This window comes from Calonectris borealis, chromosome 15 (genome assembly GCF_964195595.1).
Source record: "Calonectris borealis chromosome 15, bCalBor7.hap1.2, whole genome shotgun sequence".
Classification (NCBI taxonomy): domain Eukaryota; kingdom Metazoa; phylum Chordata; class Aves; order Procellariiformes; family Procellariidae; genus Calonectris; species Calonectris borealis.
Genome location: NC_134326.1, coordinates 16002325 through 16073793, shown reverse-complemented (window position 1 = coordinate 16073793; position 71469 = coordinate 16002325). Strand labels below are relative to the sequence as shown.

The 71469-nt window shown below is 50.2% G+C and overlaps 1 protein-coding gene across 2 annotated transcripts; it reads right to left on the bottom strand.

The window, feature by feature from the left end:
* Nucleotides 1-62428: 62428 nt before the first annotated feature.
* DUSP1 (dual specificity phosphatase 1) lies at nucleotides 62429-65124 on the bottom strand. 2 transcript variants are annotated; one of them, XM_075164398.1, is made up of 4 exons: nucleotides 64669-65124; nucleotides 64376-64524; nucleotides 63989-64208; nucleotides 62429-63475 (listed from the first exon to the last, which is right to left on the bottom strand). In XM_075164398.1, the coding sequence occupies exons 1-4, from the start codon at nucleotides 65036-65038 to the stop codon at nucleotides 63105-63107; spliced, it is 1110 nt and encodes a 369-aa protein (XP_075020499.1). In that variant the 5' UTR covers nucleotides 65039-65124; the 3' UTR covers nucleotides 62429-63104. The 2 variants fall into 2 exon arrangements, with proteins under 2 accessions (XP_075020499.1, XP_075020500.1); XM_075164399.1 differs by having other exon boundaries at nucleotides 64376-65121.
* Nucleotides 65125-71469: the final 6345 nt, after the last annotated feature.

Sequence of the window (71469 nt, the reverse complement as noted above, 5' to 3'; positions counted from 1 at the left end):
CTGCTACTAACAGAATACAACTTAACTAAAACGGTACCCCAAAAAAATAATAATTTAAGTAATTAAGGTACTTGAACTCCATTTATCCTAAGACACTTCTGAGAGCAGTATTCTGGTTCCTCTCAACATTTCATCTCCAGTTAAAGAAACAAATACAAACCATGTCACAACCAGACTTTCAACATCTAGAGCTCCAAGGCACAGTGAATGATCCAAGAGAATACATTCCTTGGAAAAAATATCGTATCATTGTGTCTTCACAATTATGGATTAAAATCTCATTCCAATAATATCACCAAGACAGAACGATACTTTTATCTGTAGGCAATATCCACATCAATAGACATACTACCTATGGAATTACACCAAGGCTAGTTAGTAACTTATTTATGTTTTTCGTCTCATACAATTTCAAAGTAGCCTACAAAAGCTGGTAAGAGCTACCAGAATTAGCATTCTGTGGAAGAAATTCAGTTGCAAGGGAGACATGACTTGCCCAAATTCACATACTAAGTAACTAGCAGATCTAGATTGTAAACTGTAAAAAATGGCCAAGTAAGAATACTTTTATTCTATGTGTGCTAGAGAATCTTACCAGTAAACCCTCGAGATTAATTAGATACAGCTGCTAATAATTTATAACTACTCAGAGAAACTTATCTTGAGAGACATCACATGCCTAACACTTGCATGCAAGAAAGAAAAAAAGCCCAATTCCTGTATCCTTAGGAGAATTGATTTTGAGAAGCACAACTGCCCAAAGCCCTTGCTGGCTGATGACCCAGCTGGACAAAACACACCATCGCAGAGACCCACTTTAAGAATCACAGTTTCTCAACATTTATTTCAACATCTCAACATTATCTCAACATTTATTAAGTTTCTCTTATTTATTTTCAAGCAAGAGTATTTTGTTGAGGGGGGAAAACGGCGTTCTTGGCAAGAACGAGCAGTTCTTTTTCAGTGCATCTTTTATAGAGGCAATTTGCTTTTCTGAATCTTAAGGATAAGACTTGGAAGCAATGTCTCAGCAAGGAAAGGGTCTGGATCTCATGCACGCAGGTAAGGGGCTGGAGTCAGTGCAGTGGCTTCCCCGTGAGAAAGCAATGGAAAGGACAACGCAGCACTGAGGAGGTTAGGAGTTCCTGGGAAAGCGATAGCAAGAAGAGCTGGAGCTTTCACTTCGTTTTGCGCCACTGCTATTACTAGAACAGCGATAACATCGTGCATTAAACAATTAGCGACTTCCGACCACGCATCCCCAGCACCAGCTCAGTATCAACCAACCCCTCGGGCAGAAGTGGCCAGCTGATAAACTTCACTTGCGATGTAGACCGGCTGAGCTCACTGCCTTGTACAGCATCTGGGCAAGGAGCAAAGGTCTAACTCACGCCTCAGGGATCCAAGTTTTTGCCTAGAAAAGGCAGAGCAGAGTGAGGTGGAGCACCAGTGCTTAGCACAGCCCTTTGGCTGCCCATCTGGAGACCTCCGTTTCTGTCTGCTCAGGTCAGAGGCAAAGCAAGTTCAGCAGTCTCATTCCTCCCAAAAGCAGCCGGTACAATATGACACAACTGACTATGATGTATAGTTCTGCTGGGCCAAAGCCCAGAGCTGAGAGCAGACAGAGTGCAGGTGACGATCACAACATACTGGAGGAGCTGGTGGAAAGCCCGTGGCCAGAGCAGATACGCTGGCCAAGCTCAGGGAGACAGCTTTTTCTTTTGAATTAAAAGAATTGAGATTTCTGGAAGGAGATCAAGTCTTCCAGAGTCTTTGAGGGTGCTCTGGACTGAGGGTCTGGGATTTCTCCTTCAAAGATATAGCTACATCCAAGGGTATGAACATCCTCCAACTACATACAACACATCTTTCCAACAAGTGCTTTTCCCATCATCACTTATCAGAGGGAAAGAAACACCCACCGGTTGCATGGCTGTGCAGTGAGGTTTTGGGGAGTCACCATGAAGAGCTGTGGGAAATATAGCAGAAGACACAGAGATATTCAGAGAAGGTAACTTGAAACTAAGCAGCTGGAAGAGTCGCACTTTCTGCCCTGAATGGTAAAAAAGCAGAAACAAACAGGAAAACCAAGAAAAGGCCGAGCAAAGGCAGTTCCATTCCCCATTTTTCATGTATTAAATATCACCAAAAAATAAAATGAAAGAATACCTTACTTGTGACCTGTTATGTCTGTGTCTCTCATTAAATGTGTCTGGATTTTCCTGCATCTCTAAGTGAGCCTCGTCTCATGCTTAAGCTTATTATTGCTGGATTATTCTGGGATAGCCACTCTCCAACACCAACCTCATCTGATGACACTGACAAAGAAGATAAAGCTGAGGGCACCAGCGCGTGTCCCTGGAGATACGCAGGTGATGGTACGTGCCACTTCACCCCACACGGTCCTTGTCCTAGTGGGGTCACTCCTAGGGTCGCAAAAGGGCATCGACAGATCAGTAGCTCAAAACAAGTCATGAATATAATTGATGGATTAGGCCTCAAGAGAGGTTGTACTGCAGCTATTTTACAGGTAGGAAAAATGGGGCACAAGTGCTCAGCTGGGTGCTCCAGCTCCCCATTTAATCGATGACAAACCCCTATCAGCTCTGAGAGGAGCAGGCTCTAAGTGAAAGGACGCGTGGCACACCAACTAGAGGCACTCGCTGCAGGTCTGACCACTGCCCACCCCCACCCATGGACAGGGGTCACCATCTCTCCCCCGCACCACCAATACCCATTCCCAGTCCGGGGATAAATAGGAATGTGCTTTACTGTCCTACCTTAGGAAGAGACACTTATGGAAAAACTACTCCCACTGCGCTGGAGTCTCTTTTGTTAGGAGACCTAAGGGTGCCATGTCCAGACATCCAAAAGAACTAAACAACTGAGCAATTTTTAGGAAGGGAGAGGCATTATCCCCCATTTTACAAATGGGGAGAACAATGGCACAAGAGGTTAAGGGAGTCACCCCAAGACCAAGCTGCACCAGGGTCTGTGTTTTATTACTGTCCGGAGCACCCTTGAATTGCACCAGCCCCGCAGGTGGGGCGAGCACCCCAGCTGCTCAGCATGCTCTGCGTCTCCTCCACTGAAGCCTAGGGCAGAGACTCGGGTGTCCCTGCGCTGGGCCAGGGAATACGACATCCTGCAGGGCAGCACTGCATTTCCCCAAGCACTCACAGCTGGTAGTTTGCACATTTATCAATGGATCAGGTTCAAGCTTGATGCAAAACTCATCGTCAGTAGAGCATCATCAGGAAATAACCCTGCCTCTCCTCTTCCACTCCCTCCCATTGCCGAGGAGAGAGCTGAGCGTTTGAAACGTTATTTGTTTCGCACTAATGCTAAAGTGGCTGGAGCAGGCAGTTTTAATAACAGATGAGATCTTTCTAAACCTCCCTCTGCCAAAAAAAAGGAGGTAGGGGGAAGAAGAGGAGACAAAGGCAAAAGGAATGGAGGTGGAGGAGGGTTGAAAGGAAACATCCATTTCACAGAGCTCACATCAGAGCATAAAGCTGAGCTGCAAAGAGGACAAAAAGCAGATATGAAAAGTCATCAAAGCCTATTCACGAGCATGACCGTCTCTCCCCAGGTCTCTTCCTCAGTCTGCCTCCGACTTTCCCTGGGGAATGCAAGAACACATCCCAGCCTGCACAGCAATTGCACTAGGGCTTTGGGGTTATTTTTAAGACAGAGTCATTATGACTCTTGTGACTCACTGACTTGTAATAATGGAAGTATGTTGTTTGATCTGCACAGACACAGGCATCAAATGAAAAAAAAAAGATCCTGATGGGGAAAAAAAAAAAAAAAAAGATGTTCCACAGAAAATAGCAAGACAAAAGGAAGATGTTTCAGTGGAGCAGGGTCTCGTGCTGACCCACAAGCATAGTGCCAGTTCTACCTGGCACCCAAAACACATTTTTAACAGCTCCTCACCCTTGCTGTCCGTGGCTTCCCAGGGCCCATTACAGGGCAGGTCCAAGGTGGTTACTGATGGCAGTGTACCAGCGGTTGTACAGGGATTGGGATAGACTGGGACAGTCTAAATAGAAAATAAACCAGACTGAAACCAACCTCTGAAACACGCTTCCTTTCTCCCCCCCAGCTCCCTTTCTCCAAGGGCCTTTTGTGAACCCAGTTTGTCCTGGTCCTCCTTCACGGCTCTTTTTCCTTGGATGATCTTGGGCTGGTTTTCCTGGACAGAAATGGTAATGGGAGACAGCTGGCAAGAAGGACACCCAGAGCGAGCCCCCAGGATGCTGCTGGGTGTGCAAATGCCAAGGCAGGATCAAAGTATTGCTTATTTGATAACCTCCAAGTGACATTCCTAAATTAGAAGCGGCACTAGCACCAGATGCATTTCAGCCACAGCATGACTTAAAGGCTGATTTTCTAACGTAGCCATGAAGAAGCCACTCCAGCGACTTAGAGACCACAGCAGTGCTTTTTCTCTGATGCTACAGAAGCATCCAGAGCTAAGCCTAGCACACTGGTCTTCCACTCTTCTTGACTTACATAAAGCAGCAAAGCAGAGCTGCCCTGGTTTCTGCTCCATATAAATCATATGGCCAGGGAGTGAGGATCATTTTGACAATGAACTAATATTTCTGGGTTGCTATTTTTGTTCCTTTGTTTGCCCAGACAAAAAAGACTCAGCCCTTTGTAGTTCCCAGATGACAATGTCTATGTTGCGTGAGATCATGTTTGTGTTTTTGGACACATCTTTTTTTAACAGCGCCTATTGAATTCCCTCAACTCAGCACTTTCCTTCCTCTTGGTCTCAATTGATCAAACAATATCAAACAGAGCCCAGGAGCCATACACATATATATCCCGTGTTTTTAATAAGGCTGGAAGAGATGGTTTGCTCTGTGTGGTAACTTTTTGGGGGGTGAAGTGGAGGAGAGAGGAAGTACCTGACAAACAAGAGGCAGCTGGAGCAGAGGTGGCCACAGCAGGAGCTGATGAACAGAGCAGCAAGAGCAGAAGAGATCAGAAAGAGGTGACAATAACAGTAGGGACAAGTGGGGCTAAGACTTCATCTAGGCAAAGACAATTAAGTCCTCGCTTTGTACATCACAATCTCCCCAGGGGTAACACCAGGCAAGGGATAACATCACCAGGTTGGGAATACAGAGCAGAAGCAGCTAAAACTTTTAAACAGAAATAATTTGCTTCCAGGTAACTTTGGAAGAAGGGCACAGGGATGCCAAGAGCATGTGGGCAGGTGCTTGGCATGCTGACCCTGGAGCCCATGGGTTCAGGAGGGGAGATCCTAGCCTGGAGGGACCCTGACCGCAGGATTTCTGCATGTTCACCTCCACCCTCTTGAAACCATGGGACAGCTAAACACACCAGAGACCCCAGACTCAGAGACTGCCGACTGTTTGGGATGGCCTCTTACTGCAGCGGGAGGCTCTCCCAACGCTGACACTGCAGAGGTGCGAGGCAGCAAGCCAAAATAATACTTAGGGTGCAGCAAAACTTGTAGAGAAACAGATTTTAGAGAGAGACACACTAATTCACTCACTCAGAAACAAATCTCCAATTTCCTGGTCTCCCCACAGCTGGAGTTTTCAAGAGGAAAGAGGGTCATAAAGCTCTGAAGGAACAGAAATCTCCTCTCTCCATGCCAGCTCACATCCTCCCCATAGGACCATAAATACCATATCCCCCAAACACGCTGGATGCAAACAGGAAAACATTAAATCACGCGAGCTAATTAGCAGTCCTATCCAGCGTGTTCTTTACAAAGAGGGACTCCCTCAAGTCCACCTCTCTCATCAGCATCTCTGCCCTTTGTAACGAGCAGGGGAGGCAGGAGCCGCCCAACACAGTGGTCCCAGCAGAGGGGCAGGGTCCCGCGCAGGGGCTGCCACCAGCTGCTCCGGCACACGGGTCCGGCTCAGCTGTCCCACTGCAACGGGGACTGTCTATAAAAAGAGCTGACAAGATTTTAAACAACTGCTACCAATAACCTTGCCTCACTCCAGATTTTGCACTGACAGACATCTTCAGTTTGTTTTCATTTCTTTAATTGATATCTTATTAAATTCCCTATAAATAGAGCTAGCAAGCAAAGAGCATCATGCAGGCGGGTCAGAAGACCAGTGCTAGCAGCAAGATGCCCAAAGGGAGGAGAGACGAGGAACTCACGAATTCACAGGGGAAATGAGTCATCTCCAACTTTTCACGGAGACCGGGCCAGCCTGGCATGGGGACCAGTGGTGCTACACAAAACCTTCTTACCCTGAATTTGCACCAATGTCACCAGTTCAGCCTCGGGCCCTATTTGTGCTGCGATGCTGTAAGAGCCAAGCTACCGTCTTTCAGAGTGCGTGGACAAGTCCCACAGCGCTCGTCTGCGGGAGGATTTTGGCCTCTTCTACTCACACGTCACTCGTGTTGGCAGAACTCCAACTGACCTCGATGGATGAGAGATACAAAACATCTGCAGCCAACACAACACTTTCCAGCAAATGTTTACTTCTTAAGAAAAAAGGCAAGGCTGAGTTGCCCTGTGTTCCCATGCTGGTCACCAGTGGTGGGAACATGGCCAGGAGGCATCTTGTTGGGCTACCTCTCCAAAATAACCAGCCACTCTGACCAGTTCATAACGCTTATCCCACCTTGTTGTCACCACACCACCTCCCAAAAACCTTGTCACATCAGCTCCATGCTCTAGGACAGACCATTCATGAGGAGCCAGTTGGATGCAGGGTAAGAGAGGAGAGACTTCATTTCATCCTTGTCTAAGACATGTCTATGGGGCTGATCTCTGAATTTAAGTGTGTAAAGCTGGCAACTGCTTTATTCTCATTTTTGAGATGGGAAACGAGAGCGGGAATAAGTGATCCATCTAAGTTCTCACTGGAAGCAGGAGGCAGAGAAGGGGCAGTCCTGTAATGGAGCGAGCATCCTTCCTCTGCCACTGCAAAAGGGCTGGCGAGTAAATGCAAGGGAGACGCCTAAGCAATGCACCAGGTGTACAGCTTCCCAAAGCAGTGGGTAACTGCAAGGACAGCACAAGGGATGTGTCTGAAGTGCTGATCAGGTGTCAACATCCCTGCCTGAAAACCTGCCCGGGTGTTTGCTCGGTGCCTATGTGTGGTACTCTGCTCCCTGCAGTGCCAGGCACGCTCCCCAAAGGCCACTGCAAGAGCTTCCCATCAGCTTCCCATCCTCAACAGGAAGGCGTTAAGAAAAATAAGACATAAATAAATAAACTCTATGAAGTACTCACTGTAAATTAACATTTCCATTAAAGTTGCACTCAAAATTAAAACTGAGAAATAAATTAACATTGTGCCAATTTGAGGCGGAGAACTGCAGCAGAGCAGGAAGCTCAGTGACCTGACCAGAGACACGCAGTAAATCCGCGTCAATGCAAAGGACGCAGTGAGTCTGCTCTCAGACGTACAGAGATAATTCAACTGCACAAAACTAAGCAATGCTTTTATCAATAAAATACCCAATGATAGAACGGTGCTTAAAGTAAAAAAAAAAAAAACAACACCAAAACAAAACAAAATTACTGAGCATCCAGTGCCCCCAGAGCATTTTGGACAAGATGGGACTTCTTGTGCCATCCCTATCGTTGGCAACCCCCCCCAATGCGATCCTGCACCGGGCCCACTGAGCGATCTACTTTGCAGCACAGACACGTATTGTTACTCCATCAAAGGAGGAAGCTAGAACAGATGGGGATCCATTGCTGCCCCAAAAATCACACTGGGAATCTCTCTCAAAGCCAAACACAACAAGCAGAGCCCCCGATGCTGTGCTTAGACAACCCCTGACCTCCTACTGCTGCTTCTATATGATAAATTCCATAGTTTTGCGGTTTGTTACTTTTTTAGGAATGAAAATAATCCTTGCACAGATATACAGGGATCACAATGCCGTCTCCAAACAAACACTCCACTGGCTGGCAAGGAGTTTTGTTAACACAACTAACCATGTGAATTATGCACACAGTTTCCCTGCACACATGTTGAAGTTACAGAGATTGCCTGGAGCCCTTCATCCATTTTTAAGCCAGGCTCTTTGCGGGCTGCATTCAAACCATCCTGCCCAGCAGCGCCGAGTGTTGCAAGGGGCACTTCCAGCAACTGCACACCAAAAAGGCCCGTTTGCCAGCCAGCAGCTCCGGGGAGCCCGGCTGCTCCGCTCCGAGCCCTGCCAGCTCTGGGGATCCGCAAGGGGATCCGCGCCCGGCATGGCGCAAGGGGATCTCTTGGATTGCCCCAGTGCAATTGCTGGTAGAGGGGAAAAAAGCGGGGGGGGGGGCGGGGAAAGGAATCATGACAAAAGCTTTGATCAAAGGACTTTCTTCCACATCCAGCCTACAGTCTTAATGGTCCCTAAACTCCAGCTCCCGAGCTATGGCTCCATCTTACACCAGAGCACAGAGACCCCTACACATAGTTGGGGAAGTCACTCTGTGTCTGTGGGCAAGTAATTTGTTTTCTCTGACCCTCTTTTCTCCATCTATACCTAGCACAATACTTACCTCCTTCACGGAGAGGGGTGTGCTATTCCAGCTCACTTATTTGCCAATTTTCATTTTCAATCATATGTCTTTCAGCATTCCCAAACTGTTATCCTGTGTTTCTTTGCCTGACACATTGTAAAAATAACCCAGACTGTAAAGCTTGCTTGATGTTTATAGGACACCATGGAAATTTACAGCTCAAGATAATTAACTTTAAAATGTTAATCTACAGTAAATACAAAATAGAGGACAGTTTGGGGAAATGCTCTGAAATGCACTGGTGGAAGTCAGTGCACTGTAGGCACAAATTAGTAACATCTATTAATGGGAGAATCTTAGTGGATTAGGCAAACTAACAAAAGTAATAATAATTAACATTAGTCACATAAAACATCATTGACTTCCAATCACTTCTAACGTTATTTTTCTAATGAAGTCGCTGGAAACTAATCAGAGCTGGCGGGATAGCTTATCGGGGACAGCCACAGTCGGCAGGATTAGCTGCTTAGCGCCGGAGCGTGATTCACCCCGAGGAAGAACCGATTGTCCTTCCCAGCATCTGGAAGGAAATTTTCAGCAGTCGACTCCTCGCTGCTCTTTCATCCCCTCCCCAGACACTCAGCCTGGGGCAGGCAGGACGCTCGAGGGACCCGCGCGTGAAGCTGCCTGCCAGCAACCCGTTGCCCTTTTTATAGCTCCACGCTGATTTGCTTGTGGTCATGGGCAAGGGCCTTACCTCCCCATTTTGTTTTGGTTTTTTCCTGTCTTTAAATGATGTTTACCTTTGACGTCTACACAGAAAAGCTTAACTTTGCCACCCTTGCACATGAAGATGTACGTGCTGTCCACTCCAAGCTGACTGCTCTGGAAAGCAGACCTCTTCCTCTGGGTTAAGTGCCTTTTCCACAAAACCTTTCTGCAAATAGCAACTTATTTCACATTTTGCAAGATGACTTGTCAAACTCTGAAGATGGGCTAATATTGCAACCATCCTGTGACAACCAGCCATGCTCCTTGCTGGGAAGAGAGGAAAAGGGTCCTACAGAAACCGCCCCTTTGTGTCCAGTGAAGCTAAGGGCGGTCACAGGCTTCATCCGGCAGAGACTGAAAATGAATTTCTAGACAAAGTGGACTTCACTTTTGCGGCAGTCTTTCCCAAGCCTGCACACACCACTGTCCCACCAGCTCCCTGGCTCCTGTCACCCCCCAGTATATCTGTCCCTGCTGACCCATCTGAAACACATCCACTGGTGTCCACAACACTTCATTAGCCCCCAGGGATCCCACTCGCTCATTTACTAGAGCATCCCTCTCCCCAGCGGGGCGCTAGGACCGTTCCTTTCAATTCCCCCATGCCCAGATGCTGCCTGAAAAACCACATCACCCCGCATTGCCCTGAACGTGCTCTTCTCAGCCCAAAGTGACACAAAGCGAACACTCTCAACCCATGTGCAGGCTGGTAGCGGAGGTTGCTCGGCCGTGCCCGGGCTGCTCCATGCCTGCCTGACACATCAGGCCAGGTCAGCACAGGGCTGCCACCGCCACGAGGCCACCCAGGAGCCACCCCCGGCGGATGCTGCGCCATCGCCACCAGCGACAGCGGGGTCCGTTCCCAGTGACCGCCGGGGGACCGCCAGCTGGGATAACGAGGATGACATAGATCATCATCTCTCCCTCCCTAAGGAACAATACAGTTTTTCAGCAACAACAGTTAATTGAGAATTAATATCCTCAACGTGGCACGGTGTCACAATGTCGCACGCCCCCGTCCCCCGCCTGGTTGATGGCCTTCGTCTGACATCACCATTTTTCCCCCGCTCAGCAGCAGTCAATCAGCTCTAACAGCAGTGGCCCTCATCAACACCTCCCAAGAGAAACTGAGGAGGACGTTCCCACCCACCCATGCCTCTCCACAAACTGCCCCTCGTCATCCTCAGGGACTGGGAGGCTTGGACTTTCCAGTCATTGCAAAAATCCCAATCACGCTGGCTCAGAGAGCCTCCGGGAGAGCAGACAAGTTTGTTATGGAGAATCCAGATCACATTTTTCCACCCTGAACACTATCTTGTTTGCACCCTCTCCACCCGCCTGTCCCTTCCTCCCTCCCAGCCAAGCTGGCGGGAAGCTCCAGGGTTTTTTTTTTTTTTTTTTCCCCTGACCAGATGTTTCATCTGCTTTTGTTGTTACAAGACGCACCGGTCAAGTCCTGGCAACATGCAGCAAATCCCGAGCTGCACAGCTAACGACCAGCATCTGCATCCAAGATTAATCAAGGAGGTGGGAAAAGGCACATCCAGCAAGAAAGCACAAATCCCCATTTCTAATTGTTTTGCACTAGCAGCAAAACATTTATTTCCCAGGATTTCCGAGAGGCGGAAGAGGCGAGTGGATTGCTCGGCGCCTCCTGTTTACCAGGCTGAGAGGGGAGTAGGGTTAACAGAGAATTTCTTGTTCTATGCCAAAGCATTACATTCTGGAAGAGATCCAGAGAGAGATCCTTTGTCTTCAAGAACAAAAGGGATGGCTCCCCATTTTCGGGGAAGCTCTGCGCACTGCGACATGACCTATGCTGGCAGCATCACCACGCAGTGATGTGACGCTTCCCAGGCACTCGCCCGCAGGTGATGGGGCTTCTGCCACTCGTTGCACCCCACCACCACCCCCCTTTTGTCGTGGCTGTGCCCTGGACCATTGCCACGCTCCCTTCCAGCCTGTCTTCTCCATCTCCAGCGCTGCCCCTGCACCGCCCCAGCCACCCTGCTGCAACATGCTCCCTCCTCCCTGTCCAGCCCTCTTGGCACCATCGTTTTGATGATCTGCAGCTCAGAAGTGCTGCATCTCAGAGCAGCCTTGGCAGTTTGAGAGGCAGCCAACATGCCTCCACGCAGCCCACGCTGCTCTGAAGTCTGTGAGCCACCAGGAGGGACCAAAACCAGCCTGTCTCATCCAGGCTCTGCAGCTTCCCAGTGTGGATCTCCAGCAATGACAAAACCTCCGAGAAAAAACCTGCCAACCTTCCCAGCTGCCCCCAGAGACATCAGGGATGGCAGCTGAACCGACACGCTTCTTGTCCAGTCCTTGCCTGCCTGCAACATGTCCTGTGTCTGGAGACCCATGCACAGAGCTGAGGATCCTTTGGGCTTTCCACCGACCTCTTGCCATTTCTTCTTCCCCATCCCGGGTAGCCCCAGAGATGAATCTCATGCCATTTTGGGGGACGAAACTCATAAAAGTTGCCCCACACAGACAGAAGGGGAAGGCACCTTAGAGAGCTCGCAGCCAGCCGGCTCCCATGGGAGATCCATTCCCAAAGGCAACATCTGGAGCCTTACCAGCAGCTGGCCTGCTCCCTCCTGACGGAGGCCTGAGGAGGTCTGGAAGTATTTAACATCAAAAACTCAGGTCTTGTCTACCCTGCCCTTTTTCCTCGAAGTCTCTGTGGACAACAGGGAATTTAGTACAAGGATATTTGAAGAAGCCAGTCCAGAGCAACTGCTGACTGTTGCTAACTCTCTGCTTCGCTTTTTTTTTTTTCTTAAGTTCTCATTTTACTCTCATGTCTGTTGTTTTCCTCGTGGAGGAGACACGATCCGTTGACATCCTCAAGGCAGAGAAAGTTCCCAATGGGCAGCTCTTCCTAAGAGACTGCAACAAAACCAACCTGACATGGCATATTTAATATTTGTAAGGTTGAAAAAAGTAAATGTGAAGGAAAAAAGCAGCAGTACTTAAAAAAAAACCCAGTAACTTTCAGGTTTCATAACAAAGCAGAACAGCAGGCACAAGTCACCTTTAGGCTACAGCCATCTATTTTTAATGCCAAGGCTCAAATAAACTATTTATCTCTGTTGTCTTAGTGTAACCATCTGATTACAAAGCCTCCTGGAAATAAGAGGCAAGAGGGAGCGGGAGGAGATCCCCGTCGCCCAGGATAACGTGTCTCCCACGCAGGCTGCTGCTACGAGGTGTCCGTGCTGGGTGCGACTTCCAGCCCTTCCCCAGACACTGAGAATGCCCACGGGGCTCCCAAATTCACAGGGATGGTTTTGTAACGGCACCAGCATCCAGCCCAGCTCCTGCTAATCACACAGGATTAGCGTTACTTCCCTGCCTCTGCGGGACAACTCCATCCGTGAACCTCTGCAGAGTGGCGAGCATGGAAAGTTCATTACACCTGCGCTGAGCGGGGCGAGGAGACCCCTGCCAAAAACGATTGCCTATCTGGGCTGTCTTCCTTCCTGCCACGGCGGTCCAGGGCCAGTTCACACGTTTCCCAGGACGGAGGCTCCCACGCGGACGTGCTCCCGCCTCGTGGCCCCAGCAGGGACCCCGAACCCCCCTGCCACTCTCCCGTGCCTTCTTCTGCCCGAGCCACATACGCTGGCCCCGGGCGGGCGTCCCCGAGGCTACGCACAGGGCTGTCAGCTCCGATGTCTGTTAAGGAGATGTCCGCTTCCTGCCTCTTGATTTTCTTTATTTACAGCCACTAAAAAATTCACTTCTTCATGGAGCTGGGCCAAAACCAGCAAACTACTGCTCCTTCCCCCTCCTGAGGGCCCAGAGCCCATCGCACAGAGAAGGCATTACAACTATGTAACCTGGGGTCACATTTCACCCTGGACTCAATTAGCAAGGGTTAAAAATGGAACAAGCCTTTACTTTCCCATAGGAAAGTTGTTCTCCGTTGCCTATTGCCTCCAGCGGCCTTCTGACACTTCTATAGAAAACAGCAGCATCCTCCGTTCTGGTTCACAGGGATTTTCCCCAGAACGCCTTCTATGCCGGCAGACGGCCCCTCTCCAAGCCACCGCATCCTGCTCGTGCAGAGCATCCCTGGGCGACCGGTCCTGCTGCGGGGGGAAGCATCCATCAGTCTTTGCAGCAAATACAGCAAACTCATCACAGCCCTCAATCCCCTCTCTTACAAACGGGTCCGATAAGGAGGACGGAGATGATTTCTGCTGGGAAAGGGGATTCAGCAAAAATGCCTATAGGAGGGCATCACTGAGGCCAGCGGTTTGGGCACTGCAACCACATCAAAAACCCTCTGCTGAGAGGCTCTAGTATCTTGCACCACATTTTATTCTTCCCTGTCCCACCAAGACTCATCCACCTGAGGAAAAGACAACAAATAAACCAGAAACCATGGCAGATCTACTGATGGGGAGGCCCTTGTCCCAGCACCAGCTCGTGGGACCAGGGGACCTGTGACTCTGCAAAGTCACATCTGGAAATGCACAGGGAAGCTAAGACCACCCATGGGCCACAGCAGCTCTGCCATTAACTGCCTGTATTGGCCCCAGCCTGTTTCTTCTCCCCTTTCTGTCCTTGCTCTGGGACAGAGTTTCATGCAACATGACCGCGGTTTGTGCTTTCCGCAATTACCCTCTTGTCCCGTGTGCCCTGCTGGCCTGCGGCAACCCACTGGCCAAGGAAACGCTGTCCAAAGTGCTCTCCTTTTAACGAAGCATGGAGATAATCTGCCAGGCAATCAGGAGTGTGAAAAAGGCTTAAATTTTCCCAAATTTCACCCACAGAGACCCCAAAGTCACAGCGCATGAGTTACTGTGGGAGAAAAATAAAAAGACAACAAAAGACCTCAGGGCAGCCAACACAGAGGGACAAAAACACCCTTCAGCCCCTGCTTCTGCCCAGCGCCGGAGGCACCAGAAGGTGCAGAGAGGGCACGTGCAGCCGCAGCCGATTCCAGCTCCTGCAAAAGCAGCACAGGGAGGGATTTTAAAATCCACAACTTGAATATAAGCAGAGGAAGCCCAGAACGTGCCGAGGGACAGCAACGCGCATGCAGAAAAGAAGAGGCGAAACCATGTCCGTACATACAGCTGCTTCATCGCCTCAAGCCTCTTGGGACAGAGGAGTCTGTTGAGCAAGAATTGAGCAGCTGGCAACGACCTCTCCGCTTCCCCGGATACCCAGCAGGCCCTCAGCTCCCGGGAACACTGTGATCACAAGCAGCAGCAGCACATCCAGCTACCTGCTCATGTTCAAAACTCGCCCAAGCCACGCCAAGCAGGTGTAAATGTCCCAGAGGGAGCACGGGCTGGAAATCAAGACACCTAACAATAACTGCCACCTTGCATGGACTCACTGCCTGGGCTCAGGGAGGCCACCCAGTCCCTCAGCACCAGCTCCGTGAGGAGCCAGCGTGGTGCACAATCTGTCCGGAGGGTGGCAAGGGCCAGAGGCAGAGCTCTGAGCCGACTGCAAACTGCTGCTGGCACCCCAACCAGTGGGGACATGTAAATCACCCTCCTTAAAGCACAGACAGCATCTTCATCCAGCACCAAGCCCTTCGCAGCTGCCTTCAACCCCGGTGCAGCCGTGGCTCATCCAAAGCTGCACGTCCCAGAACACCACATCCACGCCAACACACCGAAGCACAAGTGCATTGGGTTTTCTATACGTGGCACCACTTATTTACCCCCTGCCGCTGCTCTTTCTGCATCAGCCAGGTCTCTCCTAAAAGCTTGAAGCAACATGACGTGCATCAGAAGAAAAATGAGAGAAATGTTTTAATAGCACAGCAGTTGGAAGCAGAGTGAGAAAACGCAGCAGCCCTCGGACTGGAAGGGCTGCGCCGCAGACTGGGAGGTTTCCCAGCTGGGCTGGGGGACTCTGGAGCCGCTCGTGCACGATGCCTGGGCAGAAGGGATTACCTGCGGTTAGGCGAGAGGGGGAAGCGTTCAATCCACAGCCACACGGCGATGAGTCTTGTTTAGAGACTCTGCTCCTATCTTTGTCAGTCCCCGTTTAGCCCGTTAGCTCATGCAGCCACGTTGCTGCGTGGAGCTGAGGGAGCCCCACTTGTGCCTCTCACAGCCCACCCGTGGGCTGCAAAGCAGCTTTGCCGCATGCCCACCCTGCCCACCTCCCCCTCACGCTGCCCCATAGCAGAGCCCTTGTAACAAGTCGGACACTGTCCTGCTGCTCAGAGCTGGGACAGTCCGTGATTGCAGAGGTGCTCAGACACCCTCGCTGTCACCTAAACACATCTGGGCAATGCAGAGGAAAGAAGGGGCTCCAGCGCCTGGTGCTTCACCTGGGGAGGGAGGATGGGTCTCCTCCCTTGCTCACGTGGGCAGGATGGGGGCCAGGTCTGCAGGTGGTTAAACGCTCACCGCAGGGGTCAGGTTTCCAAGCTCTCGCAGGGACACATCTCCAAAGAACTCAGCACAGGAGGGATTTCGGAAAACCTGGCCCCCAGGATGCCAACCCCATGATCCAGAACATTTCAGAAAAATACACAGAGCAACATATATTCTCTCTCCCCCACACACTGCAGCATATATAATTTCCACCGCAGCAAGGGGAAAGATATACATCAATGATCCTCTTTCATTTTTCTTGCTGAAAGCTGCTGGCTACAGAATTGGGCAGCCAGGGAGCTGGTGGTACAGCTCACACAGCCGCTCCAAAGGGGATGCATCAGCTCCACACGCGGTCCCATCCTCTGGCCTCTGCCCTGTAGCAGACCAGGCTCATTTCTATAGCTCATTAAAGAGGGATAAAAGTAACCTTTAAAGGTTGGTTTCCTGTGAAACAAGTCTAAAACCAAACAATGACTTGGCAAAGAGTGAATTGGATTTTTTAAAAGCAATGCATTTCACTGGAAATCTTATTTCTTTCTTCTCTTTTTTTTTTCTTCTTTTGAGCCTGATGGTGGATTATTTTTCCTTGACACAATCCCGCCTCCGCTGTGATAGATGACGGCACATTTAGCAGTGTTCAGCCAAAACTTTTTATCTCCATATGGAAGATGGATGGATGAGGACTCTGAAGCCCGCATCAATTCCTTCAAGAACAAACAAGGATCCAGCCCAGACCCCCTCCCAGGTTTGTTTAAAGTACACAGAGCATAGGGCAGAGGATGTGATCCTATAAAGCCCCATCTGGCACCATTTGCAGTGTTTATGAAGCAAAACGGAACGCGCACTGCCCAAGACCTCCGGCCATCTCACTGGAAAGCATGAAGGACAGCTGTAGCTTGGATGGGCTTTGTGCTGGGGGCCTTCCCGTGCTGGACATGCTATGTCAAGCACTGCTGGGTGCGGCAGGGTGGGAGGCCTGAGGAGGCATCCCCAGCTATCTGAGCAGGGATCACACACAGCTCCTTGAGGGCAGAGGCTGGAAGAGCCCGAGAAAAAGCCAAGTGGCTCTTGTGAAAAATAACAGGCACTGCGTCGCTGCAGCAGTCCTCGCTAGGAGCGGACAGTGCAGGAGAGTCATCCGGGACAAGCAAAGCAGAAAAGGAGATGATGAGACCCAGGAGCACCTCTAGGCTTTGGAGGTTGCTCACCAGCATGGGTGACTTCCTTGCGTCAGCCCAGGCCAGACATCACATGCTGAGATGAGGGAGCAAGCAGGTGACATTCAGGACTCTGATTGACTCAAGGGAAACAGAGGAAACCCATCAGCATCACAGCTCCTTCTTTCTTGTCTCTACACACCACAAGAGGTGGGGCCACAAGCCTTCAAGGAGCTCCTCTGAATGCACCTGAGCAACAAGCTCAGGGGGGCCACGTCCCACAAGACCAGCTCCCAAGCCCCCAACCGCTCTGGTAGTGCCCCTTCCCACCGACACCGAGAAGTACAAAGAGCAGAGGTTACGGGTAAATTTTCCTCCCTGCAAGATGTCAGTAAAACTCCAGAGAAAACTTTCTGGGGGAGCACCAACCTGAAGCAGGTAGGGTGGAAAGGACAGCACAGGATGGACACAAGAGATGAAGAGGGCTGAGAGTTGTACACCTGTAGGAAAAAGTTACGGCTTCATCCTCGCACAGGGCGCAGCAGCAACAGCCGTTACATGAAACAACACATGCACCATAGCACGCACACACCTCATTAATAATGTCTAGAGCTCCTAACGCAACGTGCCAGAGAAGTTACCTAACCAGCAATAAAAACTTCTTTGGCCCCGTCTCAGGTACAAAAGCCAACACTCTTCATCTCATAAAATGCAAAAAGCCCCCAGATGTTTATAAAACTCTGTTGGGCAGCTCAGCGCAAATGTTGTTTACCATCGAAGCATTAGGGATCAAAACCAACCATGCAGCTGACAGGAGCTCTGTAGCTGCAGTCATGCAGCAGCAGCACGATCCTCTCCAGCTTCCCTCGCACCGGCGCCGTGTGCCCTCAAGGCCACCACCTCCTGTCACTCCGACCCATCGGACACGTCTGCTTTCAGCGCAATGCCAACACCTACTACCCAGCAAGGGTAGCAGGCAGGAACTGCATACACGTGTACATATGGACGTATGTATACGTAGGTAAGTGGAAGATGCTGCCCACATGCAGTGAATCCACACGGACGTCATGGAAGGACAAGACCTAGGCTTGCTGCATCCGCGTAGCTCCTGCTGCTTCCTGGGGACTCTCTCAAAGAATGGAGGGCATGCGGGTGCCCTGCGGCACACGCCGGCGGGATCGAGCGCCAAGGCTGCCTGGCACTGCTCTGTGCCGCGGCCGGCTGGACGAGGTAGCCCGGGCAGCACGTGATGAGGCATTACGCAGAGGAGCCCCACGGCGATCCCCCAGTGACAAACACCATCCTAGCTCAATGGCTAAGACCAGGCCAAGTAAACACAGAGTATATTTATTGCTCCTAGGAAACGCTTTCATTTCCACCCCCCCCACCCCCATGTTCACTTCAAGGTAGCAGCAGCGAGCTACGAGCCACCCTCCATGTGGTGCTGTTAACCATGGGAAGCGAACGCACTAGCTTGGACAGATCATTATCCCTTCATGCACGGGGCTGAGGAAGGGGGTGGTAGTCTATAATGATGCTAATTAAGTCCTTAAGTGTCTTGGCAAAAAGCAGGTAAGACTTCAGCACAAGGCAGAATATTCCATTAGGGCAGTTTTCACCGTAGACACAATGCTGCATAATGGGATCCTGTAATTATGCCTGCACTGCAGAGACTTAAAAAAAGGAACCCTGTTTTACATTCTCTAATGCAAACAGCATGAAATGATGTTGCTTAGAAACCTTTACACTCCTACAGTGTGTGCAAAAAAGTTATTCCAGACATCTGTATTTAAAATAAAATTTAAAAACAATCCTACCGCACACACTCACATGGATCTTGGCTTCACATTGAGTGATGAAGCCTATGAAATGTCAGAGGAAATGTAAATTACAAAAAAAGAAAAAAAAAATGACACACGCATTTAAAAACTTCAGCAGCTTGTTAAGTCATTTCAGGTTATGTCTGGTACTGTTCCACCTCACCCCTTCACACGGGGCTCCGTCTCAGTGGATTGATGGTGCCATTCATACCAATCCAGACTTAGAGGCTCATAATCGTTTCCCCAGTCATGCCGACCTCAAACACCTGGAAAAGATTTTCTTTTCCAGAGAAGCCACCCAAGGTTTTACTCCAGAATCAGCACACACAGAGCAGAGCACTGCCCAGGTCCCAGAGTCACAGGAAAACCCACGCAGGAAAGCAGATATGACAATTTTACGCACGCGTCGCAGCGCAGGGCACAAGACCCAAAGCCCCGCTGCTGGTGACCGCTGCTCAGGGCAGGCTGAGCAGGGTGGAGGGAGGCTGCAGTGCCCTGAAATTTCCTACACCAAAGGCAATACAATCAGATCTGCAGCAGCCCATAAATAGCATTTTACCAAGCACCATCCTGATACTTCCTCCCGTAATTCGGGCATCGCATCCCACGGAGATGGCAGGCCCCCCGGGGAAAGCTTCATCTCGATCCAAGTAGGCAGGCAGGGATGGGGCTTTCTGCACCCACGAAATCAAGCAAAGTGGGGAGGCACTCAGTCAGCTTCGCTCCGTGCACCCAAACCCCCAGCCCTGACCTGAACCCCCCACACAGCGCAGCCCCGGGAGCCCCATCCAGGGCTGCCACTGCCTCCCACCCACCCATCGCTCTCCCCACCATCTCCTCCTCCTCTCCGAAAAGGTCACCCCTCTTTGCCTGGCAACGGGAACGAACGTTCGGCAGCAGGCGCGGCTGATCGATGCGTCACAGCTGCCACCACACTGTCACGCTGCCGTGCAAAGGCCAGCAGTTTCTACAACAGGAGCGGCTGGGGATGTGACAGACCCGAGATGCAGGGACGCACCCCAGCCGGCTGCGCTGGGTTTGGCACGATGCAGGACACCGAGCCGATGCGTTGCCTCCTTTCCCCCTCCCAAACCCCACAGCTTCCAGGTTTGTAGTTTTCTTTTTGTTATTCCCTGCTGGCAGAGGGGGATGGAGATAAGAGATTGAGCCTGTGTGCCTTCACCAACAGAGAAACGTGAATATCCCGAGGGATGGACAGAGGTGGAATCTCACCTTTGTCCTATAGGGAAAGTCTTTACTGATGGGAGAGTGGGGATCAGCGGATGGGCCTCTGATGCAAAGGCCAGACTCAGCAACATCATCTGAACCGTGCTAATGAGACCCCTGCACAAGGCAACTTTTTTCAGCTCTGTTGGTACCTGCTCTCGATACTCTTCCGAGACTCCCTCAAGTCTATAGTGCCCAGAAGTCATTTGGCTTAAAATCTCCCTTCAGAAATGCCTCCTCATAAGAGCACGTTAACTCTTACGGCATTTCAAATGGCAGAGAAAGCAATTTCTCTGCACGTGCTTTTCTGCTGATACCTGGAAAGGTCCTGAGGCAGCAACATGGGTGAGCTCCCGGTCAGACACGTGGCACCTGCAGGTGTTTCAGCCCCCTGCCAGGGAGCTCTTACTGGTGGTGCAGGTATCTACAAGCTTGCCTCTTGCTCTCCACAGATGCTGAGGATCCAAACCTGGAGCCTCACTCTCCCTGTCCCCAGGCTTTGCAAATTCATTTGCATTGCTCTGAGGCAGGAGCCATCGCCTCTTTGATCAACAGCCCTTCACAGCCCACATGGGTTACCTTAACTGGTTATTGCAAGCAGTGAAGAGCCAGACCATGGGCAAAGGAACAAAACAGAAGTGTTTAACTTTTTGCTTTTCTGCTGCTGTTACAAGCCCTGCTGCAGTCACAGGGTATGGATGGGTCTGGAGGCCAGAAATGCACAAAGCACTAAGTCACAAGTCTTCAACTCCCCAGCTTGGCCCCAGGAAGCAGCTTTACCTTTGTCACCTCTGGCTACCACAGAATTGCCATCACCAGCATGGAAGTCAGGCTGAAGGATCTGCATCTGCACTGAGCAATCAGCTCCCGGCAAGAGAGCCCAAGGTCGGTCAGAGAAGAAGAGAGAAGGTGGCAGGAGGCAAAGCCCTACAGTGGAAGGGCACAGAGCATCCGTGACGCCAGGCGAAGGGCTGTGTCCTGGGCAGGCGAGAGCTCTCAGCTGTGAGACAGCACCAGGAGCATCAGCAGCTCATGGAGGGGTCAGAAAGGAGCTCACAGCAAAGGTACAGGGATAGCCACCACCCACAGACCCTTGGGGCAGTCCACACCTGCTCTCTGTGCCTCTCATCCCCTCACTGGCACACAGCAACAAAACTGCTCTCACCTGGATGCAACAAAGTCAAATCGAGGACTAAGATGCTGTAAAATAGGCATGAAAATTATTCTCAAGTTGTGAGAATTTTTACATCACCCAGAAGACAGATGTTGGCCAGCTGCTGAAGACAGAGGGTTGGCAAATTCCCCACCGCACACTGCTCTTCTCCAACTGGACCAAACTGCAGAAAATACATCCTTCCTGGGGAACGCACAGAGCAACGGGCCTGGGCAGCTCTCCCTCTGCTGGCTGCTCTCCTCCCGCTGAGACAGGAGACAGCCGCCGTATAGACACATTCTTCTTTTATCTTTGATTGTTGCTAAAATAATCGATACGAGCTACGTGGCTCATGTTGTTCTCGCCATCATTCGTTGTGGGGTGAAGTCCAGATCAGATCGAATGTAATTCCACACGCAGAGTGCCGCTGGCCCCCCAGGGCTCGCGCCGTGTGGGAGCGCGGTCGGTATCTGTCCTGTCCATCGGAGACACGCAGTGCTAACGGGCATGAGCGTGCGCACGGACATGATGCACCGACTGGGCCACCAGCAACTGGGAGATGAGAGGTCATGCACAGAAATGGAAAATGGAGATAAGGAGCTGGGTCTCCCCATGTACATGCAAGCGAGAAGCTAGAAATCCTGTCATCTTCGAAATAAAAGAATATTCAAGCCATTATACCCATACAACATCAATCATTTCCACTCTAGTATCTGTACAGCCACCTGAATCTTCTGCTCATTATCAAAGTTCAAGTGTAAACCACAGCAACTACATAGTTTTTTTTTCCTAATCCTAGTATGGTGAGACCAAACAGTTAAAGAACAAGCCCAAAGTCTGAACGATAACACTACAAGATACAACTTACAGGCAACTTTCGCACATGCTCCAGAACAAACCTCAGAACAGCAAGGAGGTCCCATTCCTGCGTGCACTTCCACTTTGGAGGAGCCCAGAGGATATCTGACTTCTTATGGATAATTAAGCAGAGTAAAGGTTTCACCTGGCTGTCCTCTGCATGAATAATGGATATTTTACAGGGGGTGGGTGAACAGCCAAGAGAAATAAAGTGAAAGTCTAAAATTGCTATTAGAGATCAGAAGCCAGATTAGCAGCACCTGCAGAGCCCACGGGATCACCCCACCTCCTGCCCCAAGAAATCAAGACTGTAACACCACTTCGGGCTATTTCTGCTGCACCGAATTTAAAAGCCAGTTCAAAAGGCTTGATTCAATGCCCACAGCAACATAGAACATTTCCCAACCAGCTCCAGCAAAGAGTTAAACACATGCAACTTGTTGATTAATTTGCAGGCAACAAGCTGCACTAATAAGCCCCGGGGACCTTAATCAAGCTGTTTGCTGGATGCCAGACCAAAGCAGGACGATGGGCAGAGCTGTCAGGATGGATTAGTGTTTGCCCACTGGCAACATTTCTCCTGAATGAAAGAAAGAGGGGGGAGAAACACACACACACACACATATATATATGCAGCCGCAGAGCACATAGGAGAAATGATGTGCCTGGTGCTAGCCGGCAGCAGGTCCTAAGGCTGGATGGCTGCAGGAGCTCAGCAGCCTACACAGCGAAGTTAATCACAGGAGATGATTTTGCATCTTGGGTTTTACATTCACCTCCATTGTTTGCAATTCCTTCTGAGAAGCTAGGAAAAAAAGGTTCCTTTTTCTTTTTAAAAAGATCTCGTCCTTTTCCATTCAATAAATTTTCCTGGCACCCATTCTCCTCCTATTCCATGGAGAGTTGAATGAAATAAAGTTGTTTATAACTGACCCCATTTTGAAGGATTTCAGTAACACACATTGGGGTGAGGACATTTTCCAAATTCAGCTTAAGTTCAAAAAGGATCATTTCCTTTCGTTATTACAACAAGGTTTGACTGGGGTGCCTTTTTGTTCCTGCAGCATGTACTGTTCTGACACAGCACCACCGAGTCAATGCAGCCGAATCCAGACGAACCCCTGCCTTCCCATCCCTTAGCCAACTGCAGGGAACCCAACTGGAATCAGTGCTGGAATAAGTAAGAATTGCAGAGCCGAACTCTGTTTCTGGTTATATGCAGGGAAACTTTTCATCTTTTAAATTGCTAAACTTTATTTAACCTGGCAATCCTTTTCATCAGAAGCATGCCCCTACGTGCTGCCAGGGAGCATCTGTCTTGGGTACCAGTTTAACAGGCTGCTGTGTGTCCAAGTGGATGTACAGAGCTTGTACACCTGACTATGTAGGAATAAGCATAGAAGCCCAAAAGACTTTTTTTTTGCTAAACCTTAACAGGCCAAAACAAAGGAGCAGGAAATTGCTCAGCTGTGTGTCTTACTTATGTCAGGTATGTTTGAATAAGGCCATTTTCCCCACCAGCTTTCTGCTGTTCCAGGCCAGCAGGAACAGCTTTCTGCTGTTCCAGGAATGAAATATCCTGTGGGCATTTCCACAGCTGGTGTAAATTGCTATAGATTCACTCGTATCAGCACAGCTTTGATAATTTACACCAGCCAAAGATCATCTTCTCCGGTGTTTACAGCTCCACTGAGCATCACAAGGGACACAAGCAGGATGTTGACACCTCATGACTTGTACCCATGGATGAAGGGGATGGTAAGCACTAAGCAAATGCAAATGCAGCTGAGGATTAGCAAAAGCAATGACGAAAAACAAGTAGTGGAAATAATGATTCATCAGAAATTGAATCAGATGTTGGGCCCAGTCCTGCACTCAGTAGATTTAGTGACAGCAGTGAGGATGCTAGCCCTATAGAGATAATTTTTTAAAGCCATTTAAATGCAAAAAATGCCCAATGCTAGTTTTGCAACACCACCTTTTTGTCTAACCTATCTTTCAGACAGCTCAGGACCTTAGAAAAATGTCTGTGGTATCCTTCTCACCCCACAGAATCCTCTCTTCCTACCAAAACTTTGAGTCAAGAAGAAACACTGCATAACATGGAAGCCACATAGGAAAAGCTGTGTGAAACTACGGCTTGCATCAAGCCAGAGGCCAGGCTGAGTGCTAACAGTCCCTCTGAACCAAAATACCACAAATATACCTGCATACGTTATTTCTCAGCAGATCTCAGAGCACTTTCAATATGCTTTAGAAAACGCTGGCAATGTCAACGGTATCCCCATTAATAGCTGGAAAACGTGGAGACAGAAAAATGCAGACAACCTCGTTTGAGGTCGCGTACTCCAGCGAGGCCGCTGGATGCTCTCAGCCGCCTCCACCTGGAGGACACACGCCAGGCGTTACGCCAAGCACAGCCCCAGCTTTAGCCAGTGCTAGAAGGATGTCCTCTTCAAGTAGAGAAGATCAACAGCAGGCATGCTGTGCACCTTGATCTAGAGAGAATGCGATAACCAGAAATGCCCTCCCATGAGGCATTCATTGCTTTCACTGGGAATAGGATCAGATCTGAAGTTGGGGAAGGGCTGGCACAGACTAAGGACTATCAAACCCTGGGTTAGATCTCTTCACACCAATTGAGCAAAATGACCTTGCTCTATTAGCGTCAGCTCTCCATCTGCAAAGATTCATGTTAAAACATCACAATTAAAGAATGAAGTCAAGTGTCAAACAAGCCACTAACAAAGATGAAATAAGAAAGCTCTACTTGAACCCCCGCCACCCCACTCCAGCGTCAGCAGCCAAGACATTCTCTATCAGTTGCAAACTTCCTGGATTGCCAGTAAAATCACAAGCAAAAAGCCAATATAGCTTCCCCCCCCCCCCCAATGTTCAAAGCATGTGCAGCAGTTTGATTCCCACAGGCTGTAAATCCAGCACCCCTTAGATAACACAAACCTCGGCCAGAAATACGTTAACGCCACGCTGACACACCGCATCTGCCTGGCTGGTTCGGCTCTGCTCAGGGGCCGGGCTAGCTTGTGCACTGGGAATAATTCATGTTGCTCTCCCTTGAGTTAGGAGAGCTGGCGAGGAAGGGCTGGTCACACGGACTCAGTTTTTTTGCCTACCAACAGGTCAGGCGGAGGCGGGTGAACCTCCCAAGGGCAAAACATGGGCCCGAATACAACGAGGGAGGGTTTTCCGGCGTAAGCTCTCATGTAGCCAAGAGACTGGTGAGGTTATACTGGCGAGCAGTATGGGACCACCAGAAGATGGGCTCCCTGGAGCTCCCTCACCTCCTTGTATTTCCTTTGATGGAGCCACTTCCAGGATCTAACCCATGTTTGCAGCCCCCTGGGTGCAAAGCTGCCTGGGAGAACCTCTGGGAAGGAGAAAGAACATCCTTCAGGATATTCAGGACCTTATGAGAAGAACCTGGTACCATGCCAGACAGACATGGACCATCCAGCAGTTTCAGCACCAGAGTCAACAGCAAAGCGGCCAGTGCCACGGAGACCCTCAGCACCTGAGCTCCCAGTGCAACCAGTGCAGCAGGGTCCATGCTGCGGCCACACAGGCTGCAAACGCTGATGAAAAGCAAACTTTGCTCGTAGGTTACCTCAGCCCTAAGCGTCACTTTATCAGTCCCCTCTCGTGGTCAAATTATTTATTGGTCACCAAGGCACAGCATCCCTAGAGCTGTGGGTAGGCCATGGGAAAGAGAACTGCTGTTCCTGTTCCAGCTCCATTCCTATTTAATAGTCCCGAGGGTCACAGTAATTCCAGAACAAAACCCCAGGCAACACTGCCATCAAAGAAGAAAAAGCCTGGCTAACCAAGAGTAAATCAATGGCAACAGCTGAAATGCAATTTCTCAGCAAAAAGCCAGATTATAAAGATTGCAGAGGGAGTCCATCATAAGAAAGATAAAGATGATTCAGGGAAGACAAAATCAGGAAAGGGGTGGGGGAAAATCCCATATTCAGAGCTTGGATCACACAAAAAAGTAAATAGACAAAATACCTGTATTTTTTCTTTACTTAGTGTAGCAGGAAAATGATGTAAAAATATGGAATATAATCTTACTGAAACTAGTGGAGCATGGCCATAAATTATAGCTGACAAATAGCTGAAAACAAAGTCAAACCAGGAGATCATTTGCAGGAGAATTTCAGATGATGCTGTGGGTCACCTCGATCTCCAGCAGTTAAGAAAGAAAAGGAGGGTACAGAGGAACTAAGTTATTTATGTCAGTCAAGCTGATCTGTCACAGGGCTACACCTTTCCTACCATAGCGCATTTCTGGGATCAATGATCAGGCACTATCTGGAACTGGCCATAAGAAGAAGAAAAGCTGAAGTGATTTGGTTATTTGGAAAAAAAGACGCATCACCCAACTCAGCTAACAAACACTGGATTTCAGACGAATATCTTCCTGAACCAGTAAAAAGATGCACTTTGTGATAACTAAAAAAACTGAAGCACTACACAATAGCAAGAACATCATCTCTACTGAAAAGTGCATCCAGGAACGACAAGTCAGTTAGCATGGTGCCGACACCCGGTAAACTAATTAGGATGCTAATTAAAAGCAGAGCACTTTCCCATCTGGGTTTCACAGCAGAGACGGGCTATACTCAGAACAAGTCCCACCAGGGAAAGGGGATGGGTGAGTAAAGGAGGCAATGCAAGAGCGCGGATTGACGACGCAGTTAGATTTTCATGCCGTCTTTGATGAGACCTTTCACAAGAGGCTGTTAGAGAAACGGCGTAGTCATGGGAAATGGCAAAGCAGCAAATGAGTTAGGGAGGGGATAAGGAGGAGCACTAAGCAGGCAGTTTCATTAGGGCAATTTCCTCACCTTAAAAAAAAACAGCTCCCCATGCCGATCACTGGTTTATCAGCCTAGAAAACAGGCTGAGTGAAGAGGGGTTAAAATCCCCTCTCTCTCCCCCAAATTATTCCCAAAGGAAAGCTGGGAAAACTTCAGAGGAGCAAGACAACAGCAGCTTCTGGGTAGCGGTGGCTACTGCCAAGCTGACAAAAGTGGAAAAAAAATCACATTTGTTCACCCACCAGCATGGTCAGCACCCACACAGGAAGGGGTCTGGGAAGCTCAAGGACAACCCATGCCCAAAAATAGGTGAGAGCAACCTGGAAATAAAACAATTTAGTGATGTGCTCCATGTGCAATAAGGCTTGCGAGCCCCGTCTATCCCCAGAGACACCAGCCTGAAAGGGATGAAAGGAAAGCATTCACCTTAAAAACGCAGAGCAAGCAGGTGGCAGAATGAGTCTTAGCTCCCCCTTTCTTGTCTCCAAGAAAGTCACTGATTAAAAAGTACACTAAGGCCATGAAATGAAGGATCTGACAGTCAATAATTGCTAAAGTTTATGCTGGTAATCTTAATTCAGCCTTCTTGGATGCTCATCCTGTCCAGGGAATGGAGCAGGTGTCTGTAAGGAAGGGGAGAAAGGATGCATTTAAGGGTAACCTTTGTGTGTTTATCTTTGCAGCCTTTCAAAAATGTTTATTTTTGTTTGGGTGTGGACAGATTTGTTAGAGGAAATGATTTAAAAGACACCATCTCATTGCACAAAAGTACATTGTGTTTCATTGCAATAATCTTCCCATGAAATACATCACTCAATGCACCATCACCCACAAAAAGCACTCCCATGAAAACCACAAAGGCCCAGCCCAGCCTGCACAGTCATCCCAGTGCCAGCTTTCACCTCGCTCACGATGGCGTTGAGGGCCGCTTGGTTTAACACAGATCCCATGCAACCAGCTCACCCCCAGAGAGTGACAGGAAAGCTCGCTCAGACCATGGCGTGGCACCAGTTGCGGTCACATCTTCATCAAGAGGGCTGGCGGAGCTAAACGTGCATTAGCCGGTAGCAGGAGAGAGCCACCAGCTCAGAAGAAGGTCTTGCAGAAGAAAAAAGGTATCTTGGATGGCTCTTCTCCCCCCTTCCCTTCCCAGGGTTGGGGAGCCACACAGTGCCCCAGGAGCTGAGATGCGGGTGCCACCAGCCCCAAATGGGGCAGAAAAGGCACCCAGGGACCATCTGTTCTCACCATCAGCCCAGGCACAACAGGTCCTTCGGCACATCTGAAGAGCCAGGCAAAGCTGATAACACGGTATCATTCCCCACGGCCAGCAATCAGCCAGGCAGACTCAAAGAGAACAGACTGCATAATTATCTAAATAGCGGGATGATCTGGCATTATAAAAGATGCTGATAACCAGATTTTCATAAGTACTTCTAGGGCATGTTACTACTGCCCTTAAGATAGTCTCGAAAGAATTTGAATGACAGTTTGAGAGTCAGTGGTGCATTATTCCACCTGGAATTTTACTAGGGTTCCTTTCACCATCCCCTGAAGCATGTGAGACCAGTAATGTTTTGGAGGGCTCTACTGGTCCATGAGAAAGGATCCCTGCAGCAGTCCACCAGTGCCTGAGAAAAGCTCCCTCCCAGCAAACTACTATACTTTGGAAAAGGTGGGTGGAGGGGGAAAGCAAAGGGTCATTTTTGGTTTCCACTGGCACCAATTATGCTTCTGGCACGTTTACATAATTTTTTTCCGTAATCAAGATAGTGAGGCTAGGCTTTTTTTTTTTTAAAAAATAAACAAAGGCCTATAATGGGTAGTCTGTGCTGTGCCATGGCTGGAGCCTCCAGCTTATCAGAGCCATCACAGGACACAGAATTTTTGTTCATTTTATCTAGGAAAAAAAAAAGTCACTGAAGCCCACAGTCCCAGCCCACAGGGGTGGAAGGGAGGTCCCCCTTATCTCCAGCAGATCCTGGCTTTAGCGTGTCAGCTTTGACTGGAGGCAACGAGCGGTCAGAGACACAGCAATGAGCAACCAAACAGCTTCTGCTGCCACTCCGAGCTCTGCTGGGAGACTCAAGCACTGGCTAGCAATTAAAAGTGTAGAGGGAATCCGGCAATACCCATCTCTAGCTGCACATTTCTAGTCCTGAGAACGTGCTTTCCCCAAAGATGCGACCCAGGGGGGGTCCCCGCGTGCCTCCCTCCCTCTCTCCTATCCTTGGCCAGCTTAATGCTCAGCCTGGGACTCCCTGGAGCCGATCCGATGTTTCCCATGGTCAGATCTGATGACCACCCAGCCCCAGGCATCCACGACACGCTGGCTCGGGGCCCACGCAGTCCTCTCCCCTCGGAGGGGCTGGGAGCGGGGAGGGACGCGGGAGGTTGCTGGCAGAGGAGGGCAGCCTGGGCTCTGTCGGGACTTGCCTCTCCCAGCCTCGCTCTCCCCTTTTATACATTACCCAGGGAGCGAAGGTACTTGACAGCTACAAAAAAGCAGATAATTCTGCCTGCTGTGGCTCTGTTTACGCAAAAGCCACTGGTTTATGAGGAACAGCTTAGTCAAAGCACACAAAGAAACACCCTGCAATATTTTTTGAAAGGGTTTTTTTTTTATTGCTTCAAGAAGCAAAAGGTTAGCTACAGAAATAGAGAGAATGAGGCAGCTCAACAAAACAACTGCTTCTTGTTTCTCTTATTCTGCACCTCCTCTCCCATCCTCTTGCAAACCCCGTTTGCCCTGAGCTCCCACCCAGGTGCTCTCCACACCTAGTGCCCGGGGACCTTCCCGCTCCTGCCCGATGCTGTCACGCTGTCGGCATGACAGACCCAGCAAGGAGCACCCAGCGCCTGCAAAAACACGCAGCTGGGGAAGGGGAAAAGCCCCACAGGGCACTTGTCACCGCATGGCCCAGCAGCACGGCCAGGACAGCTCGGTTTGTATTTGTTTCTCCACATCAGTGTGAGGGAAACGAGAGAAGGGAGAGATCCTCCCTCCTCCTCCTCGCACTCTCCAGCCTTTTCCAGGCTGCTCCCCCTGCCCACACTCCTCCTGCCACGTGCAAACTTCAGCTGCATGGCACAGGTCCTGGCCTGATCCTGCCTCGGTTTATGGCACAGATGCTTTTCCCCCTCTTGTTCTGTGCGCACAGAGGTATGGACATGAAGTAAACCTGGAGTTCGCATCCCTGGTATCAGCAGGAGCCCTGAAGCATCTGAAAATCACTGTTGAATGCACTGTTCATAATGGAGAGACCAACAGCATCCAGCTACCTAATCCACAGCCAGAATGAGGTCCAGTTAATCCCTGGCGAGTTGTGCTCAGCACCACCACCCCCCCCCCAGCACCCTCCAAACCCGAGGGGCTGCGACAGCTCAGTCCAATTTTTGACGAGGCCAGGGGTGGCTGCGACAATCCAAGCCCTTCCCGAGGGACAGGGACCGGGCAGCACCCCCGGTCACGGCCCATGGCAGGAAATACTCGGGTTATTGTTACCGTGTTGCATGTAAGAGTGTTGTTTGTCTCAGCCCCGTTAGCATTCAGCAAATTACAAATGAAGAACAAAAAATTATAAAGAAGAAGAATAGCAGCTCACAGCCTCCGACCAACCTGCTTTGCCAGTTTGCAGTACAGACTTTCACTTCCCAAGAGACAAATCACGTTATCCCGGTCTGGGGAAGGTAAGAAACAGCTCCTGTCCCTACAGCTGCCTTCGGCTTCCCTCCGCCAGGCACAAGCAGAGAGAAGGGAGGGCTCCGTATCTCCCAAAAGAAAAGTGTTTTTTCCTGCCCAAATGGAAGGTGTTGAGGCCATGCCTTTCCTCACGCTCATTGTCAAGATCACGTATGGCTCGAATGGGGAACTGTGCATCACACAGGGGGGTCTCTGAGCTGGGGTCCAGAGCCATCCCTGCTGGGTGCCTCCGAGACGCGGAGGGCTGCGTTTCTTCAGAGGGTTTTGCAGGCTGAAGGTTTGAATTTATTGGCACGGGAGTGCCACATGCAGGAGGAAAGACACACACACATTTCTGGGAGTTGGATTCTCCCACTCGTAAGGCTCAAGCAAAAAAAACAAAACAGGTTTGACAGAACAAATTAATTCAGCATGAAGAATTTCTAAAAAAAAAAAATTATCTTTGACACACAAAAAATAGATAAATCCTTGCAGAAGATTACTTTAACAAGGCCAAAAATCCATCACAATGCTGAAGAAAGGAGGCACAGATAAGGCTTCAAAATATATGTGATGTTTTTATACCCCTAGGCATTGGGAAGGCAGCACAGTTCAGGGATGACAGCAGGGATCCTAGCCAGGACTCCTGAAGCCTCCTGAAGCCTTGCTGCAGCCAGGAGAATAGAGGTCCTCTATCCACAACAGGTACTGTAAACTGCTACAGGTAAGTTGTATCATCTCATGCCTTAATTTCCCTTTCAGATAATCAAGACAGTAGGACAACCCCACCATTGCGGATTTTCTTAAGATCTTGTCATGTAATGCAACACTAATGTTTCGATGAGTGTTTGGGATGAGTGTTGTGCCCTGAAGACGTAATGTTTGAAGCAGCCACGGTGATCTGGGGTGTAGCGGACATCATTCCCATCTCCAGCTTTCCTGAGCTCAGCGTTGGGTTTTAGATCCTCTCTCTGGCATCCCTTCTTACTAGGAATACAGCCCCATGGCCCCACACCCAAACACCATGGACCTCTCCCCAATAACTAAGCAACGCTCCTTTGTTAGGCTCTGCCTTCTTGGATTTGTTGGTCTAGGGTTTCATCCTTGAGGGACACACAAGAGCTACTTTTCATAGCATTGAGGTTGTCTTGTAACTTCTTAAATACACACACACACACTTTACTATTAGAAAAGCACAGGAGCACACGTACCTGTACCCGCCCAAAAAAAAAACCCAAAAAATACTCTGCCCCATCTTCTCAGCAAAGCTCTTCAGGTTTTTTTTTTTTTATGGACCCCTTCAAGATCCCAAAATCTTGCTCAATTTTCAGGCTGTCCCTTCACCTTGCAACAGGGGCTCTCCAGCTTGTGCAGGTCTGGTATTCAGACAGGTTCCCCCTCTCACCAGCGCAGCACAACCCTGCTAGCTGTAATCTCCAACACATCCCCCTGTGCTCTCCTTTCCTCCTGGGGAACTTCCAGCCTCCCTCCCATGCCCCATCCTCTCTAACAACCTGCGACAACCAATTCCCTTCAGCACAGCCTTTAGAAAGTCCTTTTATTGTATTCATCCTATTGCCAGAACAAAGACGTTCCAGGTTAGCAGCCTCTGTTATAGTTTTGTAGCTGCTTTCAAGCCGGGCACATGTTGTGACACTTCGCATTTATATTTATGGATCTCAAAACGTTTTACGTATATACTCCCAGCCTCATTATACAACCAAGGACACTGAAGGGTACTGCCAGCGTAAAAGACTCATCCAAGATTCAAACAGCAAGACAGAGAAGAGCCATGAGAAGAAGATAATGCCTCAACTTCAGACCCAAAAAGAGCACCCAGGAACAGGCTGTACAGGTTATTCTATTTTATAGGCTGTAGTATATTGCGTAAACTGCAGCTAAGTACTCTTCCATTGTCCATTTATACCATTCCTCTTTGCATTACAGAAATCCAAGTTAACTTGCATCAGCCCAAAGCCTCCATCTCCCCAAACCCAAGCATCTGACCTTTGCATGCATTCTAAATTTGTACTTAGAAGTGCACATTGTATTTCGCTAGCCTCTTGTATATGTTTTCCATAGACACAATGACACAAAAGAAGCAGAGTCTGTGAGCCAAGCCCTGGAAAGACGGTAGCTTTAAATAGCCTCTTTGTCTTGCTTTTCCTTGCTGAAATATTGCACATTATTTAGAATTGACTTTTAGTTTTATCAGAGACCCAGAAATAGAGACAATAGAGGGCTGGGTGAATTTTAGCATCATTTTAGGACCTAAAGTTTCTCATTCCTTTCCACCCTTGCCCTGTCTCGCCCTCCATTGCAGGATTTGTACCTGCATCCCACAGCCACCAGTACACACTCCTTGCTGGGCTCTCAGACCCACAGGAGTGATCTCTGCTGAAAAGGGAAGAGGTGCCCACAGAAGGTGGTACACGTGTGAGAAACCTCACCTCCGCAAATGGAGAGCAGGATTGTAAAACCAAAGCTACTGTCCTTGATGGGGAAAAAGTCTCCAACTTTAACAGACTTCCAGGCTGGTACCCAAATGAAGTCAGAAATGGAAGGGTTTCTGAACGCTAAATTAATGGGAGAACTATCAAGAGAGTAAGAGAAGCGATAAACATTTATGTTCTAGTTCAAGGCAGGAGCAGGCATTTATGACTGTGCTATTTAAATGCCAAACTCCTTGAAAACTGGAGTCCGTTCTAGTCAGGGCATATTGATGCTCCTTTTTAGGTATGTGTAGCAGCCTGCAGAGAAGATAAGATGTTTGCCCCCAGTGAAGAGCCCCAAATAGGGGTGTAACAGGGTGACATAATGGGAACACACCCACAAGGGGATTCCCATCCCTTCTCGGGGCTGTAATTAGTCACCTCATCTGGGCCCTAACACACTTGTCCATGTTTTGTAAAGCAAATAGATTTTAGGTTCCTTTCATTTTCTAATTTCCCCAAAAAGCAGCTGCAGGAGAAGTCAGGGCAATCTGCAGAGGGGGAAAATTTCAGGTATTTAACCCAAGGATACAGCCTACATGGTGGGTTTGCAGCCAGAGCGATGCTGGGAGAAAAAGGCTGTAACAGAGGCTGAGCCATGTTACAGTGTGCAAGGAGAGAAAAAGCAAGCAGAAGGAAAAAGCCTTATGAACAACCCCCGTAACCTGCATTTCAGAGCCATGGAGAAATAACAAGTGCATCGGTCTCTCAAGTTTTTCACTCTAAAGGGAAAAACCTCTCACTCACCTTTGTTCATCAGGCTGCTAAGCCACAGGTGAGCTACAGAAGGTGCTGTGTGTCCCATTCCTCGGGACAGTCCCCTGCCCAGTGAAGGTCAGTTACAGAGTGACCAGCCCTGTGGGCACTTCATCTTTGTCCCACAGCAATGCAAAGGCACCTGCCAGCAAACATCAGAACCGGAATTAATCTAGATCTGCAAAAAGACAGCACTACTTGGCATCAGCTTGTCCTGAACTCACAGGGCAGGAGTCACGCAGCTCAGTGCAGCTGCAGGAGACGGGGCCGCAGGGAATCCCACATGCCCGAACTTCTGAGCTGATCTGAAGCACTGAAGGGGAAACACAACACGTACTCTCTATCATTACCTTTGTGATAAACCCACATAAACATTCTTCATTTATCAGTAAAAAAATCCACCTAAGGCTCTTGTGTACAGTACAGTCCCAAGACACTAAGCGAGCTGAACTTGGCACAGTCTACAGCATTTTGTAGAGTGCTAAACTGCAGTTCTGCAGAAGCGATTTGTTAATGAGAAAACAGACTCTACGCTGCAAAATGAAAGTGTCTGAGTAAACCATGCTTAACACGAAGAGAATGCGCTATTTTCCCTGCAGCTAACTGAGCCTGCCTGGAGCTTAATGTGTGCAGGTTAACTTGGAAATATAACTACTGTTAATCCATGCATGACAGGCAACGCATGCAAACACAGCTCATGTGGGAATTTATGTGATACGGAATATTTTGGCAGCTGGGTACAATGACTCCGAGTAAGAACAGGGGTAAGGACAAAATATGCCTGAGTAAGTTCCCAGCTGTGTGAATCGCAAGATACCAGCCAAACCTTCCACTTAAATCCACAAAACAGAGCCAGCTTCGCTTCTGCTCAACTTCTGCATAAGCCACATAGGAAGGGCCGGGCTGAGCCCAGACCTGCGGCTCCGCAGGCTGAGGTGAGCAGCAGGCAGGGTGCTAAGCTCCAGCTCCGGGGTGGAGCAGCCGCCCAGGGCGGTGCAAAGCCCAGGACGGGGCTTTCTTAAGGATTTGGCGCCACCTAAGCCCCGAAATGGTCTCATTCATCCTTCCTGCTTCATTTCAGAGCCTTTCGATAACAAAATCCCCTTGCTTCTACAGGAGAAGAAATCTGGGAGCTAAGAGCAGACAAAAGGCCAGGAAAGACACTTTTGGAGAAACCCAAGCACTGAAGTAAGGTCAGACCCACCAAAGAGCTGGGGGACTTCAGAAAGGTTGTAGGGGCTTTTCCTTTAACTGCCCAGATCCCAAGAACTCTCTTGCCACATATCAGGGAATTCTTGAATATTTGCTCATCGCTATCCAGTTGAAAACTGGGCCCAGGAAAGATTTTCACAAATTGGAAGTTCAACTGTCCCAAAGTTGCAGGAAGACAACTCAGGATGGGCAACTGGTGCCCCCAAAAGCCTTTGCAAGATGGTCATGGGGCTCCAAAACAAGTCTCAAAGACCTGATGAGCCACCAGGTCAGGTTTAGCAAGGTACTGTCTTGGAGTTACTCACTGGCAGACCACATGCACTGCCAACAAATACTACAGTGGACAGGACAACACTCAAAACCTGGAGAGACAGAAGCATGGAGATGCAGGGTTAGAGGGAGCTCCTAATTGAAGGATGGGGAAGGAAGCTGCATTCATCAGACACTGCTGCTGTGGAGGAGCTGCTGACCAAGTGGAGACAGACTAAGCATGACAAGAGGGTTGTACACGCCTGTCAACATTTGCAATCACTTTTGTGATCTGCCCATAAATACAAGAATACAAGCAACACATCCAGCACTCCAGCCCGACTGATGCCTAATTGGAGTTTTCAGACCAATAGCCAAAAAGTAACTCAGCACAGAGGCCTCTGTACTCTGTGCTGACCTGTAATGCTCCCTAGCATTGCAATTTGGTTTTACAGTCAAAGACCATTAACAGAGTTCAGTCAGGGAATGATTGTCCAATACAGACATAAGCGAACTTGTAGTATGCAAAGAAAACTTTCAGCGACTTTTGACCTTGTTGAGCTGCACAAGATGTAAGTAATTCAAAGCTCCTGCCACACAGAGAGACCTCCCGCTGTTCGGAAAGAGGCACAATGCTCCCGGAGGGGACTGCATTCGGTCAGTTGTTCTAAGGAAGATTTAGGAAAAAAAAAAAGGAATAAAAAAAAGAAAGGTGATATAGTGGAGCCAGAAGCTCTCCTTGGACTCTCACTGAAATGAGAACTTATTTGGATCAAAAGATAATTACTCCTTGGAAACTTGCCTGTACATTGCAAACTTTTTCAGAAGCTAAAACGGACCTTGGGATTTCCAGCCAACATGTACAGATCTCAGCAAACAGTCAACTAAAACATCTCATTCAGGCATCAGCTCCCAGCCACGTCCACCTGAAACCATCCCTGGCAAGCATCAGCCCATCACGATGCCAAGGAAGGCACCTGCACTCTGAGCAGAACATCATCCATCCAGATATAACAAGTGCTCACGCTACGAGCACAGCTAAAGCATCACAAGCCATCAGCCTGCACCAGATCTCGCCTTCCCCCTTCCGCAGGGGCACACGCACCTGTGGACATTCAAGGAGTAAGAACCCTCGAAGGAGGTAAGAACTCTCCGCTGTGTCCTCCTCAGCTACCAGGAGAGATTTGCTTTTCTGGGGACCAGCTGCTGCATGGTTATTTGCTCTTCTTTTGACCAGGTTCAATCCCTTAAGCAACCTGCTTCACAGTGTCCTTTTCCTGGCATTTATTCAGCTTTTTTTTTTTTTTGCGTGCAGTTATGGAGTAGCAGCACTGACTTCTTTTAGTCCCGGCTGCCCTCTAGTGACAGATGCCCATCCCTGGTGCCTTACTGCCCACCCAGGGCTCTCCTGGCCAGGACCAGGGCACCTGGGGACAGCCGCATCCCGCACAGCTGACCTTGCTGCAGAGTCTGAGCCCAAGCCCCAGCTCTACTGCTCTGTATAAAAGACATACAAAGCAATATTTCTAAATTGCGAACCCCTGTACCGCAGTGGCAGCTCCAGCTTTAAAGGATTTATTGATTTTTTTTTTTAATCCCACATTCCTGCTTTCTGCCTAAACACTTGTATCTCAAACATAGCTAAGAGGAAAAAAAGCTCTTGGTCCCCTGCTCCAGCGGAAGCAGAAGTTCACAGCAGTGGGTAGAAGTCAAGTAGTTAAATGTTTCCCCAACATTTTCCAGGTTTTATAAATATCCTAGGACCAATGTGGCTTTGGCCCTGGAGTAAGAATACTTTATCCAAGTCACTTCAGTGAAGGCTACAGATGAGCAAAGTTCTTAGCCACAGCAGTAACACGCTTGCTATTAGAGAGATTATATATTCCCTTTCTCATCCCAGAGAGATTAGCCCTTCCAGTGGGGATTACTCTACATCAGAAATACAGCAAATCGGGTATTGCCACCAACCCACCAAACTCCAAGTCCTACTGCAGCTGGAGCACACGTGAGCTGTTGGCCAGAGCATCTCTTCGGACACTTCAGTCCAGATTGAGACTGGTGCCAGCAGCACAGGATCCCAGCAGAAGGGGTGCTCAGCACCTTGGATTTGTTCACATTGGGTAATCCCTGAAATCTCCCTGTCCCAAACAGAGATCAAGCTGCAGAGGCTGCAGCATGCAGCCCCATGGAAGCTGTGTCAGAGAAGGTGGGTGGCTTGAGCATGGGAAGGGGGCAGAGCTGAAACTTCAGCAATAGGAAATGTATAGACATCAGCTTAAGTTTTTGGAATTGGGACACAGATAGTGCTACTGGCTTTGGAAAGTGATTTCTCTGATTTCTGATGACTGTACTGTGCAAATGGAGAAATTACTTCACATTCAGAGCAGGCTAAGATTTATATATATTCTTTCTCAGTCCTTGACAATTAATTCCATCTTGGTTCAAATCCTTGTATCCAATACTGGAAGTATTACCAAATGCATTTATTTACCTTCTCTGTTGAACAAACAGGAGTGCAGCAGTAACCGTTGACATAACGTATTATTGAGGTCTGACTTGTCTGATAGTGCATTAACTTTAAAAATGTTATCTCAGGTACTGTTTTGCAGAACTGGCTTTATAATCAAAGACTTGATGTTTGGATTTCAAAACAAAAACCAACATTAAGGAGCACAGTTACACATCAGTTAGAAATAATCTTCCATTACATAGCAAATATGTAAATCTGAGGGTGACTGACTACCCCAAAACCAAACACAGCATTAGCAGCTCCCAGGAGAAAGAAATAAAAGAAACATGAGAACTCACTACAGCAGAACATTACCTGCACCCAAAGCATTCATTCATTAGGAACACAATCAGCCCTTAATCCACTGGGGCTAGCAACACCCCACAGAATAGCAGAGGCCCTCCCTTAATGTACATACACTCCTGAACCCAATATTGCCCCACACACCTGAGAGCAATAGCCAGTAGGAAACAAGGCTCAAAAGTCATTTGATTTGTTTCTTTTTCTGCCCTCTGCCTGCAAACAACTTTTTCCTGAAGTGAGAAGTATTTACTGCAGATTTAAACACCGAAGTCCTACTTCGCATAGCCCTATATCCCTTTTTCTTCTGCAGTAGGTGGCACTTGGCATCAGTGTGAACCTGCTCGACATGGGACAACTGCATCTCTGCAAATGCATTTGCCATTCAGGAGAGGAGGGCAACGCAACCTCGTGCTCCAAAGGTTCCTGGCACAGCCCCAGAGTGACCTTTCCCTCCCCTCCATACCACACACACCTGTACACAGGCTCAGACAACAGCACCTAGCAGGGCAGCTTCACAGATTACCCTGCGGCACATCACTCTACTGAACTTAAACATTAAGTAAATGACAACATTGTCATACTTCCAGTAGCAAAATATTTTGGGTTTCCCCATAGGAATAGAAAACAAAACTAAGTACTTAAAGCTTTTTGAAAGCCACTAAATCAGATCAAGCTATTAATGCCTGAAAAATTGATCAAATTTCTAACATTGCCATTAAGAACCAGGTGTGAAGAATGACATTTTATTTAAAAATGAAACTGTAGCAGGTCACATGCATCTGAAAAACAGTATGCAGATCCCAAAGTCCTGAAGCCAAGGAGAGATGAACAAGAAACAAGTTCAGTCTTGTTGAAACTCACTACTATATAGCAATACTAGTAACAATGATGATGCTTCACGCTAGTTTAGGTGTTACCCAAGACTTCTCTTATTCCCACCCAGGATTATTTATATTCTGGAGCGCTGGCACCTCGTACCGGTTGGCTGAGTTCAGTTATCGGCTCCCTTCAAATCCAGCCAACCAGGCTGCCGACTGTTGGACTTTTTGGACACGTACAAGACACATAAAAGGCAACAAGAACCTGACACCCGGCTGCACGGCCAGCGCAAAGCCATTTGTTTTCCAAGGTCTGTTTTCCCAGCCTGTGAGCTGGGATTGGCAGGCAATTTTGGAGCGAAGGACTTTGAATTCCAGCGGGTGGATTTGGCAGGACTGCTGCCCGGGCAGTAACCACAAAGGATGAAAGTACATTTATTGCCACAGTTCTTGCTTGGAAGGGAGAGGAAAAGAAAACCCACACGCTGCGATCTCTGGAGCTCGGTAACGAGCACAGATGAACGCAGGGGCTCAGACCACCGGGTACCTGTCCCCTCTGCAGCGCGACCGTAGCTCACCCGGTCCAAGCACTAGCATTTACCTGCCACCTCCGGGCACGTCGCTTCGCGTGTCACCGATGCCACTGTCACATCCTCCCCACCCTGAGGGACACCGCAGGGCGGCCCCTTTGATTTTCTGTCAAGCCCACAGCACAGCGATGCGCTCCCCGCATGCGGCAGCTACAGCGCTGCGGGAGCGGCCGAGCCGGGTCTGTCCCGTCCCGGAGGGGCACGGGGAGAAGGGACGCGCCGCCCCGCACTTACCGATGCCGGCAGCGCCGCGCAGGACGGACTCGACGTTCCCCATGGCCGGGCGGAGCGGAGCCGGGTGCGGAGCGGGACGCGGAGCGCGGCGGTGGGAGGCGGCCGGGCAGCACCGCGCTCCCGCCGCGCCGCCGATTCGAAGCTGCCGCCCGCCCCGCCCAGCGCCGCCACCGCCAACCACCGGCCGCGGGCGGGGCCGCACGGGCGGGGCGGGGCGGGGCGGGGCGGGGCGGGGCGGGGCGGCTCGGCTCGGCTCGGCTCGGCTCGGCTCGGCTCGGCTCGGCTCGGCTCGGCTCGGCTCGGCTCGGCTCCGCTCCGCTCCGCTCCGCTCCGCTCCGCTCCGCTCCCGAAAGAGAGGCGGTGTCTGCACCCCACTGCGCCCTGTCCGCCCCCAACGAGAGGTGTCTGCACCCGGGCGCCCATGTCAGCTCTGAAGGGAGGTGCCTGCACCCATGGCAGCCTGCAGAGAGGTGCCTGCACCCATGGCAGCCTGCAGAGAGGTGCCTGCACCCATGGCAGCCTGCAAAGGGAGGTGCCTGCACCCATGTCAGCCTGCAGAGAGGTGCCTGCACCCATGGCAGCCTGCAAAGGGAGGTGCCTGCACCCATGGCAGCCTGCAGAGAGGTGCCTGCACCCATGTCAGCCTGCAGAGAGGTGCCTGCACCCATGTCAGCTCTGAAGGGAGGTGCCTGCACCCATGTCAGCCTGCAGAGAGGTGCCTGCACCCATGGCAGCCTGCAAAGGGAGGTGCCTGCACCCATGTCAGCCTGCCAAGGGACGTACTTCACCATGCACTCCTGCCAGTCGGTAAAGCCCGGGTGTCCGTGGCCATGCCCCCGTGCCAACCTATAAAGGCGGTTGTTTTCATATCTATACTTACACCAATCTATACAGACTCATTGTCTGCACCCACGCCAGCCCAATGGCAGTCTCACATGCCTTGACGTTTTGAATTAACAGACTACGGGCACGAGGCAACAGGAAGGGCTTCTCCATGGTCCCTGCACAAGTGGTGATAAAAGTAATGTACTAGAATTGCTTCCTTTTCTGAAAAGACTTTTAAAAAAGTAAAGCACAGTACTAGTGCAGACTAGTGGTCCACTTGCAGCAGCCTTCACCAGTGCACAGCTGTGCTCTGAGGCATGGCTGCTTCTAGGAAAGGGCCAAGAGCAGGAAAAGGCCACTGCCACGTAACAGGATGAAGATTTCTTCCCCATCTCAGCCAGCGTGTGGGCCTCTTGTGCTACAAAGCTGGGAGATTTATAACAGAGATGAGTCCCACTGCCCCGGGACGCTCTGTTCCCCATTATCTCATTTGCTGTTACATTTTGCACAGGACTGATGTGGACTTCGGAGGAAGTAAAAGAGCAAAACAGAAGGCCTGAGATTCCTGAGTGTTTCTACTGTCACAGGAGCCCAGCCACCCCTGGGAATAACAGAGAATGAAGGAAAACAACAGTAGGGAGGCCACCATTTATCCCAGTGCCGATTTCCTCTTCCACAGCTGCATCCAGAACATCATTACTGGGTGCCAGCAGCTTTGAATTGCTTAGATGCAGATTAAGAGATCCTGCCCAGAAAACCATAGACAAAATAATGGGAACATGATGTGCACACAAGTGTGTTGCTGCTTCGAGCCTGGGAACGGGCCGAGTCTGGGAGAAAAGCAACAGCGATGCCTTCGCAGGAGCGCTGCTGCCTTCCCTCCTCCCCACCATCCCAGTGCCCCTTATCAGACACCATGGTTATGCGCTGAGAGCCCGGCTGAGGAAGGGATGTCTTGCTTGAGTGTGAGCCGGGGAGTGACTGTGACATGCGGATACTCCTTATCTAGCTGCTAATGCACTTTTTATCTTCTCCGTTAGGTGAGAGCAATACGGCAAGGTCTCTAGTACTTGAGCAACCTTCAAAGCAGCCTCCTGAGCCGATGGTGCTATCCTCACACACAGCAGCTTATAGTCACCTCATCACCAGGTTTGAGGTCATTAGTGTGGCTTGAGTTTCTATTAATAACCCTTGTAACAACAATAATAACAGCAGCACAATGCAGAAGAACTGCTGAGTGTTCACAGTAGATCCTGCGCAAGTCGGGACTGGTGGCAGGACGCGAGCTGCAGCCCTCGGTCAGCCGTTACAACAAAAGGGCACTGATTTCTCAGACTTTCTTAAAGCAAAAGGGCGGAGACGTCTTGCTCTGTTTGTTCCCAGAAAACACTTACACATACTCTCATTCCTGAGGAGGGCGAGTAGCACACGGAGCAGCTTTCCCAGCCCTCTAATAACAGGGAAGTTGCTTCCACCTGAGCAGGTGCAATGGGAACCTGACTGCAGAGGCAGCGTGTGCAGAATTGCCAGGTGGTCACCCCAGCGCCAGGGAAAGGGGCCCCGCAGCCAGGCGGCTGGCACGCTGCGCACACAGCAGTACTCAACCATCTCGTTTTCTGCAGTTGGGCCAGGATCACAGCCCCTGCCGTCCCAGCAAGAATTTCCCAACCGATAAGAGCAGCCTCCTTTTATCTACAATCTTCTCTCACCCCTGCTCCAGCAGCCGCTGGGCTGTCCCCAGGAGGAGGAGGAACCCCGGGCAGGTCACACCGTGTCACTCAGCCGGACACTCGCTGGCACTCAGAGGAGGCTGAAGGGAGGCTCCGAGGGGCAGAGATAGATAGAAACCCTGAGAGGAGGACACAGGGAGGTTGTGTGGCTCCTTCCCATTTAGCTCCCACGGATCGCTGCCCGGCCCCTCGGGGACAGGGCTCTCGGGAAGCATTGCGCCTGCTGCTCATGGCACAGAGCCGAGGTTCGGAAGATGATCTGACAGAGGTTGTCTGTTTTCTTGGGCAGCTGATGTCAAATTGCTTTAATCCCTCCATGCAGCTTCCCCGCATAAAGGAGGGATAACACTGCCCGGGGGGGGTTGCAGGGTTGGTGTTTAAAACTGATCTGTAATGTTCAACAGTGTCTCAACCAGGCAAAGGGCTATCTAGCATCACATTGCCCAAAAATAGCCCCTGCATAATCGTGTACTGTTCCTGTGTCAGTGTTGTGCTCTGGATAAAGGCCTGATTAGGCTAAATTTTCATAACGTTTTTTCCACAGTTCCAGTATCACGAAAAGCACAGATTTCCCAAGCAGATTTGGAGCCAAAATGCATCGATCCTGGCCTGAAGAAAGGCTTTTTTTATTCTTCCATGCTTATTCAAGTTATGAATCTTCTCCTGTTGCCAAGAAGCAGTCTGGTTAGCAATGACCGTGGTAATGATTTTTTTAAAGCACGAACATCTGTCTCCACTGGGAACCAAGCTGAGGTTCACCAGCTCATTTCATGCCGAGACCACCAAGCAGCTGTCAGGCAGCGCTAACCCTCAGCATGTGTTATTGGACTGGAACCAAAAGCCTCAGCAAAGAAAGCTTTAGCTCCCATAAACTCTTACACCTCAGCTCTAGGGACACAGCATCTGCACCGCGCGTCGGCCGGCCGGCACAGCTGCACGGTGCAGCCCACAGCTTTCCCAGCAAGAAGCGAGGAGGAAGACACTGCTTTGGAGTTCAGCCCCATGCACACACCCTTAATCATTTCTGCAGAGGTAGGTCCAGCCAGGGCTGGGTCAGCCTTGGCTTCACTGCTGCAGAAGCATATAGGAGGATGTCATCCTTAACCCAAAAGCTAAGCACTGCTCTAGGCACAGACATCAGAGAGAGGTTACGTGAGGCCACATCCCCTCAGCAACAGGGCAGTGAATTACTTCAGTGAGTAAAAAAACATGCCCTTTGCATTCCTCTCCTCTCCCCATAAGCCCTTGTTCTGGAAGCACTGGAAGAATAACTCAATATGCCAAACGAACAGAAATGAGAGCAGCCCTTACACAAGCAGAGCACTGGAGCTATTGCCCAGGGCACATCTGGGCTCAGCCTGGTCCCTGCAGTTGCATACAGTGCAGTTGTGTTGCCAGTCCTCAAGTGCCTGTGCACTGGCAGGCGGTTATGGAGAAGCCTTGAGATTCCCTGTCCCCCTGCACAGCCAGAGAGATGCTTGCACAGCAGCTGGGAAAGGTGCAGACACACGGGTGCAGAAGACACCCTGGCTCAAGTAGTGTGTAGTGGCAGGGATCAGGCCCTCGCTAACACAGCGATATTTTTGGTTCTGTCACAGTGTGATCCTGGAAAAACCGTATTTTCCTTTCTGAAACTCTGATAATTGCAGTAATAGTAACAATGCTTAGCTGCTTTTGTAACAATTTTATCAGCAGATCTCAAAGCACTCCACAAACCTTGGTCCCCAAGCTGAAGAGAACCCCATCCCCAGGGAAGAGGAGGAATAATGTTTTCATCGCGGTCACCCAGTGGCAGTCCTGGTGTGACCCCCACATTTCCCAATACTCAGACTGGTTTTGTATCCTGCGTTAGGGCATGCTGTTGCTCAAAACTTGGACACCTCTGAGTTCCCTCCGCATTGAAGATGCTCTTGAAGAGCAAAGAGTTTACATTTAGTCACTTTACATTTTTCAGCTTACAACTCTGTTAAGGGCCACTTGCAAAATGACCAAACTTTGTTCTTTCTGTGAAGAACAGCTGAGTGGTGTGACAGATCAGCACAGCTGATTCAAGCGATGCTCTCTCCAGCGTCACTTGAATCCTGACCTCGGATGATTTCACAAGGCAAGGTCCTTCCCCTATTTTTCCAGCATTTTCTCCCTCTGTAAAAAGCAGATAACAACAATATGGAATTCTCTCCTCGGGATGCTGTGGGAATTAGACAGCCACTTATTGTTCAGAAAATAAAAAATGCTCTGAAAACACAGTTACAAAAACTGGATAGCTCAATTACATCATTACGGTTGTTCTCATCACAGACAATATAATCAGTTATGGACCCTCTTGTGCTGGTTTTGCATCGATATGCAGTTAATGCTTCTGCTTTGAATTTTTGAGTGGGGTTCCTCCTCCGGCCCGGGCTGCGCTCGGTGCCTGGCACTGCTGGGATCACCCACTAGAGGGGAGCTTTTGCCTACAAACTCATCCAGCTGATGCAGCAGGAAAAACGGGGAGAGGGATTTGCAGGGATAGGTTTGCACCGAAAACGCTCCCGGCCAGCGCTCTCGGTCGAGTGGAAATGTTTCTCTCTCGTTTAGCTTGTGCCACTTGGGAATGGGCTCGTTGCGTCTGCTGGTGGATGCGTGCACACCCGCGGCTCTGCTGGTACTTCACCATTCACCTCTGGAAGTAAACATTGGCACCCTGGATGCACAAAAAGGATGTCAAGACAGCCAGCAACAGCTGAAGAAGGATGACATCCTTCCAGTGAGCAAGTCCAGGGTCTTCCCCAGACAAAGCTGAACACTTTCATGTTGTTACAGTGGTTTGCAAGATGTCAAAAACTCCGGGAAAGATTTCAGGATGGGGTAGCTCTCTGGAGTAACCACAGACCCCACAGGAGGAGGGAGGGGAGATGCTGTCACACAGACATCCCTTCACCTTCCACTGCTGCCTTCTGCAAACAATCTTCCCTAGGACAGGAGTGGGCAGGAAGGAAGGAGATGTCCTTGCTGAAGCCACAGCAGATTTTTCAGACATCTCTGGCAGGTCATGCATCAACACGCGCCTAAATGTCATCTGATAGGAGCATGGAAAACCTGAAAAAAAAAACCCACCCACATGGCTGCATGCCACGTGAAATGAAGTCAGTGGCAGTTCCCCACCCCGATCCCAGGGCTTTGTCCCCCAGAGACCAGCCAAGCCAGCGCCTGCCCGCCACAGGGAGCCATCAATCTTGTGCCTCAAAGCCCAGCAGATGGCAGAAAGACATACAGCGATGGAGAGGAACACTGTTAATTACAGACACGGTTATTACTCGTAGAGCGGTACCTGATACCTCCCAATCACAGCTCCAAGTTTTATTGGGCTGAGCATGACGGGATGATATTTCTATGGCACTTTTCGCCCTAGAGATATTTCAAGGCTGGACATGCCCATTTCTGGCCTGATGTATATACACTGTCAAATAAATGTTTTTTATGTTCAGTGGACACAGACAAGCGTACAAGCACTGCCCTGAGGACTCATGTGCACTCTGTGCAGCCTGTCCACAGTGAGAGCCGCTCCTTGGACACTTTCGTCCTGTCCCCTCATCCACAGCAAACCTCTCTTTGGCAGCTCCCAACTGCCCACAGCCCGCTCGGGTAAACACTGTTCTGGCCTCACGATATCCAGGAATCGCGGATGAATGTCCCAGATCCTTCAATTCAGCCTGGAAAAAGATTTCTATGTAGGAAAGAAGATACTTCTAGAGAATACGATGAGCAAGGTAGCCTTATTTAAACCCCTGGCTGTTATTTATTTATTCGTTTTGCCGTAGCTATTTTAGAGGTTGTCATATGAGAAGCAAACTAAAAAAAACCCTCTCGGCTGATGTGACAGCAAAGCTGGGCAAGATAAATATCTCTGAAGGTGGGATTGTGTCTTCTGTGGGTGCGCTGCCTTACGCCCACCTCTCTGAGATGAACAGCGGTTTGACAGTGACAGCAGTACCCTACAACAGTCTAAGGCAGGACATGAAAAACCACAAGTCAAATCACATTTATTAGGGTTCTCACATACCTTTCTACCAGACTGAAAATCAGGGTATGACATTTTCTCGTCACACTTTGAAGAGACGTTGTTTACTACTGCTGATACATCTCTCAATGCCATGTAATAGCGGGGTAGTGTTGCAGGTTTCAGAGCAACTCCGAGAAGCGTCAGCAACAGTTTGACATGGGGCTGGAAGTCCAGATGTGTAAAGTGTCTGACAACAACTTCTGCTTTGGCTTAGTATGAGTCACTCCATCACTCCCGTAAGTCATAGGATTAAATGGCCTCTCCTTTCAAATGGAAGGAGATGGTGGAAAATGTGCTGAGGAGTATTTCAAAGTGAGTGGAAGCTGATAAAAGCACTGGCAGTCGGTGCCTGGGACCTGGCAAAGATACTCAAGAGACCTAAGCCCCATTTCTCTCTGTCTCCCTCGCTCTCCTTCATCGACCTTTTGGATGATTTTTAACAAGTTACTTCATGACTCAGTCACCTTTCTTCTGTGTAAAGATGATGGAGACTCACCTCCTTGATAAAGTAAGTCAGGTTCTACAGTTGATGTGACTACTGTCTGAATAAGAGCTTGAGGTCACTGAAACCCGTCATACCTCTGTGGTGGTCACTGTGCTGATGCAATGTCTAACAGAGTGGCAAAGTGTTTACTGAGAAATCAGGTACATTCACTGGTCGCTCAGCAGTGCCCTTCTGGGTTGACACTATTGGGTTGGGGACCTGCCTCCCAGAGAGAGGCCGTTTACATGGGCAGAGCAGAGGTTTCCTCCCCAGGTTGCAGAATTTTGGTTGAAGAGAGGCACCTGCCGGTTTTTTTTTGCTTCATTAACAGGCTCCAGGTGGCCTGTTAACGTCCCATCATGGCTCTGGGGGTGCAGGTCAGTGAGCCACAACCTGCTTTTCTCCTCCCTAGTTCCCTCTGCAGTCTGGATTCCCTTCTAGGGTTCCACTGTGAAAGCCTTGAGTTGTCCAGCATACGTTTCCCGGTGTGCTGGGAACACGCAGCTCTAAGACCACACAGTGCAGAGCTCTTCGGTGACACAAGTGACACAGCAACAGCACAGCTGGGACAAACCTCTCCCCGGGCTGAGAGCACATGCAGGGAAGGGCCTTGCTTTACCCAGCAAATGCCAGTAAAGTCCAGAAAAAAGATCAAGCAGCGAATAAAATTAGCACTGTGGGCTGCGCTTACCCTGCCAAGAGAGCTTATTTAGTGTGGGAAGGGGAAGTGCTGGAGGTAGCATGACCAAGGTATGTGGGAGGAGGCAGAGAAGGAAAGCTGATCCGTCCTCCTCCTTTGCGCCGCTTCAAAATACGAGACCCAGCAGTCAGAGGTGGAGGCTATAAATGGCCCGTCAGCTGAGGAGCAATAAAAGGACACACTGCAGCACTTAGCAAGCCCAAGAATATATGGCCAGAAGGGTCAAGAGAGCCGAATAGTGCAAGCGGATTTTTAAAGGACTGTCTGTTTTTTTCTAACTACTAATAGCATTTGAAGTTATGATAGCATTAACCTCAGGGCATCAGCTGGTCCATCAGGACTCCCTCTACCTCCCTCCCTGCCCAGCACCACTAGAGCTGGCCACGTTGGCCATGTTGTTTCCATCCACGTCAGAGGCAGGACACTGATCTGAGCAGAGGACATGATCCAGAGAGAGGGCTGCCTTTCCTGACCTGCCCATTTGCACCCACTCTCTCATCTCCCAGTTTTCTCTGCCACCCAAAATGCTGCCCTGGTTCCTCCCAGAAGCACGTTGTGCAGAGGATGACCAGCTTCCCTGTGCCAAGTTTGCACGGAGTCAGGGACCTCTCTTGCAGCCCTGATCCCAGTTTCCATGCACTGGAAGGAGCACTGGTATCTCTGGGGTGGCAGGCACTGGCATGAGGTGCAAGGCAATGTCCTACCCAGGAAGGCTGCAGGTTTAAGGGTGGGGGGTTAGGAGGGAGGTCATCTAGGACCTTGCACAAGGACTTGTCTTTCTATCTTAGATGTGGGTCTGGAGCCCCCCTTCTGAGCTCCCTCAGTTCAGGATGGTCAGACACAGAAGACTGGTTGGGCCCACTATGGAGACAGGCGGCAGATGTGACGCAGGTGTGGGTTCACATTTCCCTCGAGCTCCCTGCGACTTTGCGCGCCTTTCCTGAAGTGGATCCCAGGACTCAGGAACCCTCTAGATCCAAGATCCAAGCAGGACCTTCTCCTGGGGAAATAACTAACCCTTACTACTCCCCCTGATCCTCTGATGGCTTGAGGAGCAAGCAGATGCCTTGAACATGCAGCAACCCGGTGACCAGAGGCTCCAAGCCGTGCCCAGATGATGAACGGGAGGTCAGTGCTGCGCAGGCGTGCGGGAGGCAGCGCAGAACAGGCAGCACTAAGGCTCCTGCCCACTGCCTGCCCTGCCCGAGCCTGCCTGCACAGCCGGTTTCAGGGGACAGCAGGGCCAGGGAGGTCCCCTGACAGAGCAGCACTGCCTAAAACACTCCCTGTTGAAAGTTTTCAGAGCATCCATAATAGTCCCTCCATGGGCCCACATCCATTTCCTGGAAGCTTTGCCTTTTTCTGCGCCGCGAAGCCCAGGCAAGCCTGAAAAACCAGTTTGGTTTTGTTTCACGTTGATTTTTTATTATTTTTTTCTCTTTGCGCGGGTGCCAGCGCTGCTGTGCCGTTGCTATGTTTTGCGGTGGTTAAGCACGGCGCGGTTCTCATTTCAGGCGCTGACGTGAACCCTGCGAATCTGGAACGAGTTAAACCGGCCCCGCAGCGCCGCAGGGAGAGCGTGGCAGCCGCCCCTGCCCCGCAGCACCCTCCTCGCACCCCCAGCACCCTCGCAGAGAGGCCAGGAGAGGAGAAGCACAGCGATAGCTCCACATTGCAAAGAGCTTCAAACTTTTCAGGGAAGGCTGTGGCCGACGACGGGCCCAAAAGAGCTGGAGCTCAGCTCGAAACCTTCCTGAGGATGGTGAATTTTTGGACCCTCCAAGCTGAGGTTGGGATGAGGATGCGGGCAGCACCACGGATGAAGAGCGTTCCCAGGGTGGGTCCCTGGGTCTGACACCCCGTGGGGACGTCACCCAAAGCGTGCAGGGCTGCGTTTGCTGTTTCCCAAGTCAGATGCACAATCCGAACCCCCATACCGATCGGGACTGAAGCAAAGGAGGGTGCTGTGCCGTCTCCACCAGACCCTCAACACCCCACTCCCACCCCCGGGGCTGGGCCCGTTGTGGGGCGCACGGGGCAGGAGGAAGGGGCTGGGGTGCATCTCAGCTCGGCGCTCCCCCCGCCAGCTCCCTCTGCGTCAGGAGAAGCGCGGGGCTGCTGCTGGGATTGCAAAACACTCGCCTGCGCTGTGTTTGAGGCTGGTTTTCGCCAACGTTACTAGGGTACAGGAGTGACTAATTCTCTCCGAACTTTCAGTTTCAGCCTCAAGCACTACATTTCAGAGGGACCTGGGGCCTGTTGTGTGGGTAAAAAACCCTGAGACAGCTCAGCGCTGCGGCTATCTAGGGCAGAAATATCCATATACAGAGATCAGCCTCAGCACCGCCGGTGCTGCGCTGAGCTGGCAGGACGGAGCCCGGCCCCAGAAGGCAGATGGGGCAGGGACAACCACACGCTCCCATCTCTGTAACTCTCCTACAGCTGCTGAAGTACTGCTGGCCAAAAAATCATTTGCGTTCTTGTAAGGCAGATGAAAGAAATGCTGCAAAAAGGAGAACGTTTGCAAGCAGAAAAGTGAGCAAAACGCAGCGAGCCACAAACCTTTTAAGTAACTTCTATTCTAAAAGCTATCTCTGGACGCTAGTTAGACCTTAATCAGCAAATAAGGAGCAGAAAGAGGGGTGAAGGGCACAAGGACATGGACGCTTTTACTCGCAGGGAACCTGAGTTGAAGCACCAGCCCGTGCATCTCTCCCGCCTGCTTTCCAGGAGTCCCCAACGAAGCCGCAGGGCTCCCTCCTGCCCGGCAGACGCAGCGATGCTCTGCGCACGCTGGAAAAGTACAGCCCCTGCGAGAAGTCTCTGGATGAAGGCTTCGGGGTGGGGAGGGGGGGTTTGCTTCCACCCTGGCGTGTGAAAAGAAATACGGGTCTGGAAAGATGCCATGGAAATGGGTTTCAATAATAGCCGCTGGAGACGGGCTTGTGCGCCGGAGGGGGCCGCAGCGGGGAGGGGGCCGCGGTGGCCCCGCGCAGCTATGGGAGGAATGTCCCCTCAGGAACTTGCTGTTCCTTCCTGCGGCGCCAACGTCACTGTGCGGTGCAGGAGCCAGGCAGGAAGGCTCACACAGCCCCTCTGCTCCCGGCCTCCACCGGCACGGATCCTGCATGCGCGGCCTCTGCACAAACAGCCCCTCTCTTGTGGGGCTGGGAGAGAAGAGGGAAACGCATGGACCTATGCGGCCGGCTGCTCCCCATGGCTGATCATGAGCTAAGCGGGGCCGGGGGGATGCACACTTCTGGTGGCATGGGGAAAGGCCAGTGGTCTCACAAAGCCCTCTCTCGCGTGAGACCCCCGAGGGTCACATAGGGGGTTCCCTGCACAGCCAACACCTCCAAGGGTGGGCATGGCTGCTGCTGAGCAGCTGCTCCGCTTTCATGTGAGAGGAGAAATCCAGCACACCCGGCTGGTTCCTCTCCCACCCTCTGCATCCTTGGAGACGGGCTGGGTGGCCACTGGTCCAGTATGGCCAACTCCACTACATGCTCAGCAGGAGGAGGCCATTCCCTGCCCTCACCGCCAAAGTGCATACAGTTCAGGGGTCACCGCACGCCCCGTGCGCACACGTCACCCATGTGCAGGGACAGCTCAGTGAGGAACGTGCCAGCAACACGCTCCTGTGCAGGCAGTGATGCTGGCATGGACACTGCACAGGAGGAGCTTGCTGCTCAGCTGGAGAGCTGACCCTGCAGCACCCACGCACCCCTTGCTCCCTGCACGGGCTCTGCACCCCCAGTTGCACAAACCGCTCCCACAGAGCAGTTGGCACACCAGCTGGGCCATCACTTTTTATAGCCAGTGAGCTCCAGCACCTTGTCTGAACTTTGCAGCACGAGGGAACAGCAGTTCACACAGCTCAGGAAAAGGATAAACACATCACAGCAGCCACCAGGCAACGGGGCAAACAGTGCGGTACATCTGCAAACATGGCCCAGCGCCTTCGGCCATGACAAGTGGCTGCTCAGCCGGCCACCATGGTTCCACAGGCAGCCTCCTTCTTGCAAAGCCATTTATCATTCCTTTAGCTGCCTTTCGGAGACCCATTACTGGCTTGACGGGGAGGAGGAGGGTGGGAAAATGGAGATCTCTGGCCAGATCCAGGGCTGACAATTTGGTGGAAAGTCGGGTTGTAAGGGGAACAGCCTGGAGCAACTTCTGACGTGGTGATATCTTATACCGACTTACATCGTGGTGGGAAGAGCAAAACAAGGGAGAATCAGCCCCTCTTCTCTAGGGTTTAAACTGTCTTTCAGAAGGGAAACTGGCTTGTGCAGTGGAAGGGGGAAATGGAGCAACAAGCCAGCCAAAGCTGCAACAGTGGGTGAGAGGCTTGGGCAAGCACTGTGACAAATTTCAGGCTCTCCAGTGCAAACAGTCAATAGGATCCTTAAATCACCAACATAAAGCACACGGCTCTGCAGCTTCACCCGCACTCAACTGCATCTTCCCTCTGCGTTTCTGTGCCTCCCACTTACAGAAGGAATGAACAAGGTCTCGAAGGCTGGAAGTTCTGTGGGACCACATGCAGCACCTGCCTATGGAAGAGAAGTGCCCCAGCTGGTTGGAAGAGAGCAGAAACCCAGCTGTAGCAGTGCACAGCTCAGCATGGACCAGCTTGTTGTGAATGGAGACCTCCCTGAGAAATAGTCCTTAGAAACGAGAGCTTTCTCCCTGAAGGACCCCATCATGACTTGAGTGCTCAGCTCTCACCCTTTCTGTCCTGATTGAGATAAGCCACAATCCTCCTTATAAACTGAGGAGTCAGTTTTTTCCCATCTGCACAATGGGGATGACATTTCTTTAAAATATGGGCAAATAGTCTGACTTTCTCCTGTCACTCAGTGTCCCCTCTCCAACCTGGTCTGAACAGGGTAGAGGGACCTCCGTCCATCACACTTGATCGCTCAGTGACTTCCCAGCGATCTGCCTGCTCTCAGCCCCATCCTTTCTGCTTCATTTTCCTTGCCTTTATTACAAATATGTTTGATTTTTTCATGCTCCATTTTCTTCCCCCTCTGATTTTTTGTCCTTTCTCCCATCATGGAGCTCTGCCTGATGATCTCCAGGTTTAGCTCACTCTCAGCATCCATTTCCTTCTTCACATTGTGGAGCGTCTCTGGCATCCAGGAACTATTTCCCCCATTGCAGATTGGGTCTCTCCTGTATCAGCTCTACCTTCTTCCTCACCAAATGGATTGATGGCCTCCAGCATCTGCCTTTTTGCCATCTTGCTTCACAAACCGTCCTTGTTTGCCCATCCAAGTCTCCTTTTCTGCTGCCAGCCTCCACATCTCTCTCCACCCAGGACCTTACCTCACCGTGCAAGAGAAAACCACTACAAATATGAAGCAACTTTCCTTCCCCTTCAGTTTGCCTTTGCTTCTTCTCCAGTAATTCCCTCTGTCTCCTCTCTTGCCACAAACACAGAAGTCACTGACCCCCTTGCCTCCCCCATTTCCCCAGTCACCTCACACGTCCCCGCAGCTCCCTTGCTCCCATCCGCATCCCCCTTACGCCTCCCCGTTTCTGCTCAGCTCCTGGTTCTTTCCCCCACAAGGCAAACACATGTTCCTTCTCCCTCACCCTGAAAAACACCACCCCTGACTCCACTCATCACTCCACACCAGTTGCAATCTCTATCTGGGCTTTTCCTGCTCCAGATCCACCCCAGACTGTTCCCCATCCTGCTTCCAACCTTGTGCTCAGCTGGACCCGCTCTTGCCAAGGCCACTTCCAAGCCAAGCTCAGGAGCCATGTCCCTGAGCTGGCCAGGCCTTTAGCACAGCCACCTGTACCCTCCCTGCAAGCCCATCATCCCAGCTCCCCTGGGGGGAGAGAACAGCTCCTCTAAGCACAAATATTTGGCAAAACACGTGTTGACATTAATGGTGAGATCTCATGACCATTGCACCCTAAAAATGCTCAACGTACTCCACCAGAAAAAGCCTGATGGATGTGTGCTCTCACCAGTGAGCTGCTTCTGTCTGTCACCTGGTGAACAGCCTAATTAAATCTGATAATATCAAGGCATGACATCACAGTCTTCATTCTAGAGAAAAGTAAACTGAGGTAGAAAAACAAGAGGTGGCTTGGTGAAAGTAACACAGAACCATTTTGAGAATCAATGATTCCTGACACTGTCATCTGCTCTTTCCACTAAAACACTACCCAAAAATTCTTCTACAAAAATTACATCTCCATCATTTGAAATCATTCATCAGGACAGTGTCCTTCTAAAGAATAGGCTTTTTTCAATGAGAAGTTTGGCTTACATTATGCAGGACTTTATGCAGTTGAAGTGCATAAAGTCCTGCAAAGTGCATAAAATAATCAAAATAGTCTGTTCTGGCCTTAGAAATCGGTTTGTATCTTTACATCTGCTACCCTTGGTAACCAGAAAAAGTTGATGAGAAACATCACCTCAAGCCCAGTCTGCTGGATCTGGTTGTCTCTATCTGCAAACAGACCTAGTTCTCATTCTGAATGTTATTACTCACTCCTTTCTTCTGTGTTTTGGTAGTAGGTGGAAGTATTTTGTGTCCTATCCCTGGGAGCCAACTTTTTTATACAGAGATAGTATTAAATCAGCCCTGACTGGAAATCAGAAAGTGGTAAATTTTCATCCAGCCTCAAAAAAACCTAAATATTCCTCCAAAAGAACATCTCAAAGGAAAAGCTGTCAGTCTTTCACTGGGCTTTGGAAATATCAAGTATTTCCACTTTGAATTTATGATTGAAAAAAAGCTTTTCCCGGTGCACAGGTGAGTGGAGGTAACAGAGCAGGAGGTTTCAGAGAAGACGACTTTGATTAGCACCATGATTAGTGTCACAGTCATGACATTTTTTTGTGCCACCTGCAGTTGAGGAGTGGGTCCTTAGAAGGTAGCTGAAAAATTAAGAATGGCAAATTCTTCTTAAGCTTTAAAAAAAACTCTTTTACATCCTTTTCTATCTTCTCAGAAGCCTTTATGTCATCACCAGCCCACCTGTGTGTGAGAAGATGAAACACTTCAAACCTCCAGTTTCAGATGTAGGTATGAAGATTGCACTGGCAAAACCCACAGCCACGGGGAGTCAGTCCATGGCCCTGCACATCCCTTTCTACCTGTAAAATAGGTTCGTACAGTGAGCAGCCTGGCAGGGCATGGGTGATGGCCTGGTCTATCTGCTCCAGCACCTGGAGGCAGGAGCAGAGCTTTCCTTTTGCTACCTTGTGAATGTGACATCCCCACGGCAATGGAGCCTGCAGCACTATTCAAGGCCTCTTGGTATCACTACAAGGCATGTAGTAAACAAACAACTCCTTTTGGTTAATTCTTTTTAGGAATTTCCTTAAGCCCTGGTGAACAAATGGCACTCTGCTGCCCTTGAGATCTAGTCAATCTGGAGTGAGAGGTGGGTCCAAAATCAGTGAAAGCAACCAGCAAGTTTACAGCTCTGCATTTAGCATCCCTGTTCATCCCTTTCTGCCTTGTTAAATGTTTTGGAATCTCAAACTCTCCCAGCAGGCTATTTCAAACAAATGCAAAGCCCTCCAGTGTCCTCAATAAGCCCCAGCTGTAAACCAAACCCAGGCCTTTTTGATTCCTGATCTATGAGCAAACCATTGGCAACGAGCATTCGACAGCAGCAGCGAGCACAGAGCTCTCCCTCTGGGCAAGACCTTCATGGCCACCAGCTCTCTCTGCTTTTTTTTTGTGCCTCTCTTCCAGTCGTGCCCAGCTGTTTCCTCCTCTCACTGCCTCCGAACCCAAACCCATGTGTTTCATACGAAAAAAATCTCTGCATCCCCCACCCAAGAAGATCGTTTTGCACCAGAAATAGAGCACGCTATACTTGGGATGCAGCCCAGGCATCTTAAAAATAGCTCAGCGCGTAGCTCGTGGTGCCACGTACGGCTCTGCCAGCTGCCTGGACAGACGGACAGGGTGCCAGTGGGCAGGCCCTCCCCGCGCAAGGCCATAAATGACCATGGTGCTCTCCAGCAAACCAATTGGTGCCTGGCAGGGAGAGCAGGGTGGGCACCATCGCGCTATGCCCCGACTCGGCCCTGCCTGCCCTCCCCGGGCCCCCTCTCCGCGCGCCGCCCCGGCAGCTCGCCTTGCGGGCCACATTCCTGCCGCTCATGGAAGGCATTAACACCAGATAAAAGTACGAAGAGCCCAAATGTAGCACCCTGACGTCAGCTGTCCCCGGAGTCTGGAAGGGAAGCTGTAAACAGAGGAACAAAAGGCAGTTATAAATGACCATCGTCGTTGGCGCCCGGGGACAAGCGTTTAAAGAACAAAGAGGAACAAGGGAAGGTGCTGAAATTTGGGGGTTGCTCAGTGCTGAGACGTCTGCTGGCTCCAGGAGGGAGGAAACTCTCCTAAGGGAGTGGAAAGAGTGAAAGACAAAGAGCGAAAGGATTTTTTTCTCCTTGCAAATGACTTTGTTCCTTTCTGTTCCTCCCAGTCAGTAGGAAAGGGTGGGAACTATTGTCCGACACTGTGCAGTCTGCTGTTCAGCTGGCTCCTCGCTCGGCTCCCGGGGCAGCCAGAAATCCTTCGGCTCAAAGCGTCCCGCTGACACAACAGTGGTTCCAGCCAAGCTGCAGCAGCCGACAGGGTTTCAGTGTTTGACCAGCTTCAACCATCCCGCTCCACCTGTGCTAATCTCAGCAGATGCTGCAGGTTGCATTAGTGCACCTTGAAAAGCCCTGAGCAGCTGGATTCCTCATACTCGGCTGCCAATGAGGCATAAAGATGCTTCCAGAGGTCATCTCCTCCCCCGAGGTGCCAGGTGTGATCCGCCTGGGAGTGGGAGAAGCGGCCATCGCACAGACATGGTTACGGGATCCCACCAGGCTGCAGAAGAGCCAGGCTGGCACCCGAACCATCAGCCAGGAGCTTTGATCTCCCAGCAGCAAAGCCCAGGGATGCGGGGGAAATGCCACATGTGCCCAGACACAGACCGAGTTCACAACTGATGCTATCGCAGCCGACACGTGTAGGACTGCTGACTTTTTGTTTTAACAATAAAGACCAAGAAAACATCCTGTAATGTAATATTTAAACCAGCATTTACGTGATTAAAAAAGACCCACCAGACATGGTTATGTGGTTTATGCCATTTGTTTATATCGACAGTGTCCCCGTTGCCTGGCTAATGGGAACACGCACTGGGCACTTTAAACCACAGAAAAGCAGAAAGTTCACACCTTTCTGTTGCATATTTTATATGTAAGAAGGATTGTACATGCGTACAGGATTTGAAAACAATCAGACAGATATAATTTTTAAAATGCTCATTGTGCAAAAGCCCCTGAAATATATATCTGCAATCATCAAGATTTCATTGCAGAAGACAATAAGGAAAGAAGTTACTAGTTGATCTGCAAGTATCACAGAGTATCAGGAAAGACTATTAGAGTTAATGAACATCTGCAGTTTATATCCTCCATAAATTAGAAAAACCTGCCATCAAAACCACATAGTGCTATGACCCAGTTGCCAATTAACAAAACCTTAACAAGATTTGAAAGAACAAGATACTCATATGGAACAAGTTTACCATAGATGATATCTCGACAAGAATTTAGGGAAGACACTGAAAAGCAACCACCTCTTTCTAGTATGTAAAAGACCTGAAAAAGCCATTTTTAGACATCTCCACCACAATTGCTGGGGAACAAAAAAAAACCCTTTCAAATAAAATTAAATTATAGCAGAAAGTCTAAAAATCACACTGTAGTTTATTATTTTAGTACAGGTGGGACCTACATTTGGCTCTAAGTCAAAGACTATAATTTTTTAAAAAATATTTTGTAATGAGAACCTGTTAATTTGTAGCTAACTGGTTACCGAGTTAGAAGGCAACTACGTCATATTAGAGTCCTCTGGGAGTTTATTTTTAAACATGGCCTATAGTTTGGGAACCAAAAGGTATTGAAATGAGAGGGATTGGTGTCATACATAACCTTTTTATGAGAAATGAAGCATTTTCTGTGGCATTCATGATAGTCCCTACACGGTCTATACAATACAGATTTTAGACTGAATTGGCTGATGAAATTACTGTTCCCACAGCCCTGACTCACCCAGCCTGAACACCAGACAGGACCTAGGTAAGATGTAACAACGGGGTTACTAATGTCCACTGTTATTAGCTGTGCTTCATCCCCATTCCCGTACACCAAGCATGTTCACGAGCATCTTCTTGCTCTCCCTGCTAAACACCTTCGACCCTCCAGACTCCAAACCAGCAGCACATCACTGCAGAGCACCCACCTGGAGGACACATCCACCCACGGCCAGCTGGAAGGTGAGCTGGAAGCTGCCCACGGGCTGTGCCGGGTGTCTCATCTCACCCACTCCCCTGCCTGCCAGCGGCACGGAGGAGGGGAAGCCCGGACCAAGTCATTTCTGCGTCTAGCAGGAAACGCATGCAAATGCAAGAACTTGAGAGCACCGCTCAGGAAACCCCCGGCCCAGCAGCCTCCCGGGGACCTCAGCCAGCCCTCAGCCCTGCCGCGGGTGCTGGTGAGGCTCGGCACTAAGGGCTCACACAGCCTGGCACTGCAGGAGGGCTGCGCAGCCACACGCAGCAGCTGGAAAACCCTGGAACTGGAAACTCCCAGGGGGAGGGAAAAAAAACCAAACCCACACCTGAAGAACAGGCTGTCCCACACCATGTAAGGACAAAGAACAAACCTGCCTTTTCCCCTGGTTTTGGCCAGTAGCCTTACGATGATGGAGCCAACTTCCTCTGTGCCAGACTAACAGTGTCAGTTCTACGTAGGACCTTGGCACTGCTCTCCAGACAGGCACAGGTTTGTAGAACTGCACTTCCAAAACGGGAAATAGCTCTCAAAACCAGGAATCCTTTACCCACCCCAGCAGCTGCTACCTCTCAGGTACCAGGATTCATCCCTTGGAGGTTGCCCTCAGCCTGAGAAAAAGCAGGACACAAAGACCTGAGCCAGACCCCAAGCCAGGTCCCCACCAGGGCCAGCTGGCCAGGCTGAAGTCCTCACCGCAATGCCAATTAAATCAGCAGGTCCTGCTTCCCTCCAAGCTCTCAGGTCTCTCCCTTCAGGGCTGCTTTGCCTCCTTTAATACCTTAGTCCCACTTAACCTTTTATGCCCCTGATGGGTGCTAACTGGACCCACCTGGCCAGGCGCCTTGGCCATGTCTCTCGGCAGGGCTGCCAGCCCCCCATCAGCCGTGGCCGCTGGCTCCGCACAGTAGTAAATAGCATGTAGCAGGAAGGCCACACACAGCCCAAACCTCAGGGCTAATTTGTTCTTTCAGCATGAGCAGGTTTGAGCCTGGGTTTTAGCTGTTTTCCCAACCTCCCTTGGATCGGAGCAGATTTGGGGAAGCCAAAGCCCTGGGTGGAGTCTCATTGGCTACACTGGGTGTAGGGTTCTGTCATGGACATCGCTGCTGGACAAGGGAAAGGATAAGAAACAGGTTTAGATGAGGTTTGAGGCATAATGACTTCTAACCACACCAGTCAGTCACACACCACGACCTTTTCTCCTTCCCTATTGCGCTGCGACTCTGCAGAGCTGGGGAGTGGGCTCTCCGGGACGGCACTTAGACACCATTTCCAAATGACTCTCAGTGCCCTTTCTGCTGCCCTGGAGCCAGACAGAGGAAAAAACCCAGGTGGTAACTGGGCAAACTAGATTTGCCTGTGTATGATCTGAATGTAATGTTTTTTGAATGTAATGGCATAACACATCCTTGTAGCCCTGCTGGTCTGATACTGGGGGTGACTAATGCAGGATAGTCCCTAAGCTTGAGTACACCCAGCGCCTTCCGAAGCGCCGGTTACAAAAGAAAGGCAAAAACTTTGAGACAAGGGGATTACCCGAGACGCATCTAATCTGGAGCTCTGTGTCTGTCATGTGATAACTGGGTATACTGTATCCCCTGGGTATTGCATCTTGCCGGGGATATTACACGCGGCTCGTGTGCTGTGTCCTCGGTGGGTTGGCTACATACACCCCTCAGCTGTGGGGACCCGTCTGTGGGTGCTGTATGGAGCCCCACATGCTGCATTTGGTTACACATTACCATGACTTGCATTTTCTCTCTACGCTTTGTAACCTTTGGGGTGTTGGTGGTCCATGCTCTGGCATTTTGGGGGCCCGAAGGGCTTGTCCGCGTCTCCCCATCCCTGCTCTGCGCAGCGCACAATGGCCGTTGTTTGCCTTCGAGGCGGGTGAGCAGCCTCTGGCTTGGGAGGAACAAAGCCCGGAGCCAGTTCCTGCAGACACAAAACATGCCTTTTTATCACTTTGTGACAAATTGGTTTGTCAGCAGCAGGAAGTGATGTTACTGCCGTCCTCACCAAGGGGAAACTCCTCGTGGTTTCCATGGGGATGTATGCAACTGTAGAACTACAGGTTTATATAAGCTGAAAGCCCTACGCACACCTGCTGCGTGCCGGGTTTCTAGGGGTCCTGGATCGGATACAAGGGGCAGGGTCTTGGTCGAGCCCCGCTAGTGTGGGGGAACAGCCAGCTCGTGTGGGAGCTGGGGGAAATGGGAGTTCAAAGCTGTAAAACAGGCTGAACTGTGTGCCTTGATATCCCAAACAAACAAAGCAGGGAGAATAAATGAGGGACGAGAAGGGAAAATGCCTCCCTAACACATCCACAGCGGGCAAAGTTCAGCTCGGCTGTGTCATCAAGGCGTCCTCCAGCTCCGCCACACACGGGCTCTGCCACTGCCCACCTCAGCCCCTCGTGCCTCCTTGCCCGGCTCATACCTCCTCCTCTGCCCCCCACCTCACCGGCTGCCCCGCTCCTTCCCCCCCTGCTCCCAGCGAACCCCCCAGCTGAGCCCGTCCGTCCCCCCAGAACTGCGGCACTGAGGTGACGTTTGCAGGTCTCACTCTGATCTCGCTTCCTTTTCACTGTTGTTCTTGCCCCCTTATCCTCCCCTTGTTTGGACGGGGTGCCATCCTGTCCACAGAGAGTTTCCAGGAGTCTGTGGGCTCCGGGCACCATGAGACTCTGATTACGGGCGACAGCAGCAGGATCACGATAAAGACTTGGAAAAGGACGTCGCATGTCCACTGAGCTGGAAGTGCGTGTCGGTGCCTCGCTGGGACCGAAGCCCTGCTGCCGCTGGCTGGCTTTTCCGCCACGGGCTTTGTGCTGAAGCAGCTCTCTTTTGCGCCCCTCTGTCAGGTGCCTGCTTAGGTTATAAAAGCTGATCGGCTGCCAGGTAATGAGTTTTATTGTTCCAAGAAACACATAAACAAGCTCCCCCAGCTGACGGGGAGCGGATTTCTGTTTGAATTGCGATTAACAGGCAGGATTTTTTTTTTATCAGTTGCATGGCCAGGGCTGCCAAGGTTGTATTTTTCCACTGAACAAGCTCTGCTTTGCTTTGAAGGTGAAAGTTTGTTCCACTGTTTAGTGCAGGTGTAAAAAGGTTCATGTATTCAGAAACAGCCTTGCATGCTTTACAGGGAGAGCAGTGGTAGGTGCAATCCTACGGAGCAGCACAACCTGCCAAGGAACTTTCCACGGATGAAGGGGTTTTGCAGGATTTGCAGCATGGAACAGACTTTGGGGAGGAATATTCACTTTCAGGTTCATGCACACTTTAGGAAAATAAGGGTTTCTAACTTGGTTTCTTAGTGCCCAGGGATCTCTCCTCCTTTTAGCTGCTCCATTTTTTTTATCCCTTGGTGTCAGGTTGAAGCCTGGCAATGGCTGACGCGTAGTGCTGATGACAGAGCTGCATCAGACGGAGAGCTCACGTGGAAGAATTTCGGAGGCAGCAGTACGTCATCCCATCTTTCAAGGGCACCTTCTCCCAGGAGAAGAGTCCTGGATTTTAGCATCATTAATACTCCAGGTAACTTGCAGGATTTCAGTAGGAGTTTGTGGTGCTTTGCTTACCTCCAGTTACATGACAAGAGCACAGCTGCTTTATGCTTAAAAAAACCCTCATCCATAAGCTTAGGATCATAACTGTTAAAATGCCTTGACTTTACACAGATAGTCATAACCTGCTGTATCTGCCCAAGCAAAATCACTTTTGATGGGGCAAAAGTAGGCTCTGACTCCTTGAACATCAGAGGTGCAAGGACTGGTGGCTCCCTTCTGGAGTGGATGTAGGACACCCGATGCCCTAGTGCTCCCCCAGCATCTATCTCCCTCTCACCAGTATCACCACCCTGCCTAGGAAAGCAAGCTTCCAGCTGCATCTCTTCCACGTCAGCTTCCCCTGGTAAGGGTATGTCACAGCAATGGTGCTCCCCCCGTACGCACCCTGCCCCACGGAGATGTGCAGTTCTGTCACACCACACAGCATTAACCCTGCACCGTTTGCTGCCCGTCACCCTCAAGCAGCTCCTGCCTGTGAGCTGCCGGGAGTGCTGGTCTGTTAGAGCAACCCTGCCTGGCTTTTGATATGCCACATAAAACTCTTTTCATGGCCTCAACTGAAACGCCAGATAAAAGTCACTCCAGTGAGAATCTGCAGCAGGAAAGAATTTATTGGGGTCTGGGTAAGAAAATAAGTGACTTGTTGGTTACCTGATCTCTTGTTATGCCCCGATTTATTTACAGAGAGAGCCCGGCAAGCCAAATACTTCACTTCAGGCATCAGAGGCAGTTTGAGTTGCAAAAAGGCATCAAGGAGGTGGGACAGAAGAAGAAAACACCTTGGCACAAACTCACAAGCATTAGAGATCTGTTACCAACAGGTTAATTTTTAGACTTAACCTTTGAAGCATTAAAGTAAACAAGCAGTAAGGAAGCTTCTTCCTCCTTCCTAGGAGGAGGACTACTTTAAATTCACTGTAGCCCTGTGCCCAGAACAGCTGATTTAAACTATTACAGCTCTGTGGCCATCACTGCAGCCAAATCCACCTCAGAGCCGAGAAGCCAGCCTTGGCTCTCTGCCACTGCATATAATTATATGGGTACAAAGAAAACCTCAGGTTAAGAAGCAGCAGTAGTCAATTATGTTGTTTAAACCCATTTTTCTATCTAGTTCAGTCAAGACCTGAGGTCAGCAGATTTCTCTTACAGCTCAGCTCTTTATCTAGGAACTTCCACAGGAGTTTTGGGACTGTAAAATGCAAGACTTTAAAGAATGTATCATCCAGCTCAATAGAAATATCATAATTTATTCTGTTTGTATAAAAAAGTTATAATCATGTAACAAAACTATGTCTTCATAAGAAGAAATATATTATTTCACATCATAAATAAATCAAACATACAACCCTTGGCAACTCAAAAAAGCACTCGCCTGGTGCTTTCACGTCAGTGCTTGGGAAACAAGAAGAGCTGACAGATATATACACACACAGGATTACAGTACCAAAAAATACTGAGGTATTTGGTTTCTCTAGAAATGAAACTTTAGGTTTGTGAAGGCAAAAAAACCAATGCACTAATGTAAAAATAAATAAATAGGACTGTCATATAAAAGGGGACAGCATCAGTGTTGCTCAAAGTGTCCAGGAATGGGAATACTGGTGAGCATGCCACTAAACATGGAGCAGGCTTAGGACGGACAGAAGACAAGGAGGAACAGCTCAGGAAGAGACAGTGTCCTTTGATCTCTGTGTAGACATCCAGATACTGGCTTTAAAAGTCAGCAGAAAAGTCAGTAACACCTAGTTCTCTGGCATGGGGTGGGCTCCTCTCCGTTTACGACACTGTTCTGGGATGCATGGATGGTTCTCCACAAAACACGAGTGACTGATGACACTGTCCCTGTAGTTATTGCACTTCTGAGACAGTAAGTCTGAGTTCTGACCATATTTTCACCCGCTTTTCAGCAGCTCGGGGAAGTGGTGATGGGGCTCTGAAGATAGCTTAAAGCACTGGATGAGGTGTGAACAGGGATGGAGACTGGGAAGTTAAAGACCGTGGTGGTCGATGCTCCTCTGTCCAATACTGACATAGCAGGGCTGCCAGCTTCTGCTGAGCAGTTGGGGGCCAGGACCTGCGACTCAAACTGAAGCAGCTGCCCCATGAAGCTGAAGTTTGGGGAGATGATGCTTCTTCTCTGCTTCACAAACTCAAAGGCTTCATCCAGTTTGACTCTGTTGGTCCTCATGAGGTAAGCAAGGCAGATGGTTGCTGACCGGGAGATGCCAGCCTGGCAGTGCACAAATACCCTTCCTCCATCATTCTTAACAGAGTCTGAAAGAATTAAAATACACAGTTAGCAAACAAGTCCCACTGCTTCCAGAGGTGGGAAAGCACAGGCTGCTGGTTTACATTTCTTTAATCCATCCCTTCCTCAGCCTAATAGGTGCGCCCAGTGCTTTTGAGACAAAGAGAGCCTTTGTCCTGAGGGAACCAGCAATCTAGCTATTTTCATTCTGGGCTCCAATTCCAATTATACTAATAGCTCCTCCAGGTCACTTTAGCAGTCTTGCAAGATTACTTTAATACTGATCCGCTTAAATTCACTAGCTCTTTTCTGCAAGACCAATGCCTCTTGATTCAAGATTTCAAATAGCTTTGTAAAGCTAAGATTATTCCTCCGAGTAGAATAAAATTAATGGAAATGTTCCCCGTATATATCTCCCCAATGGAATGAAATTCCCCAATCTCAAATGTAGGTTTTACTGGGGAAAACATTGCCCAAAAAATCACTTCCCAGGGTACACTTCCCAGAAGAAGAACAGACTGTAAAGAGAGCTCATTTACCTATGAAGTCAATCGCCTCGTTAAACCAGGAGCTGATATCTGCCTTGTGGTTGTCCTCCACGGGGATACTTTTATACTGGTAGTGCCCTTCAAAGTGGTTGGGACAGTTCGCCGAGACATTGATTAACGCCGTGATCCCCAAAGCATCCAGCATGTCTTTTCGGGAGGCATGGTAAGCGCTGCCCAAGTAGAGGAACGGCAGGATTTCCACCGGCCCACCCTAAAACAGAAAGGACAGACAACCGGTTAACTTCGCTGGGTAGTTTTCAAACAGCCTCCCCTCCTCTCGTCGCACGAAAGCGGCACACCGCCCCGTCCCAGGGCAGCGCCTGCTTGCTCCCGGGTCTCGCCCACCTCCCGCGGAGCTGCCCCTCCGCCCCCGCTCACCTGGTCGTAGAGAGGGGTGCCGCAGGAGCTGCACCCCGAGTCGGCGCTGCCGGGCGCGCTGCTGGCGCTCAGCGGCAGGCTGAGGCCGGTGGGGGCGGCCGGCTTGGTGCAGAGCTCGGAGCAGGCGGACGAGAAAGCTTCGTAACCTCCTGCGGGGGCAGAGGGAAGAGAGAGGCGCCGGGTGAGCGCTGCGCGGCCGGGGGGCGAGCGCAGCCCCGCGGGCAGCGCGGCCGGGCCGGCTGCGCCCCGCCGTCCCCTCCGGCGGGGGCCGGTGCGGTCCCGGGGCCACTCACCCTTGAGGAAGCAGATGCGGGCGCCGCGGGCCTCCCTGCAGAGCGTGCCGAGGGCCAGCAGCAGCGTGCTGTCGCGCTTGGGCAGCTCCAGGTCGGCGCTGCGCTCGTCCAGCAGCACCACGGTGTGGACCAGCCCCTGGCGCAGGCGGGCGCGGAGCTCCTCGTTGGGGACGACGTGCTCCAGGGCCAGAGCACCCTTGGCGCGGCGGCGGACAATGGTGCTGAGGCGGACATTGCAGGAGCCGCGAATGTGCGCGGCGTTGAAGGAGAAGAAGGAGCGGCAGTCGAGGACCAGGCACTGCGCGGCGCGCTCCTGCAGCAGCCCCCGCAGCGCCTCGCACTCCAGCGCGCACACCCGCAGGTTCACCATGGCGGCTCCGGCCGGGGGAAGAGAGAGGAAGGCGCGGTCGGTGTCGGAGGTGCCGGTGTCCCGCGGAGGCGCAGCACCGCACAAACCAGTCCGGCCCCGCACGCCCGCGCCCGCCTTATATAGGGCCGCGCCGGCGTTTTCTCAATGGGGCCGCGTCACGTGGGCGCCTGCGAAGACGTCACCTGGCGGCGCGCCAGCACGGGCGCGCCCAGCCCCGCCGGCATGACGTCATGCGCCGCGGGGCCGCCGGAGCGCGCCCGTGCAGACACAGGGACAAACGGCTGCGTACACATACACATACACACCCCCCCTACACACGGATCCACACACGCGTATATACGTACACATTTATATATGCACACACATACACATGTGCACACTCACATAGACTGGGGTGCTATACATACAAACATACATACAAACATACATACAAACACATATATACATATGTAAATAGACACATATATGCATGCACAAGCACTTACCTACACATATATATACACACATACATGTAAGCACATACAGCTGCCTACATACATACACACTTGCCTACAGACACGCATATATACACACACATGCACATATACACATACAGGTATAAATACACATGTAAACATACCTACATATGTGCATACACAATCGTACATGCACATAGATACATACATACATACCCATACACATATATACATGCACAGACATACACAGACAGGTAGACCCATACATGCACAGATACACACAGATGTGCACACATACACACAGATGTACACACATCTACAAGCACACGTACACCCCCACCCCAAACACGCCCCCGCCCCCGTGCCCACCACTCCCAGCCAGGTGCCGTGGGGCTGGGCCACCTGGCTGCCGGCCGTCCCCCGTGTCTGTCCCCCCCAGCAGTGGCCGCTCCCCCCTTTCCCACAGAAGCCAGATCGCTGCTGGGGGCTGGACACTGCTGGAGCAGCAGTGCGGGAGGATGGGGGGGCATGGGTGTGGGCACGCATATTCTCCTAAAATATACGTATAACGAGATGAGCGTACACATACATGTATTTGTGTTCACGCATAGACATATACATGTACAGACACATCGACACATAAATATATGTGTATACATATATTTGTATATATATTTATAATGCAAACATATATTTGAGAGCCGTTCCCATCATGATTTATGTGTCAGGAAAAAAATGTAGTAGACCTGCAGCCTATGCAAAGTTTGTTTTCCACACGGCGAACACCCCAGAAGTTGGGGCTGCCAAGTAACCGGCAGCCGAGTAGCGGGAGCTCTCTTTTTTTCCCCCCTTGGTAGTGCATCAGGGCTTCCCAGAAGTTTTCTTTTCACCATGGGTGACCGGCTTCCACCAACACGCTTGGGTGTTTCTTACTCAGGGCTTCCAGTCAGTGCCGCTTCCACTTCCCCTGCCTCCCCGCAATGATGCCTCCCCGGCCCCGCTGGCCCCCGGCCACTCGCTGCTCCCAGCACCGGCCCTCTTCCCCCAGCCCTTTCCCAGCGATTCCTCTTCCCCCCCGCGCTGCCGGCTCCAGCTGCGCTGCTCCTTCCTCGCCCCTTCCAGCAGTTTTCTGTTTTCCCTTCTTCAGCTGCTCCTTTCGGAGGACACCTCTCCATCCGCCCGTCGCCCCGGGGCTCCTCTCCCACCCTCCTGCCCCACCAGCCTCGTGGGCTGCCAACCCTCAGTCCTCAAATTTTCCAGCTTCTCCCCCACCCACGTCCCCCAGTTTTTAACGACCTCAGACCTTCTTCTAAACCCAGCCGGGCTCTGTATCTGGCCGAGAGCTCCAGGGCTTTCCAGGCTTTCACGGGTGGCCGGGAGGAGGGGACATGGGGAAGGGCACAGGCAGGCGAGTGCCAGCTCCGGCCCACCCGCTTATCGCAGGGTTGTCTCTGCTCTGCTGAGCAGTGGGGCTTTTGCCAGAACTGCAGCCTCAAAGCGAATCTGTTTTTAAAACACATTCCTTAAAAATAAACACGGGATTGCACTTTTCATTCCATTTATTTGTTGTTGTTCTTTTAACAGCGGGTTGGAAACAGATTGCGAGAGAAACGCTCATACACTTCAGTGCTGGGAAATTACTCTGCTCAACCACACCATCGCCCACTCTCTTACCGGGATCCCACAGCTGTCCACAGCGGATTGCTGGGTGTGAATTACGGGGCCTGGCAGTTAGGGTGACACACGTCCCTCCGCAGCACGAGCGCATGGGAGGTGGGCAGGGGACATGGGCCACGCCGCAGGCGGCAGCGGACCCGCCTGTCCTCTGATGCGCTCCGAGCCAACTCCTCGCGAGACCTGATACCGCTGCAACACCGTGCCATGGCCAGGCTCTGGTGAGCTTGCACGTCATCTGTCAAACACCAACCTACCCGGATTTTTCTAAGGAGCTGAACAGCAGGAATTATCAGTGATCGATTGCTTGCCAGCTTTTTGCAGCAGGAGTCAGTATAGCAGATGGCCACAAGACAGGACTTTATTTCCTAGAGAAAATGTCATCCTTTTGATATGGACTTCAGATGCTGACCTTTCTGTAAGTTTATTCCCAGGAATCACTTCACTTTAGTCCTTTGGAGTGTGATGCAGGAGCGATTTAAGGCACCACCGGGCAGGAGCACAGGAGAGGCAAGGGCTCTGCTCAGCCTAAGCAGAGAAGCCCTGCAGGGTTGGGAGCTGGGAACGTCCTGCTCCCAGGGGACTTGATCCGGCTGTTGCACTCCTCCAACCAGCCCAAAGCCTTGTGCGTTCCAGGAGCAGCAGCATGGGTTGGGAGACTTCATCTGAATGCTTTAATGGAAAGCAGTATCTTTAATGGTGCTGTGTCACTAGTGCCTTGTTAGTGGGAACAGCCAGCCCTGCCTCACAGACACAGGCATCCCTATGCCCTGACAGTCTTTTCTCTTCTAAACTCTTCTCAGTGTCCCACACAGAAACAAAGCTAAAAGACTGAGATTTTTTTCCCTAGTTTGGCAACTTCAATTTTTCCCAAGTTTAAAGAAATCACCATGTCTGACATCTGCACAGCTAAGTGAGAATGTGCTCTCAGTGACAACCACCTTTCCAGTCGTGATGTTAACCAACATCGTACAAATATTAAATGTGGGCCAGACACTGTGGGCCAGATACCTTGGCTGCTCTGAGGCAGTGGAGGGAAGGCATCCAGCTGAGGCCTTTGCGCAAAGGGAATTTACCTCCACAACAATGATAATTGCTCTTCAATGGACTTATGTAATTATGAGACTTTTGAATCTGGTCTTGTTTACACCCAGTGCAAATCAGGAAGAAAAAAATTCATCACATGTGGCAGTGTGTACTTAATCACTTATAATCCTGGACTAGCTATTTCCTTGCTTTACTCTATTTTTGTTTTCTTTTCTTAAATAAACCTGCCATAAGAATGAAAGAAGGGAAAATACAAAACACGGCTGAAGTGGCTTTTAGGAGCTCACTCTGACCTGAATGACTTTCTTAAGGGTTAGATTTCCTGCCTTAACAAAAGCCAGGAAATACAAAATTAACCCCTTCCTCCAAAACAATCCGTGTTTGCACTTGGGCCACAATGTCATTGTAAGGGTAATAATAGAAACAAGAGCATGAAGTGTGGGGGTGGGAGGTGATGCTTTGATTTGAGCAGATGGGACCCACCGCCGACATTCAGCCCCCTTTATCCCCTGGGCTTTAACAGTTCCCATGTTGCTCTGCCAAAATATGTACAAGTCCGTAACGACATGAGAGCCCCACGAGTGTGAGCCCTCACTCATGGCATTAGTGACTTCTTGGGAAAACGACTTCATGGCAATTTCATCATGTCACAGCTGAGCGTTGTCTTTGTCTCAGCGGGACCGGAGACCTGGCTGGCTTTCTCCAGAGGCCATGGGTCTCCCGCTGCAACCTGGTTGATGTTTATCTCGGAGGGTAATAGAGGGCTGCAGACAGCTTCTGCATTGACTGAGACTGATGCCAATTTGTTAGCAACTTGGTGACAAGTGTAGATAACCCCTGGCCTGGAACTGGCCCATTGCACAAACCGGTTACCCAGTAATACTGGTTATTCAGGCTTTTTAACTAGTCACTCATGGCCAAAATCAGTACTGAACCGTTCCAGCAAAGTCAGAATTACAGCACCACTGGACCTGACCTGAGCTTGGGTCTTGCTGCCCTTGGTGCAAGTTTTGTCTGAATAAAGATATGAAGGATCAAGCCTCAACACTTGAGACAGAGAACAAAAATGCATGCGGGAATGTTTGGAAACTGTGCTGGATGCATTTCTTCAGCATGTGTAACATTTTCTCCGAATTCAGTTTCACAACCCAGCATTTCCTTTTGTAAATATTTGGACAGATTTTACAGACACACAGATTCACAAGAAACAGAAAGATGTGGGGGAGACAGAGAAAGAAAAAGAAGGGAGGGAGGGAGGGAGGGAGGGAGGGAGGGAGGAAGGAAAGAAAGAAAAAGAAAGAAAGAAAGAAAGAAAGAAAGAAAGAAAGAAAAAAGAAAAGAAAAAAAAAGAAAGAGAAAGAAAGAGAAAGAAAGAAAGAGAAAGAAAAAAAAAGAAAGAGAAAGAAAGAAAAAGAAAGAAGGAAAGAAAAAGGAAGGAAGGAAGGAAGGAGACAAAAGGATTCAGTGATGAAAGGTTACAATAACCAGAATACAAACAATATAGAATTACTGATGACTCATACTACAATGAAAACATTATTTTTTATTCATTTAAATCCTAAGATTTAACCCTTTTGCCAGGGTTTGGCTGAGCTCAGACTGCCTCAGATTCTTCATGTTGGAGGTGAGGAGGTGGGCGAATGGGGAGGCAGAAGGGTCAGTCCCGACAGCATGAAAACCAGCTCTGGGCTGGGGTCTCACTCCTGCAGAGACAGGCTGGAAAACCTGGTACAACCTTATTTCTGTGTGCCACGTCCAATGCATAACTATTTCTTGCTGAGTGGAAAATTGTTGGTGTAGTGGCTCAGGTATTTCGGCTGAGGACGCATCCTGGCTACAGATGTACGTTGAGGAATAAGGAAAGCCCCTTTCTCCCAGCCCTGCCTAAGGAAATCTCAGCTCACCGTTCGCCTGCCCGCCCCGGACTGCTCGCTGCCTCCTGCTCCCAGGGCTGTAGGCGGGGGGGGACATCAGGCGCTGGCAGCGGTGGGTGCCTTCCCTGCACACGCATGGACCATAATGGTCACTCCCTGGACTCCAGGCTCCTCACCATGAGCCTTTCTCTGCTGTTTTTTTTAATGCAGAGCCATGAGCTCCCTGTCATTTCGTGATGCTGCAGGCAGCAAGCCACACGCTGCCAGCTCCAAAAAGTGATAGCCCCCGGAGCCAGCCCCGCGCTGCAGCTGGGGGCTCGCCGTCGGCTCTGCATCTGCCGCTCGGTTACACGACCCGAGGCGCCCAGACAGCGTGCCTGGCACCATATGACCCCATACATATGTGTGTGCCTGTCACAGGCCCTGACATACGGCATCTCATGGCCTGAAACCCAAGACACTTGAGAAGTCTGCAGCGCGGACAGTCCCGTCGTAATTTTGCAAGTGGCTCCATGTCTGCTTGAGCAGCTAATGCAAGTCAGGAGTTCTGCTTTCTCTTCCAGTGACTCACCGAGCTGCTTCGGGCAAGTTGCTTAGTGCTGCGTTTTAACATGATTACAGGCATTAGACAGCCAGTCTGGGATACCATGGATTTGATATTCAAAATCATTAAATACCTGCCTCCAAAGGAAAATCTCTGGGAATTAGTGGCACTGATAGAGTTCACAGCACCAGGATCAGCTCAGCAGGGCAAATGGTTTAGGCAATTTAATCTTACATTTAATTGCCTGTATTAATCTGCTATGAATCATGCCATGCACTAGGCATAAGAGTATTTATTCAATAAAATCACCGTATCTGTAAAGTTCTCATATTTCAAGATGAAAGGTATTAGATATATAATAAAATATACTTATGGGAAATTATTCTTCCTACTGCTTGAATGTGTATTTTCTCAATAACATCCTCTAATGGCTAGTATGGCAAGGCTTCCGTGGGGGAGGAGGGTGAATTTGAATAGAAAATAAATGACGTACCTCACACCAAGAAGCAGGGAGAGGCGTGCTCTCCTATGCAGAAATGTGAGAGCCGGGTTTATTGCTAGTCATGTGATGTCAGTGTTTTGTGGGCACAGTGACTATGTATGAGCTTCACATTCCCAGAATGATCAGCTCTCATAAAGATTGAGATAAGAGCTGCTGAGGCAATGCCATTTGTAGATTGTTCTTCTGTTCTTCTTATCTTTACAGAGAGATGAAGGTTTCATAAATGTACATGGCACACAGTAACCAAAAGAAGGGCAGAGGGGCTGATTTTGAGCCTGGGATTACTCCGACTTGTGCCTATTAGGATGGAGCAGAGCTGGAAGGGATACAGCTGG

Excerpts from the sequence above, each read along its gene's own strand:
- DUSP1 (XM_075164399.1), bottom strand. The coding sequence starts at position 65,038 with ATGGTGAACCTGCGGGTGTGCGCGCTGGAGTGCGAGGCGCTGCGGGGG. Across the intron at positions 64,209-64,375 it reads GCACCCCTCTCTACGACCAG|GGTGGGCCGGTGGAAATCCT; the intron begins GTGAGCGGGGGC and ends TTTCTGTTTTAG. Across the intron at positions 63,476-63,988 it reads CGAGGCGATTGACTTCATAG|ACTCTGTTAAGAATGATGGA; the intron begins GTAAATGAGCTC and ends TAATTCTTTCAG.